This window comes from Toxorhynchites rutilus, chromosome 1 (assembly GCF_029784135.1).
Source record: "Toxorhynchites rutilus septentrionalis strain SRP chromosome 1, ASM2978413v1, whole genome shotgun sequence".
NCBI lineage: Eukaryota > Metazoa > Arthropoda > Insecta > Diptera > Culicidae > Toxorhynchites > Toxorhynchites rutilus.
Genome location: NC_073744.1, coordinates 111604028 through 111671457, shown reverse-complemented (window position 1 = coordinate 111671457; position 67430 = coordinate 111604028). Strand labels below are relative to the sequence as shown.

The 67430-nt window shown below is 38.8% G+C and overlaps 3 protein-coding genes across 3 annotated transcripts; all 3 read left to right on the top strand.

Annotated features, from left to right (window-relative positions):
• Nucleotides 1–26871: 26871 nt before the first annotated feature.
• LOC129761848 (protein obstructor-E-like) lies at nt 26872–39183 on the top strand. Its single transcript, XM_055759655.1, has 5 exons — nt 26872–27092; nt 27966–28160; nt 33576–33788; nt 33861–34074; nt 34194–39183. Exons 1-5 carry the CDS (start codon nt 27044–27046, stop codon nt 34234–34236), a joined length of 714 nt encoding a protein of 237 aa, XP_055615630.1. The 5' UTR covers nt 26872–27043; the 3' UTR covers nt 34237–39183.
• Nucleotides 39184–46980: 7797 nt separating this feature from the next.
• On the top strand, nt 46981–48324 carry LOC129761836 (protein obstructor-E-like). Its single transcript, XM_055759629.1, has 5 exons — nt 46981–47140; nt 47331–47543; nt 47606–47812; nt 47882–48098; nt 48164–48324. The coding sequence occupies exons 1-5, from the start codon at nt 47092–47094 to the stop codon at nt 48201–48203; spliced, it is 726 nt and encodes a 241-aa protein (XP_055615604.1). The 5' UTR covers nt 46981–47091; the 3' UTR covers nt 48204–48324.
• A 9098-nt stretch (nt 48325–57422) lies between these two features.
• On the top strand, nt 57423–58475 carry LOC129761332 (protein obstructor-E-like). Its single transcript, XM_055759051.1, has 5 exons — nt 57423–57468; nt 57533–57736; nt 57795–58001; nt 58060–58276; nt 58340–58475. Exons 1-5 carry the CDS (start codon nt 57423–57425, stop codon nt 58371–58373), a joined length of 708 nt encoding a protein of 235 aa, XP_055615026.1. The 3' UTR covers nt 58374–58475.
• The last annotated feature ends 8955 nt before the right edge of the window (nt 58476–67430 follow it).

The following is a 67430-nucleotide window of genomic DNA, read 5'->3' as shown; positions in this document are numbered from 1 at the left end:
CGGCTAGTGACCATTTTATCCTGGATTCCTCGAGTCGAGAAGACGCACCACGCTAGATATGGGGTACAGACTAGGGGGCGTTGCTGATTAATGGTCAGCTGCATCCCAAAAGGAAGTATCCCATGTCGGGCACAGGTACAGAGCATTGGAGACAGCAACATCACAATTACGAAAACACTTGTAATACTAACCTCGAGCCAACCGCGAGTAATCGGTTACATACTACTAACATAGTTATAAGGCAAACATTGTCGAAATATTGAACTCCCGGCCCCGTCAGGTTGACGCCATATGAGCCTTAATAAAAATATATATTTTGGATAAAAAAAAAATAACAGCGTCTGGATAAAGCACTCAAAATTTCTCGTATTCTCTCAAGGAAGTACGGCGAGTGCTTTTCCGGCCTCACTGAACGGATAGCTTCGACGGAGCTAAGACTATCCGTTACAATAGTGTTCAACAGGTCGTGAGGCGACGCTTTCCAGCGCTCAGTGTATCGCTGCCAATTCAGCAATATACACTGAGCAAGGAAACTGAAGACTATGGGAGGTGCTGAAAATTTTGTTGAACACTAACACCCATCAGTAAAGTACATATTATCACAATTGATACCCCCATACTTTGCATCGAAGATCGTTGGAGCGATCCTCGATCGTTGATAATCTGAATATTCATGGATATCTTGCTTCATGGACAGATCAAAATGTACAGAGGAATTGATGTAGTCAGGAAAACAAACACGGTTGGGAATATACGAAGAAGGATCAATCTGCATGGAGATGAATTCATGATATGGGCTCATGAATCCAGAGTGAGAATTTAGCTCGATCAGCTGCTCAAAATTTCCTATCACCAATGGGTTCATAACCTTACACCGGATGAGGAACCGAAGAGATATTAAATTGAAGCGATCTTTTAGTGGGAGTACGCCTGCCAAAACCTCGACGGTATGTGGCATCTGAAAACAAATCAAATTTATCATGAATGCGCCTTGAGTTATGCATCCAACTATACAGAATGTGTGATTTTCTCAATGTATTGTCAATTACGGTGTTCTTTTATGACAAATCACACCTTTAGAATAGTGTCCGTCATAACCCAGGTATGAGTCGAGTAAAAGTACCTCAATAATTCTATGAAATGCTTTAAAAAACATATCGTTTTCTATATAATCACACTTAACAGACCTGTGTGTTTACTATTATAACATTGGTTTCACGAGACATGTACATATTCGCTACTGAAGCGCTAAATTTCTAGCGAGAAAAATTATAAATCGTGCTCGTCGCCATCTAAAAAGTTTGTTTTTGTTGTTTTATCATAACGTTTCACTTATACACACGCCATAATGGGTATACATAATTTAGGGTAAAACAGTACACTAACTGTTCAATAGTTAATTGTTTCAATAATCTAGAGAGTGGCCATCTTACCCCGAGTGGCCGTCTATCCCGCCTTCCCCTAGCTGAAACATGCATAGTTCCAGTTGATATTGATGGTGACCATTGGGCGCTTCTAAAAATAATTTTGGTGTTGAATACATGATATTAAATTGAATCGCAAAACCAACGAAAACTTATTTAAGGCTCCAGCAGAATCAAGGAACGCTACTGCATACGTGTCTTCCTGTTTTGTTTGCCATTCAAAAGTTATTCATCATGTGTACGATCATAGATTTCCTTATCTGGTGAATTCGTTCAACAAGAAAACGTGGAAACGCTTACGTGATTATCATAATTTTTTTCGTTCAAAATAATTAGTAAAAGCCCAAATTAAAATTCGTCAATCTAATTTAACAATACATATCAATAACTGAATTACAGAATAAATGTTCAATCCTAGTTTGATGCACGTTAGGCATAGCATTATCTTATTTTTTCTATTCTGAAACCCAACTGTGAAGGGGAGCAAATGTAAGGAAGGTTAGTTCGATTACCTTTTACAAGAAGTAGGCCAACATACGTCTCATGGCCATAGTAACGAGTTTATTTGTTCTTTATCCATATTTCCGCTTAGCCGCAGTAGTATGCTATGGTTCAGTAATTTAACAATCTAATAACCAGGTCAGATGATACGTCATACAACCCTCTTTCTCTTGATTTCATTGAACGCCTTATCTCTGTGAAAGGTAAAAATAGGAAACTATTCTATTTTTGATAGTTACTATTTTATTATGATTAACTTGGAAGAGATAAACACAAACGAAACACTACAATTAAAATTAATGTCATTGCAATAAATTATAAAAGTGAGGTGGAATTCACAATTTGATGTAATGTAAACAAATACTAGAACAAAAACGTAAGTGAATCACATTTCCATATATTTTTTCAGTGATTGTAACCTCATGCGACGGATATGGCTGACGAACACATTTTGTCTGCTTTTGGGTATTATATAAAGAGGAGAAAGCATTTCCGCACTGCTAATACATAACTTCGCCAATCTATTTGAATGCAACCGATTGTTGTCTAATGATGGTACATTTTCGGGATCTTCTGTTATTATTGCTAATGATTATAGCTTTCAGAGTTTCTTGAGGGATACGTTTTTTTCTTGGACGATCAAATGTCTTAATGTACCTTTCGGCTTTTATTAGAAATAATTGTACAGCAGGAAATTTAAACCGAGCCACGCCAAAGCGATAGACGCCTTTCACTCGCGCCTTTATTGTAGCAGAGTGCTGCGCAAAGTACGCATTGTATACTGCAAATGGTCAACTACGGGTTCATCTAACCTTGTGGCAGACAGGAATTAAGTATTGGCGGAGAAGGAGAATAACAACTTTGGTATTCAGATCTATATTTATCATACATGTAGTAGAGCCGGCGAATGGAGACTTGTTTCGTTTTTTTTTCACTTCTTTCGGACGAATTCGTAATGAACAACTTTTATGAAAGGTACATGACGTACTTCCGGAAGATGCACGGAATATTTTTTATGATTAATAACAATAATTATTTGTTCACTATTTCACAAGCATCTGTGAATGTATATAATTAGGTACTAAAACGATTTTTTTGGAATAGAACAATTTTTTGATGTCCCGCGAAAGTCAACCATTAATGAACCGGAAACTTTTTAAACTTTCCGTTTGATAATGTACACCTTTCACTATAAATGCAAAGATAAATAAGATTGACAATACCGTTTCCTTTTGTCTACTTGATGAGTTATTCTGTACATCACTTGAAAACAATTGGAGTAAGGATGTGAGGAGATGAAGCCGCTGTAACTTGTCCAAGTATTCAAGAGACAAACGGTATTTGCCGCGAACTACTTGGATATGTATCATAAGCCTTTGAATTTTTGGAAACATTTTTTTCTAATTACAGTAAAACCCCAATTATCTGCGGAATAGAGCAATAAATGACCAAAGTGAGACAGAGACAAAGAAAACAAAAATTTCAGGATGAAAAATTATCCCCTTGGGGTCAATAATGGTTTCTCAGTGGTCGACAGGGTCGACATTTCTCGTGAAATTTAGTTTATTCAATCTAATATATTGGACAAATCATCAGTTTGGATCAGGGACCGAAATCTTCGACGGTGAAAAATGAAGACCGACTCTACTCCCAGTAGCTCCGATTCGACTAGAGTTGCTTTGGCAAATTACTTGACTAGAAAATGAATTGACTAATGTTGACTAGCGAGGATGACTGGTGAACTAGTCCAGTCAGTGATTATTTTAACTGACTCGACTAATGAATACAAATCTGCCTCTTCATGGTCACTAACCGGCTTCAATCCACATTGCCATTTCTCCCTGACACTAATTTTGTACCCCCGTATGCAATCTTATTATACGTCCATATAAAGAGGAACGAAAAAATGACTCCTGATGCAAAAAAGTAGTTACCCCATCAATGGACGGTTTATTTTCTACTCATCGTGAACTCAAACCAACGAACATAGACATTTATCAAGTATACTATAAAGGTCCTCGCGTTAGTATTAGTTAGTATTAGGCGTGCAAAATAGCTCACACACAGCATGCTATTTTATACGTGTGAGTAATTTTCGTGTACGATACATGCATAAAGATACATGTGAAAGAGAGAGAGGAACGAATTCGTTTTGGGGGAAGTCACTTCAAAATGCAATGAGGACAATTCGACTGGGAAGAATGAAATGATATAGTCGAGTCGGTAGAGTTTGGTTTGGATGACTGTTCACATATTCTAGGAGAGGTAAACAGATATTTTGTTTAAACTCAGCGATTAATTAGCATAGAAATTACTTTGATGTTTGGGGGCAAAGTGGTCATAGGTGAATAACGACTTACAATGTTCTGTTTACTAAAGCTGATATACCGCATAACATTCTACTCTTGAAGAAAATCCTTCTGTGGCTTTGACCCTGGATAAATATGCCACTCCGACTAAAACAAGCCTCATTATGCGAAACGTTATGTGTTTCTACGTTTTTGTATGCATGAGAAAATTTAAATTTAGACTCTATGTGAATAGCCCAAGCTTATTTAATATATGTACCTGCTCTATCAAATATGATTTGAACAAATTTGGACGAAAAAAACGCATAAATCTATCCCATTTAGCTTGATATGTGCGAGGGACCACTTTACCTCCAAGCAAAAAAAAGTTCGATTTTTCGCCTTTTTTCATATGATGAAAAGTGTACTATTTTGATTTTTTATAGTAAAATCCGTTTGCTATCTTGAAGAACAAAGAGTTGAACTATAATATTCTTTGAGAAACGGGTGTTGAATCGGTATGTGGACGCTAGAAATGGGCATATTCCTTAGAGTGACCACTATGCCCCCACTTCCCCTATCCGAACCGTCCTTTGACTTTCCAGACTTTCCGCACTTCGCCCAGATTTTAACAGAGTTTAAAAAAAATCTGCAATCACAAAAAACCATGAAATTGCTGCATCCGTGCGCTACTAGATGGCTTTCACTGGAAGCAGTGGCCCAAAGAGTACTTGACAGTTATGAACCACTCCGAATCTACTTTGGATTTGTGAAACATATTAATCATATTGAAAAGGCCAATGTGGTAGACTAATATTTATTTGACATTTTTGTCATCATAGTGATTAACAACATGAACAAGCTATTTCATAGTAAGAGTCATGCCGATTCTTCATTCGAGCATTTCACGACTTTTCCGCACGGTATAGGATATTTTTTTCTGAATTTTATCAACAAAATTACGAGAGTTTGGAAAATGTGTAGGTTGGGCGGAACGGCGGAACTACTCATTAGAAAATACGTAAACATAAAAAAAATATTTGTTGATCGTTGTTGATAATGCATCAAATTCAACTTCAACAACTCAGAAACGCCGATGTCAACGTTTAACGATGTTTCCTTCGTTGTGTCCCCGTTTTATATCCCTCCTATCCGATCGATAAACTTTTACTTAGTCGCGGCAATACATACACACACTTTTTAGGTTGTGCAGTCCACTGATCATTCAACAAGAGCCAAAGGTTGTACCGCTCATGACAACTCTACATGAACTGATGATTGCGCCGGTTAGTGACCATTCTATCCTGGATTCCTCGAGTCGAGAAAGACGCACCACGCTAGATATGAGGTACAGACTAGGGGGGCGTTGCTGATTAAGGGTCAGCTGCATCCCAATAGGAAGTATCCCGTGTCGGGCACAGGTACAGAGCATTGGAGACAGCAACATCCGAATTACGAGACACTTGTAATACTAACCTCGAGCCAACCGCGAGTAATCGGTTACATATTACTAACATAGATAATAAGAAAAACTGTCAAAGTATTGAACTCTCGGCCCCGTGAGGCTAACGCCATATGAGCCTTGATAAAAATATATATTTTGGAAAAAAAAACTCGGTTATGATATATCTGACCATGCTGGATCCGTCCAATGTCATCAGAAGAAAACATCAAATCATTCTACCGCTTACTGATTTTTTTCCTAATCTGGTTCCCAGAGAAATGATTCAGCTAATTGGTGAGGAATTCAGAGAGCTGCGCGATGTTAAATTTTCAGACTTTTCTCAGGATGAACCAATGAACCAATGTAGTCATGTTTTGGGGCAAAGTTCTAGCCACAACTACACGTGGTGGTGAAATGGCACTCCCGCAATTAAGAAAATTTATCCTAAACATTTACTGAACACCGAAGAAAGTGGTTTGGTGCACATGTCTGCAATCATCAAGTTGAGGTATAATGCGATATATGATAAGAAGAAATAACAGCTAAACCTTTTTTTACACATCAGACGTAAAAATGTTAATTGATTGATTGTGTTTAGTTATAGATACTTTAAACTTTTGCAGTTCTAGTCCTGGGATGGGGCCTTGTGATCAAAATTCAACCCAAACTCCTTCTTCACCTACCTTGAGAGAGACACTTCTTTGTGATTGAACCGTGTCTGCTTCCACAAACATGAAACGACGATCTCGTGAAAATGTTCAATGAAATATAAGAAATGTCGACAAAAATCCAGACGTTTGATTTTCCAACATACATATTCCTGTTCAATACACCCTGGCTCAATCCGTTATAAGGCCGTGGAAACTAGGCAATGAATCAACTTAAACTTCAGAGAACATAATCCTCTTTTTTCAACTTGTTGCATGTTCAACGAATTTAAACAGATTTTTTTTGCCGGCGCTTTGAAATCGCGTTTTTTTTTAAATTAAAATGACTCCTAAAATAGTATCGTACATTATTAGCAGTCCTAAAAAAATTGGAGTATTGCCAGATACTCCAATATATTCGAAGTGCGGCAATATAGTTGTTACGGCCTTATAACAGATTAACCAACCGCAAAGTTTTTAAATTAGTAAGAATTTTGTATGAACAAGACAAAAACTAGAAATAGATTTTTATTTAAAAAATTTGGATATAGGGATGTGAGGTATCACTCTATTCTGGAAAAGGGGTCTATTACCCAAACAGTTTGAGAACCCCTGCTTTAAACTATCCAAATGTAAGGTTGTGTACACCAGGGGGAGATAATGTGATGGTTATGACCAAAACAAAAAAGAAAAAGCCTAACATTCACTGACAAATTTCGGTTAGGACTATAGAATTATTATCAAGGCCCGAAATCTTCAAAGATAAAAAATGAAATCGACTCTCCTCTCAGTAGCTTCGCTTCCACTAGGACTACTACTGCAATCGCCGTCAACATGATTTTAATTGATTAGAAAATTAATTGACGAGCTTTGAGAGCGAAGTTGGAAGAAGCCAAAACTCATTTCCAATTAAATAAGAAGGCGAATTTCTTCATAGTCCGCTGACTATCGTCAGTTGAATATGACTTTGCCGATCCAGGATTATTATGGAACACCGCGGATAATTCGCTCGCGGATAATCTATGTTCTACTGTATACGAGGTCCGACAACGAAGTGGTCCTGAAACAATTTTGTAAACATTTTACGCTACATCTATATGTGTGACCTTCAAAATAAACTCCTTTGGCTTGCAGAATCATTTTCCAACAACTCTGGAAGTCTTTCAATAGTTGTGTCACAGCAGCTCGGATGTTTCTTGAACTTACAAAATGGTGTCCTTCGCTTCAACAATTACTTATTGATAATCGATTCTTTGTCGAATCTCGGAAACGTTTCCAAACATATTGATCTTGGGATACTCCTTCTCAGGCGCATCTAACACTCGCTAATCCAGTATCCTCACCAACAGCACACACCCATATGATATTAGGTTCTAAATCTGAAACGCAGAAACATATTTTGTAGGTCTCTCGTGTGTCATCCGTTTTGCGTGGACGACCCACTGTAGTGTGCCCTTTTGTTTTATCAACGTGTCAATTTTCACATGTTTATATACAAGATATATTTTGTGATACCTTCTTCCAGTTTCCCTTCGAATACTGACCGCACAACATAACGCTTGAATACGCCGTAAGAGTCTACGTCCTATACACTGCACTTCAGCTGGCTTTGCAAACCGTACAAGAACATATTCATATCCATAATATGCCTCTTCGACTCATATGTCTGTGCAACTTACATTGTTCTGTATGTTCCGAGTATATCAAGATAAACTAAGATTTTGTCTAAGATATTTCGTAATCAAGTTGCAACTCCGCTTTGAAACAACCGGAAATGTTCAAAATTTCGAGCCAGCATTGACAGCCTTTCGATTGATCATTTCACGACAGCCGCACATTGAGGATATCATGCGACATATACAGTTACCGTCGTGTACTGTACACAACTTCTTCTTCATATGCATGTTTTTTGTTCATACATCTATAGCCTCGGTTGTACACTCCTCGGTTCTCCCTTGTCCTCAGCGAGCTTTTGCTAAGTATGGTGAACATGCTTCAATTGATATAGCAGCCAACAAAAAACACCTACCTTGGGATTTGGATTCGGGATTCCGGAATTGACCATGAGAATTGCTGTTAGTATCAAAAACGATTCTCGTTTTCGTCGTTGAGGAAAACAGAACTGCAGGCCCTCGACACGTGAACATCTCTCCATCCCTCCCGTACGTACGTACACCTCAAAGCAAAGCGTTTCACTGTCATCGAAAATCGGTTTAGAACCGAATTTTCGGAATCGCCAAGCAGATTGCATCACAGTTCGATTGAAGTGATCTTCGTCGTATTGCTCTTGTTGGGTTAGCGCCTTGGTCGGTGGTCACATGGCACGCAACCGTTTTGTCCTTTAAGATTGTAGTCTTCCCAGAGACAACGTGATCTGATACAGTTTACTGCAAAATAGGCATTTTCGGTCTTGCGTATTCTTCATAACTTTTTTAGAGGAGCTCATTAAACTCCACACTTTTTTGCAGAAGTTGAAGAGTCTGCCCTTGATTCCAAAATCGCATAGACGGTCATCGAAGAGCCTGGAACTGTTTTTTAGATTTATTTACAATGATGCTACATCCCTTGAAGAGATTGGATCCGATTCACAACATTGTTCCACCAATGCACTCGGTTCATAGCTGGAGTTCTCCAACTCCTGGCTGCACCGATTCTTGCCAAGTCCTGCTCCACCTCGACGGCTAGGCTGCTCTCTTTCTTGTTCGTACCGGATTCGATGCAGACACCAACTTTGCAGGGCTGCTGTCCGGCAATCTTGCAACATGTCCTGCCCATCGCACTCGTCCAGCCTTGACAACTTTCTGGATGCTGGGTTCGCCGTAGAGTTGCGCCAGTTCGTGGTTCATTCTCCTTCTCCATACTCCGTTTACCTGTATACCACCGTATATTGTTCTGAGCACTCGACGTTCGAAAATATCAAGTGCTTGTGAGTCCTCTTCGAGCATGCTTCGTGCCCATAGAGAACAACCGGTCGAATTAGGGATTTGTACATGGTACACGTCGTACGGGGTCGGAGTTTGTTGGACCTTAAGGATTTGCGAAGCCCATAGTAGACATGACTTCCATTGACTACGCGTCTTTGAATTTCACGGCTCTTGTTGTTGTCAGTTATTATCAACGAGCCAAGGTATACAAATTCCTCTACCACCTCGAACTCGTCGCCACTACCAAGAAGAATTCTGTTGCGATCAATGCCTCCTGCTAGCATGTATTTAGTCTTAGACGCATTGATCCCAATCCCAATCTCTGCTGTGCGGCTAATTGCTGCTTTCAAGATGTTCCGGCATTCATCGAAGGGAGCAACATCCAGTTCGTCTACCCACGGTAACGCAGCTTCAAGATGCTGCGAGTAGTTTGCAGCAGTGTTCGGCTCCTGCAGCCGTCGTAGGTGGTACTGTGGTGAGCGGTGATGTCTTATGTTATTGACAACTGACGGTTTAGAACGCAGGTAGTGGTCTGAATCGATGTTAGCGCCACGATAGGTTCTGACGTCGATGATATCCGAGAAGTACCGACTGTTACGTCCCTCGGACGGTGCGCACCTATCATCCACAACACATTGGTCGATGGAATAATTGGAGCTGGCGACCTAATGGAAACACTTATCCTATTGCTTAAAAAAAAAGTCTGTAATCAATTGAGTTGTTGAATTGAGTCGCGGAATTAATATCAAAAGATAATTGGAACAAGTCGATCATTAGTTTACTAGAAGGAAAATTTTAATAATTAAAGGAGGGACTAAACGTAAGCCTAATTAAAAGGAAATATTTATAATTTGGATTGTAATTTACATATTTATATTATTAAAGGAAATATTTAACCAATCAAAAATCCCTGTGGTGGTTCAATCTTTCGGAAAACTTCCCTCCAGTTGGAGCGGCCAACACCGACCGTCGATCAAAACGTGGTCAATTTGTGTTTCAGTTTATTGTGGTGATCTCCAGGTGTAACGGTATTGTAGAATGTGCTGGAAGAAGATGCTACGTATGGTCATGTTCTTGGAGGCAGCGAAGTCGAGTTACTGGACAGGAAGCTAAGGACCACGAATGGGATCTTTTGTAAGCCTGCAGGTACGCGAAGTACCGAAGTTTACCAATCTATTGCTCGCTGTCCGATGATTAGTTTTATGATCACTTGAGCAAGGTCCCTAAAAACGAGTATTTTCCCCAAATTTCTATTTTTTCTTCGGACAATGAAAAGAAGTTTGACGTTTGTGATTTTTCAAATACGAATATATTGCTATCACATACTTCGTTTTACGAGTTTGGGTGGAATGAACATGCTTTCAAAATAAAAATTCTCCATATCGAATATGCTTGTTATGCAAAAGAGTAGTACGTTTTTTCTGCAACTTGTGAAAAAAATATAAACGAAAAATGTGCTCGATAATGTTTCATATTTTAATGGAAAGTTTTTGAGAAAATAACAAGAAATGTTTCGACAAATGGTTAAATTACGATCAGGACGTAATCAAATAACATAGAACTCAAATTTTCATTAAAAGTTTGAACAATTTAAAACTGCCTTCGTACCTGCTAACCTGATAGAAAATGATTTGCCTCTTTAAACGGATATCACCACCAGACGTCGACACTGTTCATCTGTCATCGCGGATAAAGAGAAAATTAATGGCATACTTCAACCGAAGGCTTTTTCCTAGTACTTTTCTGAAAGAATTTATAGTTCTGTATTCTGACTTACCTAACTTGAATCTCTATTTGCTCTAGTTGCCCTAGTTGCAGATTTTCAAATGAATAGTTTTGATAATTGAACAAATAAGACTAGTTATGTTTTCAATGCCTCCTGCTAGCATGTATTTAGTCTTAGACGCATTGATCCCAATCCCAATCTCTGCTGTGCGGCTAATTGCTGCTTTCAAGATGTTCCGGCATTCATCGAAGGGAGCAACATCCAGTTCGTCTACCCACGGTAACGCAGCTTCAAGATGCTGCGAGTAGTTTGCAGCAGTGTTCGGCTCCTGCAGCCGTCGTAGGTGGTACTGTGGTGAGCGGTGATGTCTTATGTTATTGACAACTGACGGTTTAGAACGCAGGTAGTGGTCTGAATCGATGTTAGCGCCACGATAGGTTCTGACGTCGATGATATCCGAGAAGTACCGACTGTTACGTCCCTCGGACGGTGCGCACCTATCATCCACAACACATTGGTCGATGGAATAATTGGAGCTGGCGACCTAATGGAAACACTTATCCTATTGCTTAAAAAAAAAAGTCTGTAATCAATTGAGTTGTTGAATTGAGTCGCGGAATTAATATCAAAAGATAATTGGAACAAGTCGATCATTAGTTTACTAGAAGGAAAATTTTAATAATTAAAGGAGGGACTAAACGTAAGCCTAATTAAAAGGAAATATTTATAATTTGGATTGTAATTTACATATTTATATTATTAAAGGAAATATTTAACCAATCAAAAATCCCTGTGGTGGTTCAATCTTTCGGAAAACTTCCCTCCAGTTGGAGCGGCCAACACCGACCGTCGATCAAAACGTGGTCAATTTGTGTTTCAGTTTATTGTGGTGATCTCCAGGTGTAACGGTATTGTAGAATGTGCTGGAAGAAGATGCTACGTATGGTCATGTTCTTGGAGGCAGCGAAGTCGAGTTACTGGACAGGAAGCTAAGGACCACGAATGGGATCTTTTGTAAGCCTGCAGGTACGCGAAGTACCGAAGTTTACCAATCTATTGCTCGCTGTCCGATGATTAGTTTTATGATCACTTGAGCAAGGTCCCTAAAAACGAGTATTTTCCCCAAATTTCTATTTTTTCTTCGGACAATGAAAAGAAGTTTGACGTTTGTGATTTTTCAAATACGAATATATTGCTATCACATACTTCGTTTTACGAGTTTGGGTGGAATGAACATGCTTTCAAAATAAAAATTCTCCATATCGAATATGCTTGTTATGCAAAAGAGTAGTACGTTTTTTCTGCAACTTGTGAAAAAAATATAAACGAAAAATGTGCTCGATAATGTTTCATATTTTAATGGAAAGTTTTTGAGAAAATAACAAGAAATGTTTCGACAAATGGTTAAATTACGATCAGGACGTAATCAAATAACATAGAACTCAAATTTTCATTAAAAGTTTGAACAATTTAAAACTGCCTTCGTACCTGCTAACCTGATAGAAAATGATTTGCCTCTTTAAACGGATATCACCACCAGACGTCGACACTGTTCATCTGTCATCGCGGATAAAGAGAAAATTAATGGCATACTTCAACCGAAGGCTTTTTCCTAGTACTTTTCTGAAAGAATTTATAGTTCTGTATTCTGACTTACCTAACTTGAATCTCTATTTGCTCTAGTTGCCCTAGTTGCAGATTTTCAAATGAATAGTTTTGATAATTGAACAAATAAGACTAGTTATGTTTTTTTACACAAAAAAATAACTGCGGTGGCCATGATTCAATCTGTTTTGCCCTACTTCGCAAAACGTTCAAAAATATGGAACAATTTAAGAATTTTGCTCTCAAACTTTTTGTCTTATCATTGTGTTTGAAATATTTGTGCGAAATCAGCACCTTTCACAATCATATTGTGTTTCATCATTGTCCAAGGATTCATCAACTAATAATTCGTTTTGTCTCGCAACGGAAAGTTTCTGGTCGTCTTCAAGGTCTCGCTGTTTCAGAGTGATGTAACGACACGAGCCGGATAGATTGAAGACTACCAGAATTTGTTTGCGGAAAAATGAATAACATGCTTACAATTGATGTACAAGTACACGTCAGTAAAGACAGCTTCCTGGTAAAAACTCCAATCGTTATGGAAACTTGAAATGCTCAATGTGTTCCGGTTTATGCCATATACAATCTGAATGAAACAAGAACAGGAATATTGTTGCATGAAACCGCATCTCGTTCGACAGAAAACTTGTTCCACAGGAATTCTATTCGCGTTCGAAACTTGAATCTTTCCTGCAGTACAGAATTAGATATTCAGTATTTGTCCTACAAAGAGAATGTCAATCGGCCGGAAAGGGGAATGTAGGGGAACGCGTGGTAAAATGGAACTGGTTAAGAGGAACTATGATTATATCATTGGAAACATATTTTTTCCCAAACATGAATGCAGTTGTTCTTTCACTTCTCAGCGATCCATAATCGAAGTTGTCCGTTCCACAACGCTTGTACAAAATTTTCAATAATTTTCATTCAAAATCCTTCATTTCGAAAGAGCAAAAATATTTGTGATTTTCAGTCTTGTTGTTCGAAAATCATGTTGTTCTATGAAGGGTGCACAACAACATAAATACGAAACACGATAGTTAACTGTTTCAATCAACTGTCTGTCCGTCTTATCCAACGCTCCCCTACATTTATTCATTATTTCACCATAAGCGACAAAATCAGAAAGTGAGAATGGTTAAGTGTTGTTAAAGCAATATACTGTACCGAAGCATAATTGAAAGCTATTTTGTGTTTTGTCTTTGGACCGGGACGAAGTTGTGTTCGCTTTCCGTTGTAAAAATTGTATGATGAAATTTACCGGAACAATCTGCATTCATTGTAGAGAGCCAAATGCCCGTAAATTCTTTCATTGATTCATGAGTATACAGAAGAAGAAACACATCCTACTTCGGTCTCTGAGTTTTTGTATTGCAACTTCAGCCACCCCTTTGAAAATTGTAAGCTGAGTTAACGTTCTAACCGGAGCTCAATTCGAATAAAGATATAATAGGGTTTTCTAGGGTCGATTAGAAACTATGTGCAATAACAAATACAACGATTGCATTGGGAAATTCTAACGGTCTTTGCAAATTATCCGTATGTGAGTGCATTGATTCGTTTCGTGTAGTAGAAGCAAATCAGTGAAGCAACAATTACAACCACACAAGAGAGATCAAAGAGTTTACATATAATTTCTATATTAATCGGTCTTACGTAGGAATCACTCCAAGTGGAATACACAGCTCATACCGCCACATTGACGTAAGTGTGTAATTCTTCAAGTATTATTAAAACCAAAGGTTATTGGCTGTCCACGTAAACTTACTCGAAATGCCTAATGTCAAAAAATCAACTTTGTTCCGTTGGTGTGCGTTACTGGCGTGCCTACTCGCGTTGAGTCTGGAGGAGCTCGGCATTAAGAGGCGCATAATGAAATATGCACTCTCGATTGAGAGCATATACCGCTCCATTGTATGCTCAGGCATCCCAAACTGTAAATCCCCCTTGAAGTGTGAACGAGCCCGAAAAAAAATGCAACAAGCAGAATTTTTACCACTTGAATCGAACGCTGAGTAACGTTTGATAACTTCTTGGAGGGTATAAATGTCACTGAATAGCCTCAACAGAACTATAACGTATGTATACATTCGAAAAAGGAGTGATTTCGGATGATGTTGAAAAAAATACAAAAATAATTCAATGGACCACATTAATTGAGCTACAATAATGCCTCGACGCTCTCAATGCCTCAGTTGATTTGCAACATACATGGCGAAACAGTCAAGCAACTACGCTCGGTGTAGACAGGGAGGTCGGAGCAAGTGGCTAAACGGTGGAGGAGTATCAGGCCACAACGGACATTTTTATGCGGAACCATCAAACATATTCCTTGTAGGAATTGTTCTTTTTTTAGCATGAAAAAAATACTCATTTGTTTACTACAAAACAATATATTTCCTTTCTAATATTATATCTACATTTACTAACTACAAATAATACATTTATTGTAATTGTTCATTGACATTTTCAAGTCTCGAATAACTTGTGTGCTTGACGATACTTATATATAGTCTTTCTAAATTTAGATTGCATTCTATAATCTAATAAAATTTTCGAGCTGTTTAATGTTGTTAAATGTTAAATGTTTAATCTGATCTTTTGATCGAGTTAGGTGTACTGGTAAGTTTCTTCGGTTTTACAACAGATGGCGTAGCTTGATTATTATTCCAGTGAATCAAATTTCCAGACATTCGTAAGAAAGCTACTGTCATTGTGCGTCTTTTTCAGTATATGTCAAAAAGTTGAAGCGTAAACAACATAGATTTTTGGCACTTCGAATATGTCGAATTTCATACCAATGAGAATGTTTTTGGCGTGGAGTGTTATTTCATTACATCAATATGAAGAAAAAAGCTGCGGAAAGTCATCGCATTTTGGTGGAAGTTTATGGTGACCATGCTCTAACTGAGCGAACGTGTCAGACGTGATTTGCGCGGTTTAAAAGTGGTAATTTTGACTTGAAAGACGAAGAACGTTCCGGACCGCCAAAAAAGTTTGAAGATGAAGAATTGGAGGCTTTTCTCGATCATGATCCGTCACAAACGTAACAAGAACTTGCAGATAAACTTGGAGTAGTTCAGGAAACCATATCCGATCGTTTAAAACAATGGGAATGATCTGAAAGATAGGACATTGGGTGCAGTATGAATTGAAGCCACGAGACGTCGAACGCTGTTTTTTCACGTGCGAACAACTGCTCTAACGGCATAAAAGAAAAGGTTTTTTGCATCGAATCGTTACTGGCGATGAAAAGTGGGTCAATTACGCCAATCCTAAACGTCGGGCAACGTATGGATACCCCGGCCATTCATCAACATCGATGGCAACATTGTACACCTTCTCAAGGAAGAGTTAAAACATGCTTACCTATGAAGGAGTGACTTTGCTCTTCTAGTGACAGACAGTGGTGCGAGGTGACGACAGCGATTCAACGTACGAGCTAGCAGAGAACGGACGTTTTTCGACAGCACGGAACCCATACGACGAAACGATATCCGGAGGCCCTTGGAACAGATTCTACACGCTGAATATTCAAGGCCAGAAGCTTATGATGTCTATTTGGTGGGACCTGTGCTGCAAAATAACTTTATCTTTGCTCGTACACCCAGTACTATGAGCTGCTAAAACCGAATGAAACTATTACGGGGGACCTCTACCGACGACAATTGATTTGTTTGAGCCGTGCACTGAAGGAATACGAGCAAAGACACGATAAAGTTATTTTGCAGCACGACTATGCTCGACCGCATGTCGCGAAACCGGCCAAAACATACTTGGAAACGCTAAAATGGGAGGTCCCATCCCACCTGCCGTATTCTCCAGACATTGCTTCGTTCGATTACTTCCTTTTTCGATATAATTTGGCCTGGTTGACCAGCACTTCTCCAATTTTGATGAAGTCAAAAATTGGATCGATTCGTGGTTAGCCGATTTTTGAGAAAGAAAAACGATCAAACTTACCGGTATTCCTATTATAATTGCGATTATCATGTCGTTGCTGAGCCGAATTCGATACTTATTCCTTGTTTGATTATATTCAGAAAAAAATAATTCGACGGTTGCCGAGGATTGAGGCATAGTGAGAACGATAGAAACAAGCCATCGAAGCGCAGAAAATGCGAGCGTACCATCAATTCTTTTTAGGCATCCAATTCTTGTCCACCAATTCGTTTTCTGAAACTGTGGTTTTCATCCGGAGCAATTTCACTTTTAAGGTATGGAATTCGTTCTTGTGAATTCCCATCTTAGGATCTTGAAAACGCTTCTAATACAACGCTGGAAGAGATAGCAGGACAACAACAGAATCATGCATGAAGCACAAATATGTGCAAAATGTTTTGATTTAATTTATACCAAGAAATGTGACTCTAGACATTTCGAGTAATAATACCGAGCGAAAAAAGTAAAGGCGGAATTCCATTTAGTCAACATGCTACAAGTCAATGGTTCTTGCTTATTGCAGTGTCTCTTTTTACGACATAATTGGCCTTGTCGAGCAATGTTGACCTTATTCAATGGGTTGCGGATCAGTGCGGCGTGTGTAGCACAATATGTATGGGAAATGGGAGTAAGACGGACATGTTAAGAAGAACTTCAAGTGTATCTTTGGAAACTCATGTTTTCCAAACCATAAAAGCAGTTTCTTACAGTTCAATATACTGGTTTTCGAAATAATTGGCCAAATGTTTCATGAAAATGTGTTTTTCCATGTTTTTACTGAAATTAACAAGCCGAAAAGTAGAAAATATTTATCGATGCGGGTATAATAGACATGTAGTGGGGGGGAATATGGACAGGTTAATAATATACGATGCGTAGAAGTTTATCGCTCGCGAGAGGAATAATTTCGCTCTCTCTCTCTCAGTGTTTGTGTGTCCAGTAACTGAGAACAAAAAGAGGAAGCAATATAGAGTGGTGTGGAATATTTTTTCCTTCACTTTCCATCATGCATTGGATGTGATTATGAATGTGACCAGTCTTCCGAAAAACACTTACACATGTCCACGCGATGTGAAAATTCCATGTTTTTGTTTGAATTCGAACATGATTCTCGCTAGTGTAGAGTGTCTATCCCCAACACGAACAATGATACACAAACATAGACATGTGAAAACAAACACGATGTTTATAATTCAAGAATATCATGTACAAACATATCACCCGATGTCGCAGTATTCATTGCTTTCGTTTCGTTTCTTTTCATACACGGAAATAAATTATTCATCCCAAAACATTTCTTCGTAGAATACTTTTTCACAGAAACGAACTTGAAATTTAGTTCGCATTTCAAAAATTGCACGAACTAAGAGGCTATAAGTTCATGCACCAAAATATATATTTTTATTAAGGCTCATATGGCGTCAGCCTAACGGGGCCGGGAGTTCAATATTTTGACAATGTTTGCTTACAACTATGTTAGTAATATGTAACCGATGTGCTCCCGTGGCCGAGTGGTTAGCGTCATAACTAACATGCCGGGTGTTCGGGTTCGATTCCCGTTCTGGTCGGGGGAATTTTTCGCCAAAGAAATTTCCTCCGACTTGCACTGTGATTACGCGTATTCTAGAGCTTGCCACTCAGAATGCATTCAAGGCGTGTTATTTGGCATAGAAATCTCAACTAAGTACTAATAAAAAATGACGCAAGTAATACTACGTTGAGACGGCGAAGTTCCTCTAGGAACGTTAGTGCCATTGAAGAAGAAAAAGAACCGATTACTCGCGGTTGGCTCGAGGTTAGTATTACAAGTGTTCTCATAATTGGGATGTTGCAGTCTTCAGTGCTCTGTACGTGTGCCCGACATGGGATACTTCCTATTGGGATGCAGCTGACCGTTAATCAGCAACGCCCCCCTAGTCTGCATCCCATATCTAGCGTAGTGCGTCTTTCTCGACTCGAGGAATCCAGGATAGAATGATCACTAGCCGGCGCAATCATCAGCTCGTGTAGAGTTGTCATGAGCGGTACAACCTTTGGCTCTTGTTGAATCATGCACTGCACAACCTTCGGCCCGTGTATCTGTAAAGAGTGTGTGTATGTATTGCCGCGACTAAGTAAAAGTTTATAGATCGTTCATGCACATTTTGCAAGTCTGATTAAATAATCCTTGGTTTCGTTCAAAGAAAACATTCTCTGAATAGAAAGAAGCTTTCTATTTTTTTTGCGTGCATGTTGGCAATTAAAGTCTGGGGAGCCGACTGCATAGCGGGCGACGTCGTACAAATGCTGACCAAAAAAATAAATACCCAAAAATTTGTTTTAGATGCAACCTTCAGCGGCACACAACAGCAGAGAAATTTCAGCGGCTAAAACACACCATTAATTTCTCGATGTTATCACAAACTGAATGAAGGAAAAAACTAAAAGCTACACTTACACTGCACTACATATGCTATGTGTGCATGCGATTGCATCATCCTTTCTTCTCCTCTTCTCCGCTCGTTATATAGCTCGGGTCGCGATCGTCGCGAACAAGCAGTATTGGCCATTTGTATTCAAAGATCCAGCCAAAATTGTTGCTCCCGTGGTCGAGTGGTTAGCGTCACGCCTAACATGTCACTGCTGAATAATTCAATTTTAGTACTTGTTCAAATAGCTAATAATAGCGAATGTTACATGAATTCAATATATAAATTGATGCGTGCACTAAATAATGATATCAAATGTGAAAAACTCTCATATCAATCGATGTTTATTTTGTTCAGAACAGAAAAAGAGGTTTATTTTATTTGCCCAATATTTTTGATGAAGCACCCATTGTCATAAAAGGAAAGCATTTTTTCCATGTCAACATACCAACACACCACGCGTTGAGTGGTGGTGGTGTGGTGTCCGATTCGCTTCTTCTACTCTACGCACTGCCGGTGCTTGGGGTGAAAATGCAAGAGAAACTGTACACCATGTTCGAACATCATGTGAAACATTGGGATTAAACATCGTATGTCCAAACATACCATGAATACAAACATGTCACATTTTCTAACATAGGTACGAAAAAATCATGTTTGTACTCAAACACAAAACTGTGAACAGCATATAACCATCAGCGAATTCAATTTCAACCACTCAAAATGCTTAATATCGAAGCCGCAAAAATTACATCCACACATCATGTTTGATTTTCGGTTTTTGTTTCCCTCTTTCACTTTTGATCAGTATTCATTTTCATAGGATGGTTTAAATATTATAGATTAGCATGTATAAGGGGTTTCAACAGAAATTTGAAATTCATAATGCAACTATACAAATCAACCACCTGTCCATTATACCCCCACCGTCCATCTTACCCACGGTTCCCCTACAATAATATTGAAGCAACTATGTCATTTGTTGACGATTACCACAATAATGGAACAACAAAATATTTGATCATAAAAACAATAACATCAGAACAGATATGTTGGAGCAGTGAGCGTTTGCCGCAAAATAAAATCCATTTCTGACCTCAATTCTCTGCTCGCTCCGATGAAATTGGTTCCCTGGTCACTAAAAATCTCTTGCGGTGCGCCCCGATACGCGATCGTCGCCGTATCGTGTTCTTGCATGAATCTGTCGTTAAACTCGCTACTGGCTCCAGAGGTACTGCTTCTATGGTGAGGCAAGTGAACAGTGCCATCCACCTTTCCACCTTCTTCCTATTTTAATAAGATAGGGACCAAAATAGTCGATTCCGGGACATGTGAAGTGTCTAATGAACGGCATGGGCCTGGAACCGCCTTGACGACTCGGCATCATTGACGGCGTTTGGATGCCTTCCGTACTTCAATTCTCAATCGACTCCATCTGGGCAGTTGCAGGTCCTGCTCTCTACTCGCTAGCTCCAGGTTTTGTTTTAGGATCACCATCTCATCATGAAATTCATCGTTTTGTACCTGCTTCCTCGCAGTTCTCTCTGCTGCTTGTAGTTCGCCGCTTGTTAACATATTTTCGCTATCAATCTTCTAATTTCCCCAGAGGAAACGATAATCGCGCTTCATTGTTCATAAAAGTCTCTCCCATCTGAAGAAACGACTAAAATCATCAAGTGGCTAGATGTTGGTGAACATGAATAACTCGTAGTTTTTCTGTTGGTTGGCTGATTAGTTCGTTTGCGGTCAGGATGCTTCTTCCTTGTAGAGTAACTTCAGTCCTTTAAACTAGCGACCTTGAAGTGAAAGATCTGGAATCTTGGTTCACTTTATGCCTTCATCAGCCACATTTAATCGGGTTGAAACCAAGCGCCATTCTTTTTCATCTGACTCTGTTAAGATTTCATTGATACAAACGCTACAAACCGTCGATATCGTCTTTGATCGGATCCAGTCCACGAAAGTATAATACTGGAGTCACTCCAAAATATACGACGTTGTACCGTAAAGCTGTGATGTTCCACTACCGTTTTGGCCAGTCTGACACCCAGTACTATGGTCTGAAGCTCCAGTCGGGGTATCGATAGAGCTTAGACTTCGCTGCGACTAAAGCAACACGGACAACCCCCCGGTCAATTATACGAAAATAGGTGACTGCCGTATATGCTAACTCGCTAGCGTCTACAAAGACGTGTATCGTAACTACTGTGTGGATTATAAGCTGAGAAGTAGCACTATGACATTTTGATTTCATAAAGACCTTTGAGTGAATCTGTCCATCGCTTCCACTTGCCCCATATATTTTCCGGAATACAATCATCCCAGCCTATTTTCTGTCGCCACAACTCTTGAACGAGCATCTTTCCGTGAATAGTTACAGAGGCAATCAATCTGGCTTTTGATTATAGCATTCGCTGCATCCAGATACTCCTCTCTATGTTCTTCAGCATTCGAATTCTTGATGTTTTGCGCAGAACACGACGAACAAGTTGACCACAATATTGCCACATCCATCACATACGATTCAATAGGTTTTGTCGGATCTTCACAGAAAGAACTGGAATTACCGGTCTTGTTGGCGAATGTACAGTTGGTGGAACATTTCCTTTATGTCGCCCATTATCGCCACTTGCCGAAATCTGCCGTGAGCGAAGCTGTTAGCTCCGGACACTTAATTAACTTCGAATTTAGAGACACTCCATTGACTTTTGCCGCTGCAACCGAGGTCACTCTCACTTTCTCTGGATTTCTTGAATTCAGAGCCACAGGGTCAAACTGCTTCAATTCGTCTATCGTTGCTTTATGCGCGTATTCCTTTATTTCATACTGGCGAAATTACCCACGAACCTTTTCGTACCAATTAATAATTTTACTCAACTTACTAAACTAATCTTTTAACTGCTGCTGGTAGACTTTAGTTTTCAACCAGTTCAAACCAGTTCAAAAACCCATTCGGGGTGGTTTTGACCAAGCTGCGGCATGTTGTAGTGTGTATCTCGTTCTACGCAGAGGATACTGCTCGTTTAAACTCTTCAAATCACTCATACTGCTTGTAAGCTGCATCTACTATTCTTACGATCACTCCTCATACGTTCTTAATAGGAGTTTGATCTGGTAAACAAGCTGACCAGTCCAGAATCTGAAGCCTGTATTCAATAAACCATGCCTTGACTTTCCGCATGATATGAATTGATGCCAAATTACCCAATTATCACGGTGTTTTTAATGCAAAAAACAGAAGTAAATGAATCTGATGTACTTCATAGTACTTCTGACTGTACATTGGTGTTGATGAAAATTATCTGAACCAGGCCGTTTTGAAAATATTTTCCTCAAGTCATCAAACTGTCGCCTGCAAAGTTACGAGTTTAAAAATTACATGACACGTTCCGTAAGTCCTTCCAGTATGAAGAAATTCTATTCAAGTTGGATTTTTTTATCAGAGAAGTTCTCCTGAAATAGTGAAACCCTTGGCATTAGCTTCCACATTAGTTTTTGGACCCGCATCTTTGGAGATGAGATTTTTATGGTTTAAGGTAAATATTTTCAAAAAGGCTTGGTTAAGACAGCTTTTCATCAACACAAATGCACAGTAAGGAGTGCAATGAAGTACTTCAGAATCATTGACATCTTTTTTGAATCAAAAACATCTCGATAAGTGGGTAATTTGGCATCAATTCATAAAATCCGCAAAGTCATGGCATGGTTTAATGAATAGGGGCCTCAGATTCAGGACTGGTCAGCTTGTTTACCAGATCAAAAACCTATCAAGAACGTATGATCGTTCGTGATCGTTCGAATAGTAGATGAAGCTTACAAGCGGGATGGGCTATTTGAAGAGCTTAAACGAGCAGTATCCTCTGTGTAGAACGAAATACACACTACAACATGGCGCAGCTTGGTCGAAACCTCCTCGAATGGGTTATTTGAACTGATTGAGAATTAAAGATGACCTATGAATTATAAACTTTTTAATGTTTCCCGCCTGAACACAACAGTAATGTTCAAATGGTCAGTCGTTCAAATACGTGAATTTGGATATCGGGCCTATATTTCAACAAAAAGAGAAATGTTTCATTTTTCAGCATGTATAGATTGTTCAAGCTTTGGTCAAATATACAGGGTTTTCCATTTCGGGCTTCCGAAAGTATACAGCCCTGCGCTGTCAATCGTTTGACATACCTGTCAACCAAAGCGTCATATCGTTAGTTGAATGTCTGCCATTTTACAATATGGATCGTTTTAGCATCGCACAACGTGTTAATTTTGTTAAATTATACTATAAAAATGATGAAAAACCGGCAAATGTCTTTCGAGCATTACGGACGGATTTTGGTCGTCATGGACGGCTTACAGAGCACACAATCGCTAATGTAGTGCGTAAATTCGAACAAACTGGATCCGTAGCGGATATTGTGAAACCTGTGCATCATCGTAATGTGCGTTCGGCCGAAAATATTGCTGCTGTTGCTGCCAGTGTGGAGGATGACCCGAATGTTTCGATTCCACGGCGTGCTCAGCAATTGGGCTTGTCAAACACATCATTGTGGCGAATTTTGCATTTGGACTTGCACCTACATCCATATAAAGTCCAACTGGTACAAAAATTAGAGCGTGGTGACCATGGAATGCGTCGGGCATACGTCGATTGGGTGAACGAACAACAGCAGCAAAATGAGGCACATTTCGAGCTCGGTGGCTATGTGAACACCCAGAATTTCCGTATATGGGGCTCAGAAAATCCACATTGTTGAGAGGCCATTGCATCCGCCAAAAGTCACTGTTTGGTGCGCATTATGGTCTGGTGGAGTCATCGGGCCGTATTTCTTTGAAAATGAGGACGGCGAGACGGTAACTGTGAATGGTGAGCGCTATGGCCGCATGTTAACCGATTTTTTTTGCCACAAATTGATGATATGGATACGGATGACATGTGGTTTCAGCAGGACGGCACCACGTGCCACACAACACAACCGAACATGGCCATATTGCGAACGAAATTTGAGCGACGCATAATTTCGCGTTTTGGTGATGCCAATTGGCCGTCCAGATCATGCGATTTGAACCCGCTAGACTTTTTTTTTGTGCGGTTATGCGAAAGACCGAAAATTGAAGCTTTGCTCACTGAAGATAAAATGCAATCTACGACAATCATCAATTCGTTACTGACAATTTTACCGCCTACATGGCTCGTCAGTTGTCAATGATATTGATGAAAAAGTGCAGCTCTGCATACGATCCTTTAGCAATGTTTGCCCGGTTAATTTTTGTTTTGAAATACAATACCGTGCCACAATATTTCTAGCATGCTACACTTTTTCTGAGTGGTTGTTTCTGTTGCAGTCCTTTTCAGCGGCGTTTCATTCCGGGAACCGTATACTTCTGACATCCCACCGCTGCCAGACGAAGGAATGTTATCGTTATCGTTACTGACGATTCTGCGATCTTTTTGAGGGCCGAGTGATTTGCACGCTAGTGTCGAAACTGTAGAACGGTCTAAATGCTAAATGCTAAATGTTACATCAATCTCTACTTCTAAATGCTAAATGTTACATCAATCTCTATACTCGGAAATATATGCGAAAATTGAGCGAAAACTCAGACAGTTATTTCCCCTCACAATAAGAGTCCGCGCCTAATCTCAGCGTCGAAACCGGATATATGTCCAGAATATGGACATAGAATGGTCATCCGAAGCTCGTTACCTAGGTCTCATCCTGGACAACAAGTTATCATTCTGGCCCCACATCGTCGAAAGATGTTTAAAGAGTACGATACTTCTCAAAGTTTTACCCCATCTACAATCTCTACAAACAGATAGTTGTACCGATGTTAGAGTACGCCTTACCTATGTGGCAGGGTTGCGCAAAGAGCCAAGTCAAAAAACACCAAATATTCAAAAAAAAATCCTGAGGATGGTTTTGAACAAACCACGATACACCCAAACTACTGAGCTTCATCTCTTAGCAAGTTTTGATCCTATCGTGAATAGAATTGTAATGCACACGGATAGAATCGGAAGTAAAGCCTTGGTTTCCGAATCCGAAATTATAAGACGGTTACACATAGAATAACAAATCTTGTTTGATTTTTTTTTTCGCGTAGAATAACAAATTTTCAGGTTGTAAGAATTAGGTTTAATTAATTAAACATTTTTGAGCGTGTGCTACCAAGGCAGAAATGTATAAAACCGCTCTAGGATGAATCAAAACCAACAGGGGAAAAAAAACTAAAGCAAAAAACTTCATGTATCAATGTTTAACCAATTAAATTGTAAACCATTGTAACAAACAAAAGAATAGTAATAAAAACAAAATTTAATCAAAATAAAATGGGTGGGTTATATCTATGATATAACCGAAAGGTTGACGTGGGACTACTTTAGCTTAGCAATCATTGGTTTGTATTGAATAAATTTTTAATTGAATGAAACAATTTCCGAATTCAATTGAATTCCTTTGTGAGTAAAAAGATTGTATAATACCATTAAGGTCAATTCATGCATTATGATAGATTATGTTCTTCGTTACAAGTAAATTTAATGACAGTCCTTTTACGTTTGGTATGATGCCTAAGGCAAACTATGTGAACGGAAGAATAATCAAACGTCATCTAATTCAGCCTCCTCAGATCAAGACATCTTGGATTTGAAGTCTGTGTTAGGCAAAAACATTTCAGTCCGAAAAAAATGCCCCTGACTTGCATGTATTTGCAATGCCAATCCCCCCCTCCCCTCCTTGGATTTAAAGTCTGTGTTAGGCACAATTCCCCCCTCCCATCCTTGGATTTAAAGTCTGCGTAACGGAAACACATTTCAGTCGGAGCAAAAATACCCCATACTTTCATGTATTTGCAATGCAGATTTCTACAACGCTGTTTGGTTTTGAAGTCTGTGTTAGGGAACACATTTCGGTGAGAACAAAAGTCCCCATACTTTCATGTATTTCCAATGCCGATTTCCCAAAGGCTGCTTGGTTTAAATGGCTGTGCTGGGGAATACGTAAATCGGGCCAATCAAAATGAAGCAGTTGAGGCGTTTAGATAACGCTTAACATTTTACAGTTATTCAATTGTTTATCTAATGAAAAACAACATTTTATTAGTTGCGATAGAAGCGTATGAATATTCCCTATCAATTGATGCAAACATCTTTCTGATCCAGTAAGAAATGTTCGAGTTATAAGCATTCGGAAGCTTTCATTTTTTCCTGCATGTTCTGTGTTTGGGTTTTCATTTTACCTCCCATATACTCCGGTTAGACGTAGTTCCACGTCAAAAAGAGGCAAATTTTCAGTCTCTTTTTTTACAGTGAACATCGCTTATTCCACATGTTTTGAGTCATCTTCGTTTTCCCTCGAGCTGTGGATGCGAGCGAATATTTCACTCGCTGTGCCATGGCAAAGCAGGCATAATCATAATGTTTTCGCCACATTATGTAGGCAAATGATTCTTGGCTAAGGAATGTGGACGAACGGATGGTGCTGGTGGACCGAATAGTTAATCACATGTGTGGCCGAGTGTGTGTGTATTAAATGCAAAAAAGACCGATGCTTTGGTAGATATGGAGAACCATAAAAAATACTCTGCATAAGTGCGATCAGCTTACGTTAGGTGACATTAGAAATAGATGACTTATACTAAAAGGCACACAATTGGCTTAAAGTGGATGATTCCAACTATGCCCAATAAAATTTTAAATTTCATCAAAAATATCCCAAATCAAATTTTAATCGGATAACAATACCAATCCACAGAATCGAAAAAGTAACAACATTAAATTTCAATAATAGCGCTATGAGAGTGAACAAAATACTTTTCCTCCCCTTCTAACAGACACTCGCAGAGACACCTACCGGCCTGTGCTGTGCTGTTTCTGGTCTGATTTCTTCTTTTTCTTTGTGGCTGGTTACCAGTCTCCTTGGTGGCTGAACCAGACTACATAGCCACCCGACGACGGAAGGGAGTCGACAAAAGTGAGAGTCTCATCACCTTTGCGCTGTAGTTTACTGTCAACTTTTGGGCTGTTTGGGCGTCTGGTCTGAATAGTCAATCACCGAGAAACAGGAGGTGATTTTGTCAGTACCGAGTGGACCAAGGGTGCTCTGCGGGAGGACCAATATTTAGTGTATTCAGAATGTTGAAATCGATAGTTCTAGTGGTCGTGTTTGCGGTTGTCGTTACACGTAAGTTTCGCTGCTGCAATAATCAAACCAGTTCTTCTGCGCCGCAAACTCTCACTTTCAACATCATCTGCTCTTACCGCAAACGTTCCCGGCACAGATCACGTTTTTTTCTTCTTCTTCTTCTACTTCATCTTTACTTAGTGTGTCTTGTCTACCCTGTTGTCTGAAACCCGACACCCCAAAAAGGGGGTCACTTGTGAATGCATAATATTGAATCGAAAAGACGCCAGAAGTGGAAAAACGTGCAACTTTTGAAAACACAAGCTGCAGTCTAATTGGCACAATGAGAGGGGCTTAACCAGGCTAAACTGTGTCAACGAGAGCGAGCGCTGAGCTTGTTTACGCGCGCGCCTTTGGCTTGAAATTGAGAGTGTTGCGGGCAGAAAAAAAACCTATAAAAGAAGGTGACGCGGATCGGTTTTTACCTCACTTGACCATTAGCAGTCTGCAAAGGTTGTTAGCTTCCGGTTCGATTAGTTGGTTAGAATAACTAGTGTGTGTCGGATGTAAACTTAACTTAGGATTGTTTGTTACTAGGGAGCTTAAAGTTATTTTTTGTATCAGAAGTGATGCTTAAACTGCTCGTCACCAAAAGACCAATCAGTGCGGCAATTTGAAAATCGTGACTTAAGTGAAAAACTAGTTTTGATAAAACTAGTTTTCGAAAATACGGTATGGCTCAGATAAATGATTGCATAATACTTGAATGTCAATTCATTTAATTTTTGAGTTTCCAACAGCTTTCTGTGCATTCTCTTTGTGTCGTGCTTCGTACAGTATTGATAATTTATGCAATCGAACAAGATTACATTTCTGATTTTCATAACACCACTTTAACGGTCAATTCTCTTTTGTTTCATTGTTTCGTCACAGATGCCCAGTTTAAGTGCCCCAAGAACCGGGGCCAGTTCGAGGACGAAATCCAGTGTGATAAGTATTATGAATGCGATGAAGGTGTAGCGAAGGAAAAGTACTGTGCCGATGGGCTGGTATTCGATCAATCGATCAAACTGGTCAACAAATGTGATCAACCGTTCAACGTTGACTGCGGTGATCGCGTGGAATTGCGTAAGTACAAGATCTTAATCGGTGGTATCGTGAAAGTGCAATGGTCGGTGCGTTTTCTGGGTTGTTATTCGTTAATGAGCTGTTCTTCCATGAGTTTAACTAACTCCGAATAATTCATATTGTCTGACATTTCGAAAGGCTAGTTTTTGTGCTTCTGTGTCTCTGTTGATAATATTAATTGTACGCTTATTCAAATCGAGATAACATTGAGCAACTCTAAATTATGAATATGCACCAGTCAGACGCATGTATTCGAATGTGCAGTTTTGATATAAACGATTGTATTATGCAGCGACCGAACTTTGTTGGAATATAAATTATGATCCTCAGCTCTCGGTTGTCAGTTTCGGGGACAATATTCATTCAACTACTTCATCTGATGAATGTCAAAAGTTTTGATAATGACCCAATGATATTTATTGGGCGATTCAGCATGTTTTTTTTCTTTTGAAAAGTGAAAAGCTATAACGTTTGTCGTACTTGACATCTTCATAAACATGTGTTAATTTTCCTGCCGATCTACAAGCTCATTCGTATATTAACAGCTGTTCAAAGTTGACGTGTCAAAGATTTTTCTCAACAATTGGAAGAAAGAGCACTAAAACAGATTCATTCATAAACGATTCATGGAAGAGTATAAGAACTTTGACACGATGATGACAACATCTTGATGACAACCCACCTGGAAAGAGTCAAAATAGTGCATCGAAAAATAATCGACTAACTGATAGAGATTAAGCAGATTCCATAGGGATCTCATAAAGTAGTGCGAGCAATACTTACTAAAACTGTGAGTTTTTAGTAAGCCGTTTGCACAATGCCTTAAATCGCAATGAAAGTATAAAAATGATTGAATACGTACAAATTCGGACACAAAAATCTGATTGGAGTAATAGAAGGTGTTTTGTCTTCCGTAGTTCAATGTATAATGATGATGGCCCACCTCATACCCTTACAAAGATTTGAGCAGGATGATTTATCTTAATGATAATATTTAGTCTTTAACATATCAAGAAACCAGTATTATAAAAAAATAAAGCAAACTGGCTCTATTGCAGGCATAGATAGCTATTAATAGAACATTAAAAAAATACATAAACTGCAGAAAAAACAAACTATGTTCCTATACATATTGACAATGACATAGTTATAGGGCCTGATTCTCGAATACACTACGAATACACTTCACGGTGGAAACGGTATGAAACGCATTCGCGATGACAACAGCACGGTGTCGACATCTGGATTCGAGATTAGTTTCCCACTAAATTTATCATTATAAAATCAAATTATCTTCAGATTAAATTTTTGTATGAGATTATTATATCACACGAAGAAAACAAAGTTTTCCACTCACATTGAATACCAGTTTGATACGAAGAGGTTAATTTTCATTAATGATTTTTTATTTGAAAAGTGCTCATTCTGCCTGAAAACTCATCATTATCTTCGACACTTCACTAACTCGTAAAACGTAGTTCAATGGCGTGCCGTTTATTTCGTTTCCACCGTGAAGTGTATTCGAGAATCAGGCCCATAGTCTCAATGTCAGGAACAAAGTTTTTTTTCAAGGCATGTATTAGTAGGTGTTATGGTTATTGTAAGACCAATGATTTATTTATTCATCTTACCATATGGCGTTGTTCAAACTTTTCTTCGTGCACAGTCCATCTTCATTTGCACGAGCCCTTTCCCACTTGTTCGGCTGGTAAGTTCTATTTCCGTTTGAAATCCTCGTGTTTTATGTTTGATTCCATCCACAATTGAAATTTATATATCAGAATAATTGGTTGATTCTCACGAGAAAATTCGATAACCTAGAAAACTTTTAAGTTATCCACACCGTCGGGATGAATTAGGTGTACCATAAATTTTGATTCTGCTGTTTGTTTGTTCAGGCGAGACACAGTAGTGTATGGTTCACCGAGGGCTAGGTCACTTGTAAACTACATTTGAGATTTCACCTCTTCTTTCCTACACTCAAACTAAATATTGAGCACATTTTTTGAGAATCTCATACATTACAGTGAATGCGTTCAAAAGTATCATTGAAAGAGCTATCCGGGAAAGCCATACTTGAGCTACACAATTGTGTGGGAAATCATCAAGCTAGGCCATTGTTGACTCACCAAGAAAATAGATGTTCTGGAATTTTGTATGATTTGGTTTCGCGTTCCTGTTGCAAAACTCTATCCACCAGCTACGCTAATCAAGGAGAGTAATATTAACAGAAAGTGTTTCATCTGCAAATTACGCAAAATGGTGAGAAGTGTTAGTCGTTTCAAGCCATCAACATATGACTTTGTGTGCGTACTGCACCAGTGTATTGGACTGTGACGATTGTTTTGGTGGTGCAATTTATGCAGCCGCGATAATATAAACAACGAAGAAATATAGCGGGAGGGGAATATTTACGCTAGTGTATCAATGATGTATTTCTGCTAACGAAAATTTTCAGTCTTTTTCTATACTTAAAGTAGCGATTATTGCTTGTTTTGCGTCACCATTAGGGCTTCGTTAGTTTATTTGACATTGCATCAATACATCGAACTTGTGTCATGGCGAAACATTAAGGTTCTGTGCCCATAGTTATTTGGGGAAACATCAAGCCATCCTGAATGTCGTGCTGGAATGTTATACCACGTGCCAGTCGTAAAACTTTTTCCACCAAGATTACATCTGCGCTGATCTTGACCATAATGAAGCAATGTAACTCTTTCCGAGATCAATGTAATTTACAGAAAGAGTTTATTTTGAGAAAAGCGCAAAATGATCTTAAGTGTATATTTAGTCGCTTCAAGTCACCTCGGTAGGCGTAACATGTTGGTTGTTATTTTGTTGCGTACGATTTTTTGTAATGTTTAATAATTTCTTCAAAACCCGTAAATGTAAATAGCACAACTTCGTTATTTGTATCATAATTTTAACATCTATAATTGGTTGGTGTTGAGTTGCCCCAGACAATTCGCAAAATTGAAAATTTTGCGTTATTGATTGCATTAGGTTAAGAATTTCGTAAGCTACAAGCCACAACTATCAGAAAAATCAACTATCAGGAAAATCACGCGTGCAGCAGGAATAACGTATCGAAATTGCTTTGAATGCTCTAGAAAAACCCCTTATAGCACCAAACTTCAAGCTTGTTTTTCTCGAAATCATAAAAATGTCACATGGTCCAGTCTGACTTAACATCGACACCGTCGTTCCATTCCTCTGAGGGAAAGAATGAACCAGGAGTCAAATATCTTCAGTTGATTCTATTAAATCACGGCTCATTCCACACCACTGAAACTCTAAAAACTCTAAAGAGTTGTTTTCATTTCTCGTTTGGTGATCATCAGAGCAACATCGTTACCGGCGAGCGTCGAGCGGGAATGGATTGTCTTTCTTAGGACCGATGAAGGGGGAGTAATATAATAGAGTATCTCTTTCCAGAAGGACCCTTCTCATGGATAGAGACGAATGTATAAGGTCTCTATAAACCAAACAAGAAAGGAAGGTAGGAGTTGTCCCAAAAATTGCGATTAATTCTAAAATAATTCCCGAAGTGATAAACAAGCAGATTGAATAAGATAAGTTGATAGTCCTACGTCGGAAATGCGTTCGTGTCCCACACACAACCTCACACAATCATTTTTACTTGTGCACTTGCCTCTCTAACACAATAATAATTTGGAGTGGTACTCGTAGGTGCTCATGATAACTTCGAAGGCTCAGATGGACTGGATACGGCATGGCAGGAAATCAACGGCCACTACTACGATGCGAAATATTTTTTAGTGGATGAATTCAAGGATTCTGCTCCAACTGGGAGAGAATTTGTGCAGAGTACATTGGATCGAGCACGTCTGCCCCAAATAACGTTTCAAACCGTCAGTGAATGAAAAACCAGTTGACAGCAAACAGCAAAGTGTGGTGAGGAAAGGAATTTTCACAAGCTGTGTTGGGTGTCTGAAGTTTTATGAGTTGTTGTTTAAGAGGACCAGTCAACCAACATGTTGATTCTTCGAGCCGAATTTACGAATTGATTCAGTGTTTGATTCGATCTCTCAAGTCCCTCTAACAATTCGTGTAATTTACCAGAATACTCCTTCGTCAGCGTCGATAGCTTGAACAAAGACTATATCTGTCTTCTTTTGAGTTGCTTGTTACTATCGTACCTTTCCAAAGTATTCCTCGCCATTTTCTAATTAGCTATTCTTATCCGCAAGAGTTTAATCAGACATCTTGGCTCGTCTGGCAGATAACTCTTCGAGTACAGTATTCGTTCGATAACCGAGCGAGGAAGGAAACCCAGTAATCGACATTCCCTTGCTAACTGGATCTGCATGTAAACGACATGAAGTTATTTTTCTACATTGTTTGTCAATGTCTTTATTTGTTTCCTCATTATTATTTTTTCCTTTCGATTTTGGGTTTGCTTTACGATTGCCCAGTACTTACGATCGGATGGCATCCTGGGATGTTTAAAGAACTGTAGTCTTTGAGAACAATGTTGATACTATTTCGCATATCACTCCTGAGCATATTTTCTGTAATGGTAACAGACGTCTCAGGTTTTTTCTGGAAAAAAATATTCCGACTTTTGATGAATTTTCGGACTTGTTTTCGGATGCTTTTCATAAAAGTATGGACTGTCTGTTGTTCAACTTCAGCAGCTATTTTATTCCACTATCTCTTCATGTCTGCAATCTTTGGCATCCATCTTCAATTTCCGCTTGACAATTGTTCAATAGTTTTCGATTGGACGGAGTTGGGAGAATTCTTTTTCAATATAATCGACCCATTGTCACGGAACCACTGAAGCAACCCTCGACTGTAGTTGCAACTTGCCAAATCTGGCCAAAACTTCGCCGGACCTTTGTGTGCCTTAATGAACGGAATAAGACGTGTTTACCGTCGAAAGATACATGTTCTCTAACCAATTTACTGTCAAAAAATTTAAAAAACGCCTACCACGACTGCTGCTATAAACTGAACAGTGAACAAACTTTCGACACTGTACGCGAATTCCAAATAACACACGAGGTGCGTCTCAAAGTGAACATAACAGGCGCAAGCACCTTCACATTTTAATGGCTGTCAGCAGCGGAAAGCAGCTACATTCACTCCTTTGTCAACATGAATTACAGGTGTTGAATTATTGCTTTGTAAGCGAGCACGTGAGCACACTTTTTGGAGGGGTTCAAATGATTGGTCGAAATGCAATGAATTGATGTTCTGTTGAGATTTGAAATAAAAAATTTCATCAAAACTTTGAACATAATGTAGTTTATAATGCATAAGTCATAGCTCATGGAAGAACATCAGTAATGGGAACGCGGGTCGTGGATTAACGAATTATGCAAAATATGGAAATTTGTCCGACAATTGTGCAATCTAATCTAATTTTATAACCATCAAATTATCTTCTAGAGGAACCACAGGGCACGACCGAATTCTGTCCACGTAAGAATGGCTTCTTCAGCCATCCAGACCCGTCGATATGTAATATTTTCTTCAGCTGTATCAATGGCGAAGAGACAGAGATGACCTGCACAGGAGCTCTTCATTTCGACGAGAAGTCGGGAACTTGTGTGTGGCCCGATGTGGCCGCTCGTACTGGCTGCGCTAGGAACAATGACAACAGTAAGGCTCCACCCCACCTTTAAACAACACATGCAACAAGATAGTAATGTCCGATCTTTTATCCGTTCATAGAGAAGCTAGATGACGGCTTCGCGTGTCCAAAGGAGAAACAGTTTGACAAAAACGGACAGATGGTCATCCATCCAAACTTCCCTCACCCAACCGACTGCTCGCGCTTTTACTATTGTCTCAGTGGAATCGAGCCTCGCCTAGGACAGTGCGATCCAGGACTCGTCTACAATGAGGAAATCTCGCGTTGTGACGCCGCTGAAAATGTCCCGGAATGGTATGTGGTATAATTATTCGAGGGGTACGCATGGTTTGATACGCCCTAACAAAAAGCCATGCGTCTCCTCTTAGAAGTGTTCGAGTGTTTCAATATGTTTTCTGTTCTTCGTCTTACAGCAAAGACTGGTATAAGGACGACAACGAGAAAAAGGCTCACTAAGTGAGCGGAATTAATCCTATAGCCATGTGTGTCCTCGTTCTGGGATGTGCTGATGAGTGTGAGTGAGTGCGATGCGTGTATATGATGGAACACGGGATCTCTAATTGCGGAGATACCGCAACAGAAACCTTGCCTATTAGATTGAAAATGAACACTATAGTCTTTAGATAATTTTGCAAGTCATATATTTATGTGTGACTTCAAAGATGAAATGTTTTATCCGCTAGTGGTCACTCAAACATTGTAGAAAATCAGTTAACAAACAAATCTTTTTTCAAGACTTTTAACAAACTATCTTTTTCTACTGATTGACTAACCGTTATCTCGTATCTTTATAATATCATCTTCCTGCACCCCTTACGGTTCCTGCTGCTAAGAAACTAGTTCGAATACTTCTCCACTGTAACCTGTAACATCGTCTCACGAAATTTCACACCAGACAATTGCTTGCGCTCATCCGAATTATTCGCTGTCATTCTACTCGTACGTTTATGGATATGTATGCAAGACGTTTCAAAAGTACACAAAAGTGGATTATCACATGAACTGTGTTATTGATCAATTTTAAACACTATGCATAACTCGTTCGTCGTTTCAACTTTGAGTGGTATTGCATCTGACAAATATTTTATTATTATAAGTTGAAATTATACAATGAGAACATTCTTTAATCACAATTCGATGAGTTGAATTGGTCTGCCACTCTGTATTTCGCTTGAATTTACCTTTTACTTGAACTTCCTAAGTAGTATTTTTAGTTCATATTCTATAAAATTTCTTAATATTAATATTTCGCTAAATTAATTGGATTAGTCTTTTCCGAAAAATAATATTTCTATGCTTTCTTGTCTTCGTTTTCTTATATTTTAATTTCTCGATGAATTAATTGAATTAGTCTTTTCCGAAAATAAATATTTCTATTCTTTCTTGTCTATTTTCCTACCCTTCAAACTTTTTGAATTATTCATATTCTAATCAGACGCTTGCTCTGTGTACATTGCTAGCCGTGAACTCAACATTCAATATATCCTCTTTTATCCTGTGATCTCATATACTGATTTTCCAATTTGATATTTCCGAGCTCTTCTGCTCTTTACACCATTCAACGAATACATGTTTCTTTTGTTTTCTACATTCCCTACATTTATTAACCAATATTAAATTCTCCCAACTTTTTTTTTAACTGTATAACCACCTTCTTCTTCCTGTACCTTGTTATTATGTGTTCTTACTATGACTCTGTCTGCCATTTCACTAATTGTAATGTGATGCTTATTTATTCCTAAACTATTTTGTATCTTCTACCTCTAAGTTTCATCTGGATAAATTGCAAAGTTTGAAGCCTACAACGAACAAGAAAAAAGTATTAAATTCCATGCGAAGCAACTATGATAAAAAAAAAACTGTCTATCTATTTCTTTTCTAAGTCTATCCTATATTTGACTTTTAATCTGATGTCGCTATGGATTCTTTCTCTTTTCACACAGCATTCATTACCGCAATCGTATCCTAAGAACTCAATATTCAATACCTCGTTTTCTTCGCTATGAATGCGATTCATATTTATTCTTAAACCTATTTACTTTATTTACCTTTTTACCTATTTCTTATATCTATTTTTATTTTTATTCCTAATCACTTTCAACAACAGATTCGTCTTCTTTTTATTCTTTGTTTTTCTCACCATTATTGTTGTTGTGTATTACTTCGCTCTTATGAATTATTTTTTGTTGAATACTTCTTTCGCTTCTCTGTATTTCAACTGAATTCTCTAAAATTATTTAATCCATTCTATATTTCTGATTTTATTCTCATAAGTCTCTCCCTAGTTGAAAACCTATTTATGTTGTCTGTACTATGATTATTGTTTTTCATTCTACTCATTCGAATCTTAAAACATCTTTTCTATCTAAACATATCTAACTGTTCGCTAATATATCGCTTTCTCTAAAATTCTCTTTTCTGATTATACCGTTTCTTTCTTCATTAGACTCATTAAGTTCTATTAATTATTTCATTTCATGCACGTTATACTAATGTGTATACTGTATGTAATTGTTTTTCCTACTTGCCACATTTTTTTACGCTGTTCCTACTTATTCTATTATACTCTACACTGTCTGTCATAACATCATGTTATCAACAAATGCTCTTGGATGATTAACTATTATCTGTACTATTTCAAACAATCCTTTCGTTCCTTCGAACCTCATACTTTTCAGAACAGAATATCTTTCTTCCGAATATTGCTAAACTATAATCTATATTATAGTCTATATTCTTTTTTGCTATTCTCTACTCTCTCTACATCTCTCTTTTCCTCTCTTTTTCTCTCCCTCTTTTCTTATTTATCTTTTACTATATCTCTTCTCTCTCTCCTCTCATCTCTCTCTCTCTCTCTCTCTCTCTCTCTCTTTCTCCTCTATTTTATTAGAAATACTTACTTGATTTCACATTTATTTTTTCAAGATTCATTACAAGTATCTCTAACACATTTCTTTCTAATTCTTTTTGCATTACTCTACTGTATCTCATAAATGATTTTCTTATCTTATAGACTCGCATCAAATGATTAGTATTTTTATCTTCATTCATTTTTGTCTCTGACTCTGTTATGGTTTCTTTTCAATCTATTTCTCTTTCGTCTATTTCTTCTGAAATTCTACACGATATCGTGATTTTTTAAACAATGCGTTGTTCTATCATTCTTCAATTGTATGTTTGTCTGTTCTCTCTTTTTTTCTTTTTACATTCTATCATATCGATCACTAATCCCATTCTATTTCTTTCACAATAATTATTTTTTGTACTATCGGCAACCAATTTTCAATCGCAAACTATCCGAGACGAAGACTTATTAACATTCTATTTCATTGTTTACTCGTTTTTCTTACTAGTCTTTTTTTCAATTTTGCTGTGTGAAACTATATAATCTTTTAATAGATTCCCAATTATTCTTTTCTGTCTCCCCTATGTTTCTTCCTATGTTCTGTGATCAACACATACTGTGTACCTAACAATCACATTCTCCACTCAAACCTGATATCCTTTGCTATTCTTTAGTCCAAATTCTGTATAATTTATGGATCATGTTTTTGTACTTTTGTTCAGTTACTTATTACCTCTGTCTCCCCTTTTTATATCTTACTGTGTCTCTCTCTTTCTGCTCTGCTCTCTCTCTCTCTCTCTCTCTCTCTCTCTCTCTCACTCTCTCTCTTTTTTTTCTTACATGATTCGGAAGGAACCCGAAAGACATAGGGGAGAGGGAGGCAAGTTGGCGACGTTAAGCAGTGGAGAGTCCTGGATCTTGGAATTATTTTTTTTTTTAATGTTGATGCTGATTCATATTGCCTGAAGTGTTTTCTATATCTGAAATATTTTAATTATTATCTATTGGATGGGCAAAAAAAACTAAAAAACTTGTCCACCCAAAAGCTTTGCGCTAAAGTGTCGAATTCGCCATCTTGCGTTCACGTGGAGGCAAGATGGCGAATGCCTGGAGGCAAGCTGGCGAATATGGTTTGGTCACCTAAAAATCAACAAAATGTAATAACAATTATTTATTTATCCTTGGTTGGAACAGTGGAAATTCCATTTCCATCAACACTGTAAATGTCACACGCAGGAAAATGATGGCCGCATGGCCGCTCGCTGAATGTGGCTTTAAAGCGGCCTTTATTGGACGACGTATCCTGAAATTGATACAGATTTAATATTTCTTGCACAAAAAATATGGAAACGAAAATGCTGAATTGAAAATCCATGTCTGGATATTTTCGTCGATAGCGTCTCAAAGTTGGTTCTGGCACACCGAACTGTTTTGAAGCACCCAGAACAGACAAACCTTCTTCTATAGCTTTCATAACATCCTCCAAACTGGTGTCCGACCAATATTGGTTTCTTTCCAACTTGCCCCCAAGCAACTTTTTCAATAAAAAAAATTTAACTGAAAAAAAATCATTATTGAAACTCGCCGGAAACAAACAGATTATGTACAAAAGAGTACCTTTATCATGTAAAAAATTATTTTGAAATTTTAACTTTTCTCATAAAGTGGATAACGAAATTTGAAAAAACGGAAAAAAATAACAAAATCACGATTTTTCTCATTATTATTTTTCACTTTTTTTTGTGATAACGTTTTCGGCAGAGTGACCGAGTACAAAGTTTGGCCTTATTATGATGCATCTTCAGTAAAAAGTAGGTGGCGCTACCTTCATTACAACGGGTCAAATTACCGATTCGTCATCTTGCCTCACTCGCCAACTTGCCTCCCTCGCCCCTACTTCCTCCTCTCGCTATTGCATTGCAGATTCTGATTAATTTCTATTTTCTGTCCAATAATAATTCCATTTCCGGAAAAAACTTTACATAAAACTAGAATTCTGAAAAAAATGTTGATAAAAACTGAGATCTGAAAAAAAGTAACAGAACAATAAGATGACAGTTTTTTTGTGCGATTCGATAATTGGTGTTATACCACTCGATGGAAAATTGAGCGAATCACATTGCACCCAATAATGACTGTCGTTCTCAAGCCTAGCACCGTAGATAACTACATAAAACTCGAACTTCTTTTTCATTTTTTTCTCATAACTCCCAATCTGAACGCTTCCCCTTCGTGTCCCAAATCTTCTACTTGTCACTCCTACATCTTGCTTGATAACTGGATCACTGAAAGCATCTAGCTTCTCTATCCCTATCTCTCTCAAACACACACTCCAAGTCATCATGACGATCTTATGCTGCATGCTGTTGCATATGTTAGTCCATACCTCGTAACCTACTTACTCTCAGCTGTGATATTCTCTAATTGTGCTGCCCTAACTACGCCCCAGTGGAGTGACTATTTGCGTATGATAAGTCTAAAGTCCACCAGCCCATGTGCAAGTGTAGTTTTGTTGGAATTTGAATAAATAGTTCACCGATAATAACTGTATTAACTTTAATGAGATATCACAATGCCACATCAATTTCTCTCACCTTAATTCAAGAAGAATCGACTCGAGAAATTACGAAGCAGTGAGATATTCAGCCCTATTCTGTATCTTGATCGACTTCATGAAATTCCATTCTGTTTTCCGTTCGAATTGTATTTGGATTGATCATATAGGAGCGAGCGAGCGAGACCCGAATCACGAGATGGGGAAAGAGTTGTAGACTTAAAAGCCAACCTTTCGTTCCTTCTGGGACCATGGACCAAAAATTTTACCAAGAGGAAGGGTAACGGAAGAGCCTATTCAGGATGGACTTGTATATCTGCCACCATTCATGTTTCACCAAATAGTAGCATAGTTGGAATAGTGTTACAATGGTCCGCGGCACATATTCCTGAACTAGGGGAATACTGGTCAATTGATAAGAGAGATACTGAAGGAATACAAGTGGAAAGTAAAGGGCCTGGCCGGGAAAGGGAGTAAAAAATGCCCCCAAACCAAATCACTAGCTGTATGACAAATATTGTATAGGATATTAAATAAGCAATTTTGGCGGTTTTTCTGAACCCCTATGTGACTTAACATAGGATCTATAGTGAAAAACGTACTTTTTCGTTTATTTAACGTCATCCTCAAAAGCTTCGAGATAAAAATTTTAAAAAAATACTGAATATATCTCACTAAGAAGTATCAAGAAAAATTATCAAAAAAAAAATTCCATCAAAAATTGAAGTACTAACGAAAATATTGAAATTTGGATTTTTTTTTAATTTAAGGATTCATTATTTCTCTAATTCATATTTAAATATGTTGCTACGGCTTTTCTAGATATGTGTGATTTTTTTCGGTTTTTTCAGTGCTGCGCGGTACAATTTTTTTTATTTCCAGAAGGGTTGGCTGGGTACGGGAGTAAAAAGTGCCCCCAAACCAAATCACCAGCTGTATGGAAAATATTGTATAGGGTACTTCATATGAAATTTTGACAGTAGTACCATATATTTGAGTTCTTATATGGTACAACATAGTATCTATGATAAATAAATGCACCTTTTCGTTTTTTCCACGTTATTCTCGATAGCCTTGAGACAAAAATATGAAAAAATACTAACTTAACCTATTTCCTCTGAATTTTCAGATATTACTACTAAAACTTCTTCTTATATTAAATAAACTCAATTTCAGACACAATTTTTGTATAGGTTTTTCTCACCACATGCATAAAAAAAGTGATTTGCATTCACATAGAATACTAATTTTATTCGGAAAAGTCAATTTTCATTCATAATTTACACTTTAAAATTCGTTTTTCCTTTTCGAAAACACATCATAATATTCGTTTCACAAATACAGACTGTTCCTTTCAGTTTCAGAGATGTCAGATTATTTTAGTTTGCGAAAATACATGAAAGTTATATTATATGCAAGCAAATGTTTTTTATTCTATAAATAAGACTATGACAATAGAACCCCGATTATCCGCGAGCGAGTGATCCGCCGTGTGGATTATTCGCGACTGTGAATTCCATAGTAAAACAATAGGCCTTTCCGGAATTTGTTAATGAGTGGTAGGCCCATGCTCTTTTGTTTTGGTTATGGTTTTTACATTATTTAGCCACTGGTGACACGACCTTACATAGTTTTATGTTGAAACATCTATTTTCGTGTTTGCACCTCTTTTTTGGTCCTTTAACATTTAGACGGTCATGAGTGCCGTACTGCACTCAAAAATTATTCCGCTGGGGCCATGAGTGCAGCACTGCACACGCGAAATCTTCCAAAATTTCAAAGGTGTGCGCTACAATACATGTTTTACGTTAAAACCAATGTGTTTTTTGTTTTCTACTGGCCACAATATATAGTAGGACACTTCGATATAATAGTTTGGCATCACTGCTTGTATTACTATACCAATTTTAATTTATTACTGCACGAAATGCTCCGAAAAGTTTTTATGTTTTTTATTGTTTTAATAGAAGACATTTTACGAGTTAGAAATAATGTTATAAAAATGTATTTTCGAACAAATTAATTGTTTTATAAAGATTTTTATCGAAATTTTACTCGTTTACCTTGAGTTGGGGCCGCGTGTGCAGTACTGCACACGGGTACTTTTTACCCTTATATGGCAAATGGGGATGAAATTTTATGCTAGATGGGTTCCTAGCACCATTTAGGATAAAAATCAACCATTAAACGCTCCGGGTTTTTATGAACTTTTTGGCCAAAACACCATGGCCGTTCAAGTGTTAAGACGTCATCCGCAATTTTTGTTATTCGCGGTGAGTTTGACCGACTATTCTGCGGATAATCGGGTTTCTACTGTACCTTGAAATAACACATGATGTTTTTCCGCCTGTGATTTTCCCAGATCTTCTCATTCTCCAAATTTCATAGCGAAGTGTGAAGAAACACACAACTTAGACTAAAGTGTCCGTCGCGCTTGTTTTTTTTATCCCATTTATTTAATTATTAGGCTCATTAGCATTTTATCTGTAACAGAGCCGGGTTTTTATCGTGTACATGTACATATGTTAATGTTTCTATAAATTGTAAATTACACAGTAGTAGTAGTAGCCATTTAGGCGTTAGGTTTTCTGTTCGATTACATTATGGTAAATTATACTGTAGTAGCCATTTAGACGTAAGTGTATTCTATCTGTTCTTCCATTGTTCAGCAGACCGGACAGCGGAGACAGTTGATATTGATCATTGTTGGGTTATTTATAGAACAGCAGCTCGATGTTTCTTGCAGAGCAGATCAGTTGTATGGATGAATCGATCTTATTTCGACCGTGGATCGATCTCCATCGCTGATGATGGTGGCGTGGACGTAGTTATTCTATAATAACACAAAGATGATCAATTGAGGGCCCTGAGTTTGAACTCACGATCGATCGCTTAGTAAGCGAACGCGTAACCAAGTGGCTACGAAGACCCCCTTTCCCCGCTTGTTAGCGCAAAAAAATGACCGAGTTCAACATTAAAAAACTCCTAGAACGTTGTTACGCTTCATCCACTCTCTCACCATCGCATTGTCAGTTTACTTTGAGGATTTGAATTGTCTTGCTAAAAGTACCATATTTTGCTATTAAAAGTATCAGTTTTCCAAACCAAATGCTTTCATTAACATGTTTAATGCTTGTATTGATACGACTTAAGCAAACCATAAATAAGAACAACAAATTCAAAATGAAAATTAACCTTTTCACCCATTTTTCCCGTTTTTTTGATACCGATTTTTGATACAGATATACAGGTTTTATATACAGGCAAACCTGTTTTTGTGCGGTCCCTTTTCGCGTGATTCCTCGTTTGTGCGACTCTTTTTGTGCGATTTTATTATGACATCGGGTCTTGAATCACACAAACTAATCGAACAAATAAGAATATCGCACCTAAACAGTCACACAAATGAGAAATCGCACAAAAAGCAACCGCACAAAAACAGGTTTTCATGTATACAGATAAATGCGTCGTTCAGCTCAAACTTTTGTAAGGGAACCAACATCATGATTTCATATAATGAATAATGTGTTGTCTTTTGTGTGTGAGTGTGTGCTTTTTTTTATTTTATTAAATTTAAAAAAAAACAAAATAAATGTGAAGTTTGCAATAGTTCGAGTCCGCGCGCGTTGGCAAACATAGAATGACTTAAGATCGAGCATAAGCAAAAGTAGTTTTTCGCGGATAAAATAAAAGCTTTCCAAGGGGTTCAATGTGGAAACCGGAATGAAGTTAGAGATAGCTCAGCCGGAATACTCGTAAATCCATCTTTTCAACAAATAATTATAACGAGATGTTTCTGTATTGTGGCGGATCTCACTGCAAATTTCAAGTTGATACGTCTATACTCCAGGTTGGATGTAGGGCCTTAAGTATCGGAATTAAGCTAAGGTTTGCTCAGCTGTCTGATCTCGAAAATGATTAACAGACCGTTGTCGGGTATCTATTGAAGCTAGAATTCCTTTGTAAATTCAAGGCTAATACTGACATGGGTATTGGGTTCCTTTCCTGATTGGTCAAGGAATTTTTCGGGTTGGAAACTTTCTTGACATGTCTTAGGATAAGTAATGGGCCTGATAAAGCGGGAATTCCCTTGTAAATTCGTGGCTAATACTGACATAGGTATTGAGTTCAATTCCCGATCAGTCTAGGATCCTCCCGGGTTGGAAATTCTATCGGACATGCCATGGAATAAATACGATCAGATATTGGCTTATATTGTTTTTTCGATTAGTAATCTATGTCTGCGAGATAATAGATAATAGATCAATTGCTTCCATGGCTGTATTTGCAGTATAGTGCAGTCGTTATACAGAAAATTTAACGGAAACAATTCCTTTTTCTTCCAGGTTTTCTTAAAAAACCAGAAAACCCCCTTCTGAGTGGATCTTTGTCACGAAAATATCAAAAAGTCGTTCGTAAAAAACCTCAACAGACCCGTTCGTTGTTGCACTTTGCAGCAGTCGAATCCAATGAATATCCGCCAGTTTTGCATTCAGTACATGTAAAACCACATTGTCGGAAACCGAAGTCCATGACTGTACCACGTTCATCCATCGCTAGGTTCCTGTGTGTTCATCCATCGCATTTAACCCGTCTGTAGTCGTAGCGTAAACGGCTTATGATGAGAGTCAATTATCAGAATTGCATATGGCGGTTCGATAAGCTCCGTGTCACACGGATCAGTCACGAAGATCGAATCAAGCAATTCCCCATTTTTGTTCGATAGCGAGTATACCTGCACCAGACCCCTTTCAGAAAGTGATTCTGTTAGTTCAATCTCGTGGGCGGAAGAAATCCATTCACATCATCTTCGAAAGTCCACACAAGATTTGGAAGCTGGTAATCACCCAAAACAACAAAACAACAATGCGAAGCTCGACATCGGTCGTATATAGATGCAGCAGATGTAGATAGATCTATGGGAATTGCCTTTTTGCTGCCGCAAGTAATAATTTATCCGTAAGAAGAGCGCCATCGCTGGATCTGTTCTGTCTGTTCTGCCAAATAAGTCTGTTATTACTGTTGGTCCTGTTTCTACTGTTGTTATTATTGACAAAATTGTTGTTGCTGCTGTTATTGTATTTGGGACGCCTCTCTCGATTGATTCTGGTTTTTCTATATTTCACTGCTTTATCATATTCACTCCAGTCAGCTTTCCACCTTCTCCATAATATGTAACGTCCATTAACCCATCTCCATCCGTAATTTGGAGCTTGATACGATGGTGAGGCGAGTGAATTTGAATTCAGTTCCTCAAGTTCTACAAGAGAAATTCGGAGTTTGATCCGATGTTGGAGCGAATAAATTTAAATTTACGTCGGGAAGTTCGTCAGCTATGTTTGGAGTAGGACGTTGGGTGATCAAATTTTCCTCCATTCCTCCATTCATCCATAACACCAGAGTTTACAGACTGTATCTGATGCATCTCCAGTGTGTGATTGTCAAAATAATTTGTAATTTCTTCTGCTATTCTGCCAATCTGCCCCAGTTCTTGTTTAATTTCGCTTATCGTTGCTTTTATCGATTACGATACGCTTTTGTTGAATGGTATCGTCAAAAAGTGACGACAAATGGTTTTTAATGGCGGTGACGATAGTTGCGGTGGAGCTACTTTTGATTGCTGATATAAGTTCTTTTTTCACACCATCGAGTTGAACATCAAGAAGATTTAACCCTTCGTGTAATACGCCGTCACTCTGCATGTTTTTACGTTTTGTCGCCAAATTTCAGCGATCGTATAGCACCTGAAATAAATGTGCCACCAGGTGAAAAAAAACAAGGTTTCGAGAAAAACTAAGATGCGTTGTAATAAATGACCCCATATTTTTCGCTGTTACTTTGTTTTGACATTTTTGAGATTGTAAGCTACCTGAAAATGTAAAAAGGAAAAAAAACCCTTTTTTAAATTTTACACTATTGTCTGCTCACTGGCTATAGCGAGACTGTGTACTATAAATCGCAATTGCCAGATTTTTTATTGATTATACCCAAATAAGTTGGACGATGTTTAAGTTTCATTATTTCCTCACTCCGTAGAACGAACACTACATTTGCATTTTGAGCGATCGACTCACGTGCACCGTGGTTTAAAAAAATCAGTTCGTCGATGCATCAGTTGCTCGTTAACCCATTTTTGGCCAAGCGGTTAATGGTAGCACGGGTAGATGAGCACAGAACAAATTTATGGGAAAATGGGAATACCTCCAATATCTGTCAATCATTCAATCAAGGAATAAGATAGTTCAAAGTGTAGCATATAAAACAAATATGTATTACAGAAATTTCGATTAAATTATTATGCATATAATCAAAATTCGTTCGCAGCAAAACATAATTATTAACGTTAAAACTATTTCTTAAAAATAAGACATGTTTCCGATTTGCAACCATTATTGATAGACATAGTCCTACGTGAGAAAAACTAAACGAGTTGAAGGCATACGTTCAAAACATTCAGAATTGGCCGATAGGAAGGGTATCGTGTTCCACCAGGAAATGCCAGACCTCTTGTTTCTATTACAACCTGGTCATTTCGCTGGAATCCATCCACCACCGCACTCCACAAATATTGCACCTTCGTATTATTACTTCAAATCCCTGCAAATCCTCCCAAGGGCAAAAACTTCGACTCTTTGGACAGCAGCTAAAAGCACCTTGGTCAATTTTTTTGACGGATTAGTTTTTACTCTTCGGCAGATTCTGCAGGGAGTGGTTCACCAGTGGCTTGCTGTTCATTGTGTCGTTGGAAAGTGTTGAACAAAGGACGTAACAGAACACAATAACCGTCCTGGAATTCGAACAGTCAGCGGAAGTCATGTTCACTATAAGCTCTTCAAATCTCTGGAATCTAATAAACCGACTTTTCAGAATATGTTTTCTAATACATGGTTTACAGCTTCAGAAAATGTATTGAGATGGCCTTGGGTTTACGCTCGGCAACAAGTTAAATTTTGATCCGGGAAGTTTGTTCTATACGCCATGTACCATGTGAGGGTGTTTCACATATATTTTTTAAAGGATTTAATTGTTTTTATTTATTAACCAATTGAAATCAAAACTGAAATGATCCAAAAGCGAATATTTGTCAAAACCAGAAAACAAACCTCAATTTATGCATTAATCTTTAAGCTCTTTAAGTACGCAAATCTGTATAGTACTTGACCGACTCACACTCCCTATAATAATGCACTGAAAACCGGTCTTTATTGAACAGTTTGCATAATTGCCCAACGTTGACCGGCGTGAGTAAAAGAGGTTGATTTCGAATATATCTGCCCCAGCATCCAACACCATTTCGGTCAACCGTTAGCGGTTTGGAGGAAAGAGAGAGAGAGAAAAGTGGCTCCTTCTCAGTTCACATGCAACCCATGTGATTGTATATTTTTCGAGCCGCCTGATTACTATTCGAAGTAGTTTTTTTTATCTCAGAGGCTGGAAACTAGAAGGGTTATTTGCCACTCACCCAGGCAATTTGAAGTGTTGTAACTGCCATCCATTCAGCGAATTTGTGGCACAGATGATTATGTGCACCTAAAACTGAACAATCTTTGGGTGAATAGCCCATTGATCTCAAAATTTTACTCTTTCAGCGAATTCAACCTGCTAGGTAATGATGTTTGATATCCGAAGATCGGATGAATCTTACGCACTAGCTCACTATCGTGAGCTGTACTATTTCCATATGCACAGCTGCTGTAGCTAAGGCCTATATACTACCGTTTATCGCAGCCCTCGCAGTCACTGCTGCTGACGTTGTCTCACCTAGGGAGGGGCATCCAAATCAACAAAAAGAAAGAGTAGCATCACAAGTGACCGTTAGTCTGCTGAAAACTTCTCCACTATACAGTGCTTGATCCACTAATTTGTGTAAGGAGTGAAAACGAGAGATCCTCGTTGAGTTTGTTTGGCCAACATGTGTCACAAGTCACTCTTCCTGGTTGCTCTGTTGATCGTCAGCGGCTGTAAGTTGACTGGTATTCTGCATTTTGTGTGCAATTTTCTGAGTGTGTGATTATCCAAATAACACTTGTCGGCCTTGAAACCATTCGAACCGGTTATCTGTATTATGTATTCGTTTCGGAACATGCTTAACTCGAGTGACACCGGAATGAATATATTTTTTTCAAGCTATATATTATCAAATATTTGTAGATGCCGCAAGTGATGAGGATTACGAATTCGTATGCCCCAAAGATGATGGTGAATACGAGGATCCTTTTCAATGTGATAAATATTACGTATGTGATGAAGGGCGAGTCAAGCAAAAACTGTGCCCGGATGGACTAGTGTTCAATCCACATAGTAAACTTGTAAACAAATGTGACCAAATTTTCAACGTTGATTGCAAAGACCGCAAAGAGCTGCGTATGCATCTTACCATGAAGAATGTTAAGACAATATATTAAACAACAATTCTTCACCTTCAGAAAAACCAAAACCAATCGGTGCATGCCCCAGACGAAATGGGTTCTTCCCGCATTATGATCCTTCAATTTGTAACGTATTCTTCAATTGCATCGACGGACGGGAACTTGAAATGAACTGTGTAGCGGGATTGCACTTCAATGAGAAAACTGGCACCTGTGCCTGGCCAGACACAGCCGGCCGTGAGAACTGTGGAAGTAACGCCAACAGTAAGTTTGTTTTTTTCTTGCATTGAGAGAATTTTGTGAACCGGAATAAAACCAATGCCTTCTCCGCAGAAAAATTATTGGACGGATTCCAGTGCCCTGAAAAATTCGAAAAAATGGATAAAACCGGACAAATCATTGTACATCCCAACTATCCCCATCCGGAGGATTGCACCAAATTCTACATCTGCCTAAATGGTGTCGAGCCAAGATTAGGAGTCTGCGGGGAAGGATTAGTTTATAACGAGGATACCCAGAGGTGTGATACGGCAGAAAATTCTCCAGGATGGTAATTTTTATTTGGAATTGCGGCAAAATATGGTTCAAAACAAAAAAAAACTTTCTTTATTTCAGCGAGGATTGGTTCAGTCAAGATGGGAAACCAGAAAATTAAATATCAAGTCTTCTGTTGTACGAAGTCTTTTGTAAATATGGTGTAATAAGTGTTTTTCAGCATGTAAGCTATATTTGTACTTCAAATATGTATATGAATAAATGGTTGTTCTTCAAAGAAATCTGTGTTCTTAATAGTATATTCCTTATATATTATTTTCCAAGCTTTACATTTTTTTTTAGTTCACCGAATTCTGCAAGTACAGTGTCGGAAAAAACATTAAGATCACTGCTCAAGCAAAAAAAAGTGACAAAACTTTAGGAAAAAATAATTCAATCCAGTGCTTGAATCCATTTATAATAATTTATTTGCATTGTTCGAAGAAATTTATAACATCTGTAGTTAAAACAATAGTAATTCATTGAAAAATACGTTTTATGAACACTTAACAACTAGAATGACGCGACAAAATTTAGAACCAGTTGAACCGAAAGAACGTTTCGGTTGTTTCGGGTATTGTTTCGACTGATTTTGATTGATTGTTTCTCGGTGGTATTCTGTGTTTTTCGGATCCTGGTAAATATTTATCATGTAAACAAGAAGTATGTAAGTTTTTAATTCTCGAATTCTGGTCATCCGCAAAATGTCCAAGGCAGCAACCAACGCGAAATCGCATAGTACTTGAGACGATCCAAAACCTTCGTGTTTAATGGCCCCCACGACCGCAAAATATCCGAAACCACTGGATGCCCAATCAAAACGACCGCGAATGATAACTATGTCATAAAGCGAGCCTCAAAGAAAGATCCATTCACGGCCTCGAAAAAGATCTGGGACGAACTGAACTTGTCCGTGGTTGGGTCCATCGCCCAATAGACTGCGCTTACATGCCACAGTATACCACGAAGCCATTCAAGCATGTAGGAGGGAACATTACGGTGTGGGAATGCTTCTGCTGGTACCAGGTTGCTCCCATGTACTGGGTGGATAAGATTTTAGATCAGTACCTCTACGCCCAAATTCTAAGGGATGTTATGCTGCCACACGTCCTATGGGAGATGCCCCTAAAATGGCCAAGACCGTCAAAAAGTGGTTCCAGAATAACAAAGTCGACGTCATGGAGTGGCCAGCGCAGTCATCGGAACTGAACCCTATAGATAACCTTTGGGAGATCGTGAAAAGGTCGGTGTACACGGTGAAATCATCAGAATTCATCATCACTGCTCTATTGAATTGACCATCAGAGCTGTACACTTCACACACTTCACATGAAGATTCCTTTAAATTTTACTATCGCGAAATCTTCATATGAATTCACCATCACCGCCCTGTTCAACACCTAGGTTACTGCCTTTCTGCCATCGCTCGTTTAAATGTAGAGCATTGTTGGAATTCATACAGTATTTCGCAAGATGCTCAAACATGTCCACGACACTTGAAGTATTTTTACATCTATTTGGTGGTCCGAAAAGCTACTCTCAATGACAAGACTCTCCGTTCTCCTTTCAGGAATGAGAACGGAACACGTGAACCCAACAAATTAATACATGTTTTGTAATTATTATTAAATATTTAATATTTTTTGAAGAATTGTATGGAATCAATAAAACCGAGAATATATCCAATCAAACGAACATTCCTAGATGTACCCGCTTAGCTCCCTTTCACGAAGTAAAATTTAGAAGCTTAAGAGTCTCTGCGGAAAAGATTATGATTATTGCAATTTTTATTAAAAAATAATAATTTTTTTTTATTTTTAATGGAATAGTTTCAAACTTTCTAACTTAGTTTGCTGCTAATGGATGTTGGCGAATGAACGGGCAACGATACCAATCGTGTTGAAAATGAGATTCCCTAAACCAGAAATTTGAAAAAATTTAAAAAAATGGAAGCATTCCATTTTTTCCACACATTTGTTCTGTTTTTGTAATTTTTTTGTAAATTCTGCATCTAGCATATCTGTGTATTGTATACCGAGGAACGAGTGGAGTCGTGAAGTATAATTCGTATGCCAATAAGGCGTGTGTAAAGCACTCACTCGAACTGCAAATGCAGCGTTCGTTCATACGGACACTGTGGAGAAAGTGCAAATCAACCCCGTCTATAACTCATTGGGTATAATAAAGTCATTCGAGATTTTCAATACTCGTTTAGAGGCGATTGAACAGAAAAGTTTAAAGCCAATAAAACTTTCATGTTCACCCGATCAAAATGGGAACTCCAGACAAACACAGCGGCATGGCACCAGTCCTCCAGCGAAAGTGGTAAACAAGCGGATTGAATATAATACTTTCGTAGTCCTGCGTCAACAATGCAGTCTTGGACACAAATTTCTATGTATATTTTTTAAGAACAATGAGATGTAAAACTAACATAAAAAAAACCTTTTCTAATAGAATCATGCTATTATAATTAACAGCAATTTTAACTGCAGATACAGCATCTCTTTAAACAAGGACAATGAATGTTTGAAGGATTACTAATCGTTGTACACCAGAATAGCATTACAAATGTTTTTATTTTCTTTTTACTCAAAATACGGTACAAACTGATAAAAAGACGGGACAATCAAAAATGGTCGAAAAAACGGTACGTTTGGTCAGCCTAATTTTATAGCACTGTTCATTTTATAGCAGCGGTCGTAGTAGGCGTATCTCAAATATTTTGACAGCAAATTGTTTGGAAAACATGTGTCTTCCAACGTCAAAAATTTCACGTTGATCCGTTTTGTTCCGAAAAAGTTGTCTAGGTTGGAAGCCGAGAGAACAAATTTGAATTTGGACACCCGTATTAAAAATCCGGCAGTAGGTACTAAAGGTACTAAAATGGCGAAATCGCTAAAAGTGGCTGAATTTACCGTGTTTGATGTGCTGAAACTTTTCCGTGAACGTACAACTGTTGTTCGGATGGATCAGTGGACACGTCGTAGTGGAATTTATCATCGGAAGCTGAGGTTGAAGATATTGAGAACAATTAAGGCAACCCCGGGACTCTCAGACTACGACATCGTCAACAACACAACTCTAACGAATGTACCATCCGGAGAATCCGTATGCGGAAAGTTTGTCGTAATTTCCGTGCCTACAAGTAACTAAACAGGACACCGAAGAAAAGCTGGTGGCTAAAAGATGCACTCGAAAGTTATGCGACAAGATTTTGACGAAGTACGAAGGATGCATGATGATGGACGACGAAAAGTACGTAAAGATGGATATTTTGAACAGCTCCCAGGCCTGAAATTATACAAGGCCACTGTCAGAGGTGATGTCTTCAGCAAATTTAAGTTCGTTTTCGTTGATAAGTTTTCTAGTATGTTCTTTATTCTTTATTGTTCTTTATTTGGCAAGGGATCTGCAGCTATGAGCAGAAAACCGAGGTTCTCGTCTCAAACACGACAATAGACTCGAAAATGCAAAGGAAAGAGTGCCTGCAGAAACGTATCTTTCCGTTTATTAAATCTTACAAAGATCCAATGAAATCTTGCTGCCACTACAGTCTAGAGGTTCTTGAGTGGTACCGCGACAATGGGGTCGATTCTGAAGAATGTTAGAATATCATGTAGGTATTCCAATGTTGGAAGCCCATCGTAACACATGCCACATCTCTGATAGATTTAATCAAATCGCATGTGTAACCACAATTCAATTTCGGCCAGCGGCTGGAGGTAGATGTGCTAAAGCGGGCCACCAGTTGAGGTCAAAAAAAATATTGCGACTGCCAAACGTAACTCTTGTAGGTAACACTAGGCGACGGACTATATGGACGCTTTTAAAAAATGAACTCGTGTTCTGTGTTTGTCCTGCTCCCTCCCTAGTCTGTATCCCACTGTACATCCACAACCGCATCGAGATCCTCGCGATAGTGGTAACTGGGTGGCGGCTAAAGCATGGTTGGCTGCATTACTAGTGAAGCGTAAGTACTCCGTTCAAAAAGTGATAGGGAGCTCAAAGGAAGGTTTCCAAAGTCAACGACATCTCTACACTCACAGCGACCATCAGGCAGCTCTGTATAGTGTCGGCCAACGGAATACTTCGATGATACCAAGAACAACAACCTGTGAATGGAAGTGGAAGACAAAAGCTTCTGACAAGGACCTTTTCGTCGAAGAATTGCGCGTAGACAGTAGAACTGAACTACGCATAGACCTGTCTGAACACCAACGAACTGACAGAAACGTTGATGAGCATTAGTAAATTAAATATCTTTAAAATGCACTTAAACTGATCATTAGGGCTATTCTTGTTGACGTTAGTGAATAAAAATTAAAATATGAATATGAAAACATTACCTATTTTTTGACATAAGATTACATACGTCTCTCAGTAATGGCACCAAATCATAAAGCGGGTCACGTTTTTTATGAAATAGTTTTAACGTAATAATTATTTTAGTTCTGAACGGATTTTGATGATTTGCATACCAATAGCATCGGAAATTCTCTAAATTTTTTTCGGGACGTTATACATTACGGTTATGACTCAAGTTAACGAAAATTAAAAGAAAACACATTATCCTACCGTGTTCCCGAAGTCGAGATACAATATTTAAATATCACTACTAATCAGGTGAGCGTAAATCGGTCACTCGGAATGCAAATGTAGCATTCGTTCTTCGTACAATGCGGCTAGAGCAAGTATTGCGATCTAAGCTTCGCTGTATTATATTCATTGAGTATAAACAAGTCATTCGCGATTTACAATTACAGTATTCAGTCACCTAGCGACCAGACGGCAGCGAGGCTTTCGAAATGATCTTTCTAGAGGCCGAGTGTTTTGATTGCTTTTCCAAATTGGTCTTTCTTAAGGTTAGAGACGAATTAACTGATGAGTTTTAAAGTCTCTAAAATTCAAAACATCATCATCATCACCATTCAAATCTTCTAGGTTCAACGAGCAGCTAATGACACACACAGCGGCACAGTATGGGGCAATTTTGTTCGGTGGGGACACCGCTTTGCGAGCCGTCTGGTGAAAAGAGCATCTGTATTTTTACATCGTGTTTTGTTCTCTCGAGAACAAGAATGAATTGTGGCCTACCCAAGCACGAGAGCAAGAATGAGTTGTAAATCAACCACCTTCAGCTGCGTCTTAAAAACAACGTAAACGGCCGCTGTTGTTTTAGAATTTAGCATTCTAAAAATCTATTTTATATTTATTTAAAGCTGAAGGGTGTCTCTGTGAATTCAATAGTATATGTGGATTTTTATTTGTGTAATGAGGTTGTTTTGAATTATAGAGGCTTTAATTAATTCATTTAATTCGCTTCTAGCATTGAAAAAAAACAATTTAAAAACTTAACTAGGCAAAACCTCGAGAAATAGCATTTAGAAAACCCTGCTGCCGTCCGATCGTTAGCTGGATGACTAATAAATCGTTAATGATTTATTTGTTATTTTTTTCAATTGTTCATTCAAGTTTAAAGATTTTAATTATTGTTTCTAGGATGAAAGTTGTGTTCTCTGGTAGAAAACTGAAGATGAAAATTTGTTTCGATGCTATTGCTTTCCCCTCCACCGCCACCACACAATAGTTTCGGTTCGGATTTTCTGTTGCCGTTCTTCGTCTTCTGAGCTGTTTTGTTCTGCATCGGAGATCTAATTTTGCTAAGAGATACTAAAAAACTAATGAATATTAAAAATGATCAGTATTTCAGTTTAAGTGCAGTGAGCAATCCACAGTACATGTTTTTTTTTTTTCCAAAATATATTTTTTATTAAGGCACATGTGGCGTTAGCCTGACGGGGCCGGGAGTCCAATATTTTGACAATTTTTGTCTTACAACTATGTTAGTAATATGTAACCGATTACTCGCGGTTGGCTCGAGGTTAGTATTACAAGTGTTCTCATAATTGGTATGTTGCAGTCTTCGATGCTCTATACGTGTGCCCGACACGGGCTACTTCCTATTGGGATGCAGCTGACCATTAATCAGCAACGCTCCCTAGTCTGTACCCCATATCTAGCGTGGTGCGTCTTTCTCGACTCGAGGAATCCAGGATAGAATGGTCACTAGCCGGCGCAATCATCAGTTCGTGTAGAGTTGTCATGAGCGGTACAACCTTTGGCTCTTGTTGAATGATCAGTGAACTGCACAACCTTCGGCCCGTGCATCTGTAAAGAGTGTGTGTATGTATTGCCGCGACTATGTAAAAGTTTATCGATCGGATAGGAGGGATATGAAACGGGGACACAACGAAGGAAACATCATTAAACGTTGACATCGGCGTTTCTGAGGAACAGGTATAGATGAAGCAGAAGATCAGGATCCCGGCTACCTAAGATATCCCGGACGGGGATATCCGATTTTCTGCCTTGTGCTCTCAGTGCTCTAGAGAGCTGAGAGCGAGCAGCATGGAACCGGATACACGACCAGACAACATGCTCGATGTCGTGGTAGCCATCGCCACAATCACAAAGATTGTTTGCTGCGAGCCCAATGCGATAGAGATGCGCGTTTAGGTTGTAGTGATTGGACATAAGCCGAGATATCACGCGAATGAAATCACGACCTACATTCAATCCCTTGAACCATGCACTCGTCGAGACCTTAGGGATAATCGTGTGTAACCAACGACCGAACTCATCTTCACTCCACATGCGCTGCCAACTAACGAGTGTGTCCTGACGAGGAATGTGAAAAAATTCATTATAGGCAATTTGCCTTTCAAAAAGTGTGCCTTCTGAAGCGCCCACCTTAGCTAGCGAGTCCGCTTTCTCATTCCCCGGAATCGAGCAATGAGAGGGAACCCATGCTAAGGTAATCTTGAATAATTTTTCGACCAAAACACTCAATAGATGTCTTATTCTTGTTAGGAAATAAGATGAGCGTTTATCAACCTTCATTGAGCGGATAGCCTCTATTGAGCTGAGACTGTCTGAAAAAATAAAATAATGGTCGATGGGCAGTGTTTCAATGATCCCTAGAGCATAGTATATCGCACCCATTTCTGCGACATACACGGAACAAGGATCTTTGAGTTTGAAAGAGGCACTGGAATTTTCATTGAAGATGCCGAAGCCCTGTACATGTTAATGCACAGTACATGTTAATGCTTAGAATAAATTTGCCAATGACAAAGACAACTCCTCACTCAGTGAAAGCATTCATTTATCGGCCCTTGTCATCACTATCAAATATTTATATCAAAGAGTTTTATTATCAAGTTTCTTTAATTTTTGTTCTCGCCGCAATAATTCCGTGGTTCTATGTTAACAATGAGGTTGTGTCTTGGACATCACGCTTTTTTATTATTTTTATGTGGCCCGCGACATCATGCATTGCACGTTTGTGTGACTCCCTTTAAAAAAGGTTGAGTACCAGTGATGTAAACTATAAAAAGCAAATACAATCAATAATCACGAAAACAAAACCCATTTTTTTCGCGAGTGTAACAGTTTTTTAAAACATGCTAGCTCATTGGCTTCAATTTGATATATTGATCATCTGAATCGGTCCAGTAACTCAAAAATTATGAATTTAAAAAAAAGTCATTTTTGAAAAAAAGGGTAAACATGTTTTTGCAGACCAATGGTTAATTTTCAAAATTCATAACTTAAAAAAGAAACGGAACAAATCTCTGATTTTTGGAAATGTTATGTAAAAAATCGCTAGCTTTTTGGAAAAAATATTTGAAAATATAGCGTCCTTCAAAAAAGAGCAGCTTATTGGCTTTAACTTGATATGTCGATCATCTGAATTGCTGTAGCAGTAGAAATGTTATGAATTTTTAAAAAAATCAGTTTTGGAAAAAATGGAAAAAAGAATTTTTCGGCCACCCTAAAATCGAAATGGTCACCCTAACGAAAAAAACGGGACTAATATCTTACAATAAGGAACACAACTACCAATTTTCACGGAAATCTAAGAACCACTGTATCGGTTTAGCATGGAATGGCTGATATATTATATCGTTATCGTCTTATTTAGAGAAACCCTGCAACAAAAGTTGTACAAAACGAGAATCGGTTTACACCCGAAGCGTCACCTGTGACACGCAGTCTTCTGAAAATGTACTAAATGATTAAAGAAGAATGAACACCATTGCAGTGGATATGCCACATGCAAATAACTACTCAACAAGTGTTATACCCAAATTCACGATATAAAAAGTACTTTCTCCTTAATACCAACCTAGTAATATTCTCTCTTTCGCAACGAAATAATTTTTTCACATAATCAAAGCGAAAATGATACTGAAACGGAAGAAATAGCGATGTATTCAATGAACACCTATAGGCGTAGGTGCTGCAGCCTTTCTGTACTGTCGGTGTGCCCCCAACCCTAATTAAAGATAATCACAACGAATGTGAAACTTTCTTATTAATGAACAGTTGATGGGTAGGAATAGAAAAAAGCCAAGTTTAATACGATTTATGGAGTCAGGGAACGACAGAGTCCAATAATTTGAGGAAACAATATGAAAACGATAATGAAAAACTAAAGTCCTGAAGATAGCTCGCGTAAAAAATGAGTGTTATTAATACAGTTGCATGAGTCCATGACAGCTTATGCTTCGAGAAAATAACATAAAGTATTAGAATAGGTTTTTTTATATGAGTGTTCCAGTGAACAAAATAATAGACTATTTGTTTCGTTCTATAAAAACTAAAAAGGACTTCAAAGTTGATTGGGTTACATCTTCGTCATAATCGCATATCAATATTTGAAGTAAAAAACATTATATTTTTGTTACTAACGTTATCACATGTTGTTTGGGAACATAATCGTTTTATAAGTGACATATGTGATACAAGATCACATCTAAATAGTTCCATCTAACATATAACATCACTAAGCATCAGTGAATGAAAATTAATCAACACGAAATATAGATAATTTAATTCAAAAAATGAAATTTGCGGAAGATTTCTCAGATGTGAGGGATCAGGCGTTGATCTGAGTCTAGTGTGATGTATATGGCTATTCATCGTAACATACCAGATCTATTTCCAACCCGACCGAAATCGCCCCGATTATTCAACTCCTAATGGCAGGTCAATACTCTTGGGACAAGTCAATGTATTCGTTTTGCTAATGGCAGATCATTAGTCTGAAAGCAGTCTAGTGGCATAAATTCAGCACATATTTGCGTTTTTTCCCTTGCATGAAAGCTGTTACAAATGTGCCCAAATGTGCCCAGAAGATGTAAGTTCAATTGCACCTTTACGCATCACTGCAAAGGGAGGGATGCCCAAATCAACAAAACGTTAAAACCCATCAATAACGGACATCAGTCAGCTGAGATCTTGTGTTGTGTTCAGATCTTCACACTTTCCCAACATGAATCAATTTTTCCTGCTACTGACCATACCTTTCCTCGGAGCATGTGAGTATACTGTGGAGATTACGAAACAATATAAGAACGTATTTGACGTGCTAAAATTCTGCAGATGCCGGTGACATACATTTTGAATGCCCTCGGGAAAATGGGCAATTCGAAGATCCCTACCAATGTGATAAATATTACGAATGCAGTGACAATCATGCCTCGGAACTACTGTGTCCTGATGGACTTGTATTCGACCCTAAGATCAAAAGTGACAACAAATGTGACCAACCCTTCAACGTTGACTGTGGTGATCGCAAGGAACTTCGTAAGATTATATTCATCAAAACAAAGGAAGAAATTTCAAGTATAACAATTTATTTCAGAAACACCTAAACCATCCGGTGTTTGTGTCCGACAGAACGGACACTTCCCGCATCCAGATTCATCGGTTTGCAACATATTCTACAACTGCGTAAATGGACATGAACTTGAAGTAACATGTGCCGCTGGGTTGCATTTTAATCCAAAAACCGCATCGTGCGATTGGCCAGAAACATCCGGCCGGGTTGGCTGCAGAAGCGAGGCTAATAGTAAGTGATTTACCTCTTGACAGCTTTTGGATATTCAAACATCTCGTCCAATTCTCAGAACAACTAGATGACGGCTTCCAGTGTCCAACAGACTTCAGACAGATTGATGGAAACGGCCAGATGATTACACATCACACCTATCCCCATCCGGATGATTGCACAAAGTTTTACATCTGTCTTAATGGAGTTGAACCAAGACAAGGAGCGTGCCACGCTGGTTTGGTATACAATGAGGAAATACAGCGATGCGATGAGCCCGAGAATGTTCCGGGATGGTAAGTGACAACATGGACCTGTCATCTAAAGCTGCGATTATTTATCTTGTTCCATACTTTCAGCGAGGATTGGAGCAATTCTACCACTAAGTCATAGGATGGAGTAGTATCTTCGGTTTTACGAAGCGCAAAACATATTAAATGCAACAACAGTGAGAAATTTTATGTTTAAACATACTTTTAAAACGATCAGTGAACTACATCAAAAAGTGTAACTCGCACCGACCTAATTAGGTTCGTTTCACGTGTCTACAGTAATTAGTTAAAATAAACGATTGTTGAAACCAAAAGAAATGGATCACTAGCGACGGCTTTCCGTAACCAGCAAAACCATCCGTTAGTAGTATTTTTGGTCATGTAACTATTTGTGCTTATTCGGTTTCTCGCCGTCCGATTGGTGAAGTATACTTACCTTTGCATATGCATAAACTAAACTAAGAATTTGCAATTTACAAATCTATCCATCCAAATCTACTGACAAATTGTTTCGGTTGACATTGACATTCAATCCATTCAATGTCATCAGATGTATTGATGTATGCCGGTATTGATGAATTTCTCTTTTCGTCAAATTTAAATTTGGTAAGGGTTTGGTAACATTCACTGAAAGTAAATCAATTTCCAGAGCATTTAAAAAAGCTGATCAAAATGCAGTATTTCATCGAAATGTGATATTTCATATTAGGATGAAAACATAGCCTTCAATTGACTGTGCACAAACATTAAATCAGATCTGAGGGTGGAAATGCCACTTCTCTACCACACAACATTTATTGGAGTTGTTTATGTGCTGATAATGGTCCATCATTAGCATATTTCTCTACACTTCTCTGGATAACTTGACTAATGAAACTTGAAAAATATATTCGCTTGCTTGGTGACTACAAATTTGCCAGGTATTTACTGAATTATGAATAATTTGAAATACTGGTAATCAGATGGCATACGTGCAACTATAAGCCGTCAGACCGAGCGTGCTATCAGGATGTTCAACAGATTTTTTTCGTTCTATAAGTGACGATTTGTAATTTTAATTTTCAGAACACCTCTTTATGAACACGGGTTAAATTCAGTTATTCAAAGTCCATATCGGACATTAATAATTAATTTATTAATTTTATTTCATTTAGTAAGTCGATTTACCTATCACAGTTAATCGTTTTTTGATAAGTCGGAAATGCCTATCACAGGTCAACATGTTCCACGTACCGATTCGCCATTGGCTCCAGCGCCGCTTGACCTCTTCAAACAGTATGGCCAATATATTGGCCAAAATTAAGGGCTTTAGAATACTGTATGAATCATGCATGACTAACGAAACATTTGATGCGTTTCCGAGAGGATAGTAAGGTTTTCAATCCTGAATAAAAATAACAGGTTGAGAGGTGGTATTCACCCGGCACTTTTGCCTGAAAATATGTTAGGGTTCAGAAATCAGGTGTCACCTCTCCCACTTGAATCTCATTATCAAGTCTTTGTTTTCATTCTCTAATGAAAAATCAAATTTACTGATACAAGAAACCTAAGTTTGAGATTAATTATAATTAATATAAAGGGTGATTTTTAAGCGTTTGGTTTTTAATTAACAGAAAAACACAGGAAAATTATAAAAAATATAAAATTTATCATTGGGAGCAGGCGTCCCAAAAGTACTGCATTTTCATTACAGTCGGTATGAAATAAAATCGAGACTCACTGTGTGCGCGCTACATTCGCATACAAGCGACAGAGCACGAATGAATAAAATAAACCTGTGCTATAGCAGTCGGTGCTTCGTCGAATTTGTCTGATTTGTCGGGCCCGATCGTAGTGAGCCAAACGTACTGTTAATTTTCCATTTTTTCGTGTCTGCTACTCCATTAATTCTGTCGCTGTAACAGTTGCTCACGATGCGATGAATATCATCGGTTTACCCGAGTTACTGTCAAATTTGACTGTCGCAAGAAAAATGTCATGACCAAGAAATCGCGATCGTAAGACAAGCCTTTATTTTATGCGTTTGTGCTTTTTCACCAGTACGCTCTGGGATGTGGTTGTGAGCACAAGTTACGTATATACAGAGACAGCCGATTCAATTTTAGATCGGCTGTATCGAGAATGATGTACTGTTGGGATGGCCGAATCAGGATAGGTACACAAATGAGCAGCAATTCATAGGAGAAACAAGCACGGATTCCTTAATGATTCTAGGCGAGAGTTTCTTTGTTAATATGTATATTGATGACATCGGGAAATACTCAGTGATGGGAATGTTTAGGTTTATCCTCCAAGTAGGAAGCCAACTTTAAACGTTCGAAAACCGATGGATTTCAAACAGGCTCAGTACAATTTTTTTTAGAGGCGAACCAGCCCAGGAGGCTGAAAGTCTCTTCAATAAAGAATTAAAAAAAGGACATATTTTTTATTATGTATGGTCCTCATGACCTAGTGGCTTGCGTGGCGCTTGCCACGGGGGCTTCGAGTTCGATTTCCGTTCGGGTTAGAAATTCCATCCGAACGATCCACTCCATCGTTGCTCATACCCGCTCCACTACCCCCAGCTTCACTCTCATCTGGCCATGCATTTGCACCCGCGAAACTTTCATCTACGCTAATTCCACCCACAACACTTCCTCTCGCATTTCTTTCAACAGATTCTCCCCTGTTGCTCACACTCCTCACTACTCACAATTCGGAATATGCTGCAGAATTCACCAGAAACTGAAAATTATCTTCCGTTTCAAAGCCTACAACCTATAGTTTGCGAATGAGAAAATGAATAAAATACTGGTGAATAAAGAACACACTTTTGTAAGCGAACGACGTTGCATAATATATACAAAGACACCCGACATCATCAGCACGAGGGAAAAAAATCATTCACGACAGTAGCAATGCATTTACGATTGCATTCCGAATCTACAAACAACATGACTAGTTAGCAACCAGGCCTGTCGCAGACGAATGAACAAAATACTCACATATGGAAATGCAGCCGTGTACAGCACACGACAGTAAATATAAATGTCGCACGACATTTTCACTGTGTGATTGTCGTTAATAGATTGATCTAACGACTGTTACGGGCCAATGATGGTGACAGTCGTCAGAATACAGTCGTGGTGCGGTACAATTGGTACCCCTGATTGGGAGTTTAAAATTGAAATAAATTTTTAAAGGTTACTTCATGTAAATACTGGCCATGATTACGTTTTAGGTGATTCATACGAGAAGTTCAATTTTGTATAATTTTGAGTTACTCCCATAACTAGTCCAAAACGAGAGATGAATTACTCACCAAATTCATTGCGCAATAGTTTGTTTCGCAATAGCAATAGCAATTGTTTCGGATGTAAAAGAAATTTTGTTTATCGATTACTTCCAAACTTGTGAAGCGATTAGCTCAGATTACTATCGTAAAAGTTTTAGATAGCCTGGATGTAAAAATTCGTGGGACGAATAGTTTTTCATCGTGATAACTCACGAATTGTGGGAATTGTGGGTTTTTGTTGTCTGACCCACCACAATTTATTAGCTTTTGCCAGGTTAATACGCCTTTGCAATTTTCCGCCTATAATCCAAGTGCGTGTTGTTGTGTTATCAAGAATCACAATTGATCCCAAATATGAGAGCTTAAAGACCACTTGAGGCTCGTAACCATCTTCGACGACCCTTGGTAGGTATACTTCACCATCGCAAAGTTACGTGTTGAAGCGGTCGGCTTATTCTATAATCTTCTTATCTTCTGTTTGCTCCAGCTCTGTTTGCGGGACCGTTGTACTGCGGTTATTGGCGAATGGATCGGCACCCACGCTACACCCGGTCGCTTGGAGCACCAATTCCGGATGTCGAAGGCCCTCTGTGTTTGTGGACTGCTCGAACCTTCTCGTAGCTATCGACGTAGTCGTCGATACAGTGGTCGAAGGCGATCTCCTCCACCGCTCTTGGAAATTGATCTGCTGCAGATACACTTGAAGCAGCTCAGCAATCCATATCCGATCATTTAAAAGCAATGGGAATGATCCGAAAGATAGGTCATTGGGTCCAGTATGAATTTAAGCCACGAGATGAGGGACCTCTTCCGACGACAATTGATGCGTTGAGCCGTGCATTGAAGGAAAAACAGCCACAATACAAAACAAAGAGACGAGAAAGTTATTTTGCAGCACGACAATGCTCGGCCACATGTCGCGAAACCGGTCAAAACATATTTAGAAACGCTGAATAGGAGGTCCTATCCCATCCGCCGTGTTCTCCAGACATTACTCAGTCCGATTACTACCTTTTACGATCGATGCAACATGGCCTGGTTGACCATCACTTCTCCTATTTTGATGAAGTCAAAAATTGGAGTTGTGACTATGGGCAATACTTAGAATATTAGATTTGTAACCATTTTTGCAGAATAAAGCAATAATTTTTGAAAAAAAACATGAAACTTACCGGTACTCCTATTAGTTGTAGAATTAGCATGATTTGAGACATAAGTTTTACTGACCGTAGGATTATATAGATATTTTACTAATAGGTTCTAGCTTCCACTTTTAATCGCCACTGTTTTGCCGTAATCACGCTTTGTGAATGGTTTTCCTGAATGTGCGTACCGTGTTATGCTGTTTGACGTTTCCCGTGATGTTTACTATTCGTTGTCACGTTGACAGCTACCGACGGGCTGAACTAACCCAACTACTGAACGAAACTGCTCTGTGGTTTCGTAAAATTTTTCGAACTGCTCTGTGGTTTCGGTTTCGAACTTGACCAACCGCTGTCCCTTCACTCCAAAGGGATAAAAGTGAGCGGTCTGGAGTTAAGGATGGCCTCAGTCTCCAGCACTAACGTCTCCTGAACTTCGTCGTTCGGATGACGTGAATGGTTCGCAATCGCTGACATGGCTGTCTTTACGGAACGCACCATAGGCTTACATGAACCCCCCACATGAGTCGCATAGAGCGGATGCAATATTGCTTTTCAAAAGAGTAAAATTTGACCCGTCATCCAGTAATGCATAGGTTCTGATGTGCTTCTCATTTCCATGTATCGTTACCGGTTGATATCAAAATTAGGCATACGACATCGAAAAAAAAAAAAAAAAAAATCGATCGATGCAGATTTTGGTATAAAACTGTGTCTGTATTTCCTGTGGTTCTCACTGCGTCCGTCTGTTCCGAACTGTTCGGTGGATGCAGGAGGCTGTTATAGTGTACCCTACATCCGTTAATCCGTTTTAGTACGGCATAGCCATTTCCGATGAGGTACGAGGCGACTCCTGCACAGGGTTCTCTCCTTCACTATCTTCCACCTATCATCGACGTCGAGTGCTTCGAATTGCTTGCAGTTCGCGATCTCGTGATGTTTTTCGCCACAATACACGAATGTCATCTGCGCCTATTCCACTAGCGTCTTATTTTTTCTTAGTATGCCTATACAACATCGACTTTTCTCTAATTGGTTTACCAGGGTTCGAGTTTAGAGTGAGAGTGTCCATTGGAAGCGTAACATCCGAAGCCAGCTCATCACCAGCTCGAACATGAAAGCGCTAAAGGTCGCTAGGTTGACACTAGCAATTTTGCTCTTGTAGTAGGACCACTGCATATTGATTTGAGGTGGTAGTTTCTCTACTAGCTCGTGAAACAGCTTCGAATTCCTCAGATGATAAGTAAGATTGGCGATAGACATATGATCTACGATGTTTGTACCGCGAGACCGAAGCTAATCTGCGTCTGTAAATTATCAATTTTTGGAGAGGGAGATAATGGAGGAGATTATAAATCAGGATTTTTGGTCGACAACCTGCGTAGTATATCGTAGTATGGTCGACAACCTGCGTAGTATATCGATAACGTATGGCACTGACTGTGGCATCAGCAAACGGCTCCGAACTACTTCAAACAGCGCTGCAATCTCGCCATTTTTTCCGAATCTGTATATCCACACGCTTCTGTGGAGTTGCAAAACGAGCTATAAAACAACGGCCAATACTGCGGATCACCAGCAAATTTTGGAAGATCCCGTGACGTAACTTGTCTCGCTGCCATCTATATACTAGATGGCCCATTTCGGACTGGTGTGGCGGGTAATTATTGAGCCATAAACTGGGGAAAAGTTACGCTAGATATAGGCTGCATCGATACATTGGTGGTCCCTGAAACTTCACCGATGTTGTTCAAGGTCAACTTTCTTTGCGATGAAACCGGAATTTGATTTACGGGGACCGACTCTATACCACCGTCCTAGCTACGCTCGTACTGATAATATTCGCGTTGCTCCACGTTGGTTGACTTCCGGAACTTAACATTAAACAAGAAATTCCCATCGTTATTGATGGAGCAAGATTTTATGAACCTACTGAGTACCCGTTTATCAGGCATCTCGGGCCCCCATTGAGAAACGACATTGGTGGATTAGTGGCGACGATGTTGTTGAAGTTTTGCATCAAACTATTTATCTTATGATTTTGGCCAAGACTTGGATCGAAAGTTGGGAACATATGATTACACTTGGGCATAGGTATGTGACTGGGCCCATAATGTGAAGGAAGAACTTCTGGTACACTTCCCTCTACTAATCCATCGTGTAACATTGGGCCTTTACTAATCGAAGACGTGATCGCACTATCACATCCCGATCACCTACTCATAATTATTTGATTTGTTTAATTATTTTTGACTGGTAGATTGCGATTGCGACTAAATAAGAAAGGAAAGTCGACAATTGGAGGCGGAGCACTTTTATTCGGGAGTTGATCCCGATAGAGGAATAACATCTAGTCTGCTTGACTTGCGATCGGAGGGTAGTTTCGATTTGTTGTCTTTACATCATTCCATCAGCACACCCGAATCGTCCATCGAAATTGGCGTAGAAATTGATGCTGAAGCAGAAGTTGCCGAAACAGAGATTTTCGACGCGATGGTACTTGAAGTAGCAGCAACTGAAGCGACAGACTGTTGAGTTGCTTCTGAGGCTACGACCGTTGACATGATGCTACTGGATGGCACTACTTCCACTCGATGTGATGGCCGACTTCCTGGATGCATACCCACGATTGAACCCTCTCACGACTAGCTCGACTGCTCAGTCTTGATCTCCTTCTGGCCCCTTCCTCCAAATATTGCACCTCTGCCAGAAGAATTTCATATTTCTTTTTAAGAAAATACTTCTCAGCTAACTTCTTCCTTGTAGCGGCCCGAGCAACTTCTTCCTCCAGAATTCTTCTCATTCACATAGCCTCCTGTTCCTTCACCATCCTTAGGTTGAGATCTATCCGGACGAGCGCTTGCTTAAAGTGGAACGAGCAACCGATCCTTGTGACTCGATAATGGAATGCTCTGCACCCACGTCTCGCACGTGGTACCGTTTCACTTCATCGTGAGTTCGAAGGGTCCACACTTTTTCGAGTTATTTCGGTTACGATCTACTGAAGAGAGAGCTTTGTGGATACGTATGCATTTTTGGATAACGCTTATAGTGGAAGAATTGGCGAATCATCTCCGAGTTACTGGTCCGGTCAAGTTTCACCAGGAAAGCGATGGCGATGGCTAGCCTTGTCCCGCTCGAAAACAGGTACACATAGATTTCGAGCTAATATGATTAAAGCGGCTTTAACTCGCTATATCAAGAGATTATACGAGAATGTTTTTTTCCCCTGTTGGGTGTGAACCACTGCGTCCATTATTTTGAACTATTGTGGTATACCCCTTTTTTATACTACACTTCAAGCTTATCTACTACTTATTGATGAAGGAGTAGACTGAAAGCTATAGTGTGATCGGTGCCAATCAGGAATAATCTGTTTGATAAAATTTATAATCCTGATCAGCGACGCAGACCAAATTTCCTTGGGCTCCAGAATAGCTTTATCAATGTGTTGAAGTCTGCGTCTAGTTAGAGCTCCGCAGTTACAGAGCAAATGTTCCGAGGTTTCGCTTTCGGCATTACAAACGCGACAAATATCATCTTGTGCTAAACCTATGTTCTTAAGATGGTATTTACTCGGGCAGTGCCCTGTTACAAGACCAGTGAATGTGCTTAAGTCTTTCTTATTAAGGCTTAGCAGCTGTTGAGAAATTTTAATACTCAGCGTAATAAATTTTTTCGCCTGTTGCAGCCATCCAATTGGCTGTCACTTCCCGGTCTTCCCATTTTTTCAGCTCGCTTTTCAACACACAGTCGGAGAGTCCACAGAATGGTTCTGGACCAGTCAATGGTGAGTTTGAGCCGTTCCTTGCAAGTTCATCTGCTCGCTCGTTGCCCTCTATACCGCTATGGCCAGGAATCCAGTACAATTGTACAGAACTTATCTGACTTAATGGCCGTAAAAGGGAAATGCATTCCCAGACAATTTTTGAAGAGCACTTGAAGGCATTTAGAGCTTTAAGTGCCGCTTGACTGTCAGAGAATATGCAGATGTTAGCATGTCTATACTTTCTTTTGAGGCAGACATTTAGACATTTTATTATTTTTGCTATTTGTGCCTGAAAAACTGTTGGCCAGCTTCCCATAGCCACAGAGATTTTTGTTCTGGGACCATACACTCCAGCACCTTTTCTGATTCCCATTTTCCCATCAGTGTAGAACATGATTGAACCATTACTAACGATGGGGCCACCTTTATCCCATACTGAGCGAGAATGTTCGATCACTCTGTATGGAATGTCATAATTGGTCCTAGTTTCCATCCAATCATTGTTCATCTCTGAGGCTGGTCCAATGGGTAAGAGATTCAGGATGCTCAAGTGACCAGATTTTTGTTCTGGGACCATACACTCCAGCACCTTTTCTGATTCCCATTTCCCCATCATTGTAGAACATGATTGAACCATTACTAACGATGGGGCCACCTTTATCCCATACTGAGCGAGAATGTTCGATCACTCTGTATGGAATGTCATAATTGGTCCTAGTTTCCATCCAATCATTGTTCATCTCTGAGGCTGGTCCAATGGGTAAGAGATTCAGGATGCTCAAGTGACCAGTTTTGTATTTTTTTCCCCGTCTAGTATTTTTTTCCATCTTTTGAGCTTTAGAGCGCTTTTTTTAGCCCCTAGCTGAACATATTGGTTCAAAGGTACCAGGTTAAGGATAGCCTCCAATGCCTTTGAGGGTGTACTTCGCATTGCTCCTATAATTGCAACGCATGCTAGTCGTTGGAGTTTGTTTAGCTTTTTTGTAGCTACAG

Excerpts from the sequence above, each read along its gene's own strand:
- LOC129761836 (XM_055759629.1), top strand. The coding sequence starts at position 47,092 with ATGTGTCACAAGTCACTCTTCCTGGTTGCTCTGTTGATCGTCAGCGGC. Across the intron at positions 47,813-47,881 it reads CTGTGGAAGTAACGCCAACA|AAAAATTATTGGACGGATTC; the intron begins GTAAGTTTGTTT and ends CCTTCTCCGCAG. Across the intron at positions 48,099-48,163 it reads GCAGAAAATTCTCCAGGATG|CGAGGATTGGTTCAGTCAAG; the intron begins GTAATTTTTATT and ends TCTTTATTTCAG.
- LOC129761848 (XM_055759655.1), top strand. The coding sequence starts at position 27,044 with ATGTTGAAATCGATAGTTCTAGTGGTCGTGTTTGCGGTTGTCGTTACA. Across the intron at positions 27,093-27,965 it reads GTTTGCGGTTGTCGTTACAC|ATGCCCAGTTTAAGTGCCCC; the intron begins GTAAGTTTCGCT and ends GTTTCGTCACAG. Across the intron at positions 28,161-33,575 it reads CGGTGATCGCGTGGAATTGC|AGGAACCACAGGGCACGACC; the intron begins GTAAGTACAAGA and ends ATTATCTTCTAG.
- LOC129761332 (XM_055759051.1), top strand. The coding sequence starts at position 57,423 with ATGAATCAATTTTTCCTGCTACTGACCATACCTTTCCTCGGAGCAT. Across the intron at positions 57,469-57,532 it reads CATACCTTTCCTCGGAGCAT|ATGCCGGTGACATACATTTT; the intron begins GTGAGTATACTG and ends AAAATTCTGCAG. Across the intron at positions 57,737-57,794 it reads TGGTGATCGCAAGGAACTTC|AAACACCTAAACCATCCGGT; the intron begins GTAAGATTATAT and ends AATTTATTTCAG.